General features: G+C 37.3%; 1 protein-coding gene across 1 annotated transcript; it reads left to right on the top strand.

The window, feature by feature from the left end:
- The first annotated feature begins 12,189 nt into the window (after positions 1–12,189).
- LOC116904450 (nucleolar GTP-binding protein 1-like) lies at positions 12,190–46,922 on the top strand. The gene is given in 4 exon segments (XM_032907271.1): positions 12,190–12,211; positions 14,526–14,727; positions 44,999–46,032; positions 46,035–46,922. Coding segments are annotated over 4 exon segments (2,139 nt in total). The 3' UTR covers positions 46,916–46,922.
- Positions 46,923–72,089: the final 25,167 nt, after the last annotated feature.

Here is a 72,089-nt window from a genome sequence, read left to right as displayed (position 1 = left end):
TGAATGCAAGATCATCCATTTGACCTTAGTCTACTTTTTGGGCCTGCACGACTGAAAAAGAACTGTCTATTCCTTTTACACACACTATCAACAGTCAATAGCTCCTCATCTAGAAGTTTTGAGCCTTACCCCACCCTACCACAAATTAGAATGTTGTTGTGCAGGTCTGATACAGGGAATAAGTTACGGCTGCAATGGGTTCGTGACTACAGGATCTGGTCATAGCCAGAGAACACTGTTTCATCTTAATCCTCCATGAACTCTGTCTCTTGCAATCTTTTCCCCCATTTCTCATGATGTTTCCTGATCCTTGCATGAATGGAATACAACATAGGTCTTGAATTTATGACTGAACACTCCATAGACAATCATTATTTGGAATTTTGACCAGTTGTATGTTTCTGTATACTACACAAAGAAGCAGCACTGATAAGATCTGCAAGCTGTATCAATGTATAAATATAAAGATATATAGAGGTCAATTTTGTGCTTTGTTCATTTAGCAAGATTGTAAAAGACTCACTCCTGGGTTCTATGAGCTCCACATCTTCGTAGTCCTACAGATTATGCCTTAAATCCAGTCTTAAAATAGTTGCTCAAACCCATAACAGTCATGCCACCATTGTACTTTCTAGGCTGGTCACTATTGTAGCTTGCAGAGTCCACAGTTGCATGAGTACCCACTCATTCATGGTCTGTACACACCTGACTTCTCCATGTTATGTACCCAAAATATGTTGTGATTACAGCAATAGGATCTTAACAATAAATTATTGTGGGCAACCAATAATAATGCCAATAAGATGTGTTATTTTGGGGGCCTATGAGGCATTCCTGAAAACAAATGGAGAGGAGTTATTCCATACAACACGTAATACCTTTTATTTGCTAACCTGTGGCTTCTGGTATGAGTATTATCCCCTGCAAATATAGCTCCAATTAAACTTTAATATGGCTATATTTAGGAAGCTTGTAAAATAGTTAGATTTTCATAGCAGTGTTATTGTTAGTTAATCCTTTCTTCATCCCTTCTATTCCATTCACCCAACCTATCTCCCTCCTAAGCCTACCTTCTCATTCTCTAAATAACTTCTTTTGGAAGTTATTTATAGTGTCTAACTCATTCCTTTTGACCAGCATTCCTATAAGTAATATCAAATATTAACATGCTTTTGCCTCCAAATAATCTAAGAAATGTAAGATAAAAAGTATATAATCATAATGACCAAGTAGGGAAAATAAACATATGAAACAGACATGAAAGTCATCCATACCAATCTTATGATGAGTAAGTAGAAAGTCATCCAGTTACTGGTCAGATTAGCTGACCAGTGTGGGCATGGTGACACACAAATAAATAAATGAAGGAGAAAGCTATAAGATCTTCAAAAACAAGGAATAACATAAAGACATAGATAAGGTTAAGTAAGAAGTTAAAAAATATAAACAGAGTTTATGAGAATAACAACAATATTGTACTCTATACTCTAGGAATAAGAAACATTAACTTTAAAGCTGGCATTTCTTTAAGAGCCTAATGTAAAACAAAATCATAACTATTCAAATAAGTCACAGAAGAATATTTTTGAAAAATTAAAATCATTTTACTTAACAAGCTAGAAAAACCTAAAACACAAGATTAGTAGACTTTGAGACTCATAAAAGCACATAGTAAAATCAATACTGCAAATATAAGTCACCAGCATGAAAGATAAAACACTGAATTCAGACTTCCCTAGCAAAAAGTATTGTGTCGCATCAGGCTTTAAGCTTTCAGAGACTTATGTATGCCAGGCAAACAGTGTACAAATGATACACACTCCCAGCCCACATTGACATTGATGTTAAAGAAAATTAACAAGGTCAGTAAAGAATTAATAAGAGTTAATATTGTTAAGCAATAACTAAGAGTCTGATTAACAAGGACATCATAAGGCATTCTTTGTATAAAGAGTGACTTATAAATTGATAATCATGTATTTCCTTGTCCTAAATAATCAAAGAAAAGCATCATGATGAATGGCATATGCTGTATCTGGTATGACTGCCCTTCCTTAAAGATCTTGAATTGTTCTAGAAAAAGAAAAACCCTTCCACAGATCCAACTTTGAAACTGAAGGGAGGAAAACACAATTTCTTTAGCTCAATAGATCTCATGGGAAGGGGAGTCATCATGTTCATGTTCATGGTGGTTCAGAATGCTTTATTTTGCCTTGACTAGCCTCAGGAGGAAGTCACAGCTGAACTGTCACTTAATTGGCTACAGTCACCAAATTACCACACCTGGCTACTTGATACTTGTCCTTCAACCTGTACCTGTTGTTTCACTACAAATGTGCCATGAATAGTTTACTGAGCATGAAACAATAGAAACTGAATGTATTGTTTTGTCTTCTACTGCTATGATAAAAGTACCCAACATAAAGGAATTTATGGAAAGAATGGATTGTTTAAGGCTCACGGTTATCGTGTGAACGCAATTGTAGTACAAAGACTGGTCACATAGCATCAGTTGTCAGACAACAGAGATGAATGTTTGTAGGTTGATGTCTTTATGCATGTGAAGACTGGCACCAGTTAGGTCAGGGCCATGGTTGAACAGTAAAAATGTAAGGCATGGGAAAAAAGTTTTTGTAAGGCAAGAGAAGGGAAAGTGGGAGAATCAACATGGAGATAGAGAAGGACCCAGATCCAGGTGGTCTTAAATGGCCCTAGGTAATTATGTATATTACATAAGTGAAAGATTTCTATAGGCAAATTTATCTTATTTAGGTGGGTAGTTTATATCTTTATCAATTGTGAGTTTATTGTGTGGATGTATTATGGATTGAGAATTTAACACATAAATTGTTAAATTATAGTTTATTGAGTCTTGATTTCTAGGTAGCGGGAACCAGAGAGTTCATAGCTGATAGAGAGCTGCTGGGAGAGATACTAACCAGAGATAAATTATGGTTAGTTCCATATGGCCTTCCAGTGCCAGAACTAACCCTAGGGACCAGCATGGCAAGTTGTCACGCTGGAACAGCTCACAGACTGCCCGAGTTTAAGAAGTACTTGGGGGCAGCGTGAAGCTGCTGAGATAAAGATACCCCACAATGCCATGTAGCCCTAAGGGAGCCGATGCTAGTGAAGGATAAAAGTTACCTATTTTAAAATTTTACTGAACAAATGTTCAGACTCAGCTTGCTTTCTCCTTTTTATTCAGTCCAGGACCACAGCCTGTGAAATAATGGCACCTACACTTACAGCGAGTCCAAGCTCAACTAACCTAATCTAGATAGTCCCTCACAGGCTTGATCAGGGACCAATCTACTGTATCTAGTCCTTTATAGTCATGCTCAAAAGATAAACTGATCCAAATAATCTCCAGAGTTGTGTGCAATGGCTAACTTAATCTAGGTACTGCTTCATAGGCATGTTCAGAGGTGTGTCTCTTACGTGAGTCCAGATCATGCCAAATTGACATTGATTATTATCAATCATACTAAATCAACTAATTCCACAGGAAATGTTGAGAATGACTTAAAAAGTGACTTGTTGTAGCTTTCATAGACCATTTAGAAATGTCATTATATTAAAACAATGTTACTTATCCTTAAGGGAATGACATTCAGCATTACATTTTTTCCATAAGAGATTGTCTCTGATGCCATTTTCCTGAGACCAGCTGCCCTTTGTCTCACTCCTAGACAATCTACTGTACACCTAAACATTTATACATATGTATTTCTTTTCATTTCTTTCTTTTTTACTTTTAATTACTTTTTTTTAAAAGTCCAGTTGTTGCCCACCTCCTGGTCCTGGACACATCTCTCTAGTCATTTTCCTCAGAATGCCCAGTGGTGCCAGAACAACAGATTCAAAAGAGTCCTATCACCAGGTAAATCCTATGTCCAACAGTGCCCAGTATCAAAACATGGAGATTCTACTCTTCCCTCCACTAAATGATCAGTTTCCCCACTACCTGCATCATTTTCCATTTTGGAAAAATTAGTATGGGCTACAACTGATTCATGGTTTACACCTTTTCTACCACTGTCCTTTGAAGAGAGGAAGGGAAGAAGAGAAAAAAGAAAGAAAGTATGAAATGAATCAGAACCCAACTATATGTGTTTCCCAAGACAGCGTATCACTGTCCTTCAAACTTTAATCATAGTTCTGTTCTGTTACAACTCTCCAGACATACAATCAAAAGGCATGATTCTATTATGTTAAAAATGAAGTTTCTGGAAAATAAAGCACTTGGTGTAAAAACAATACGTGCAAAAGTCTTGCTTTGAAAAATTCCTTCAGAATCATGCAATGTTTAGAAATTCTCATCAAATGGCTACTCCACTCCACAACTCCATTTACAAAAGTATTCGTGAATCTCATTAGAATCTTATTAATGTTCTTAATAACAAAAGAGATTAGCTGATCCCTGCTACAATTGTTTAGCAACTGTCTTCCAGGGACAAAGCATTCTTTTTATGCTAAGTCACAGAAGTAAAAAGAAAATGTATTCCCACTAAACACAAACGTAAGATACTTGGGTTAGAAATGTAATTCTTGAGCATTCAGAATTTACAAATGCTAAAGTAATTTGATATTTTCCTGATCTTTGTGATCTCTCAAGGATATGCTGAGTTAGTTCTAATGAAATGAATTTAACTAAAATATGTAAATGTTAGATAACAATTAAAACAACAAAAAGTCTTTCTACTTAGTTGGCTTTAATTATTGCTGTGTCTGTTCTATTGTGCTATTCTTTAAAACACAAAAGCTCAGCAGGAAAAAAAAAAAAGCAGCCTTCAAAAGTTCCTAACTGAAAACTTTGAAATACAGATACTTGATCACAGAATGGGAATAAACAATTTCAATCTCCCATGGTAAATAAAATTGAAGGGATAGGGGAGTTTTGAGGAATCTCCTTCATATATGCCCCTGCTGAGTATTACACAGACACCTTTCAATATTTCATTTCTATCATGACTTCAGGTATATTTTGACAAACTTGGAGGTCAACACTTTGGAGCAGGTCCTAACCTCTGTGCATTCCCAGAACCTGATTTCCTTTCTGGGAAAGAAGCAAGAACAAACACAAAAGGATAGCATGCATTTGGGTACAATTGCGTCCATTTGAGAAGTGGACCTGGTAGGGAGACAAGAAGGGCAAAAACCTTTGTGAGGTTAAGGGCTTCACCCACAATGTGGTTTACATAGATTACCCATTTGCACAGACAATCCCAATCACGTAAAAGAGCAGCACCATTTCCTAGCACAACGGACACTAGTGTTTGTCAGGGTACATTTGGGAAGAAATTTCTCCCAGGATTTTGATAGCACAAGTATGAACAGAATAAATAAATCTGTCAGTTTAAACAAATTACTCACAAAAACTGCTCTCAAGGGTAGTGTTTTGGCATTCCCTCAGACCTTTGACAACATCAAGATCTGTTGCCCATGGTCAGTGACGAGAGGCTATGTCAGAACATCCAAGTAGTGACTGAGTGCACATCTTTAGACAGGCATCTCCATATGACCAGTTCACCTGGTATCTGCTCCCTGGGTTTCCTCTTCTTCCTCCTGACAGCTGGCTCTTTCAGCATCCCCAAGGGTACTATTTGTTGATAAAGTCTTGACAAACACCTGTCTGAGATATCATACAGCCGTTGAAAGCTCAATTAATTTTACTTAAAATAGAAATAATGTCTGGCTTTCATTCAAATCCCATTTGATATGTGTGTCAGCAAGAAATCTATAAAGAGCCCCTGGGGCTTGCTGTAGCATTTCACTAGACCAGACTCATATTAGATGATAACCTTAAAAATTGCCAAGTGTGTGTTTTTAAAAAAATGAAGCCCTATTGCTAAACTCCTAAATTTGTAAGTCTTAGAAAAAACTTTTTGTCTTAATTTCCCCATGCTCTATTTATACCTTAATGCCCTACCTGTACTCTAATATTTTGCTTTGGCTTTGAAGACAGTGTCTCATATAGCTCAGGTTTGCCTCAAACTCACTATGTTGATGAAACTGGCCTTGAAGTGCTGATTCTCTCAACTCTACTTTGAAAGTGCTGAGATTACTGGTGATGCCAAGAAATGTTTGCGGACAGGAGCATGAGTGTCCCCTGAGAGTGGTGTCCCCTGAGAGGCTCTGCTACTTGGAAAGTGCTGAGATGTACACCAGCGTGTCTGATTGTTTCAAAAATCATACTATAACCTAGTGATTGGAGTCTCCTGATTTCAAAATTAGGAAATCAAGTTAGTTGATCCTAGGAATAGAAAAGGTGCTCTATAGACAGTTGTCATTTTTGTGAAACAAATTCTGTCTCCAATATCACGGTCCTATTTCAGTCAGTTTACTTTTCTTTTACATTAAAGATGGATTAAAGCATTTATAGCTCAAATGCTATCTTTCTACCAGGTGAAGAGGTCCAGCATTCCTCAGAGAAGCCTTAGCAAAGATAAAAAAAGTTTCTACTTCCTTCTCACCTTCTTGCCACTCTTTGTTCCTTCAAACCCAACCTTGTCTAACATCTGAAATTTATACTCTGAACCACAAGATATAAAGAAAAGAACACAGAACATTTTTGATGGTACCATATCCTTTTTGCTAGATGTCCCTGAGAAAAGACAAAAGAGAGCACAATTAACAAGCCTACTTGTATATGAAAGCATCATGACCTGTCACCTAGGCCATCACAAAGAAGCATTTCTTCCATCACGTCTTCAGGGGGACTTGGACAAACTCAGGCCTCAACACTGTGGAGCAGTTCCTAACATCTCTGTGAGCTCTCAGCACTTGATTTCCTTTCTAGAGAAGCAGAAAGCACAAACACAAAATGATAGCATACATTAGGGTACAATTAAGTCTTCTAACTTGTTAAAAATACATCTATCACAGTATGAGTTGAAAATGAATGTTTTAATATTTTAATATACTTTGAATTTTACATGTTGAGATCAAATTTTATATTCAAGTAAAACACATCCTAGTTTTTGCATTCTTTAAAACAATTTTCAGGATTACATTCATCCATGAATCTTGTATGCTAATTCTAGAATATGTACACACTAGGGAATAAAGAATCAGATCCTACTTAGTATCATACACCCTGCCCAGTTAAAGCAGGAGCTGAAGTCCCTCAGTCATTTTGTATATTCTGGATAATTTTTTATTGACTATTTTATGTATGTATGTATTTTATTTTAAATGTTATTCCCTTTCCCAGTCACCCTTCTCCCATCACCCTCCTGCTTCTATGAGGATGCTCCCCTAACCACCCACTCACCACCACCTCACCACACTGGCATTCCCCTACACTGGGGAAATGAGCCTTCACAGGACCAAAGGATTCTCCTCCTGTTGATGCCAGACAATGCAGTCCCCTGCCACATATGCGGCTGGAACCATGGGTCCCTCTATGTGTACTCTTTGGTCGGTGGTTTAGTCCCTGGGAGCTCTGAGGCATCTGGTTGGTTGATATTGTTCTTCCGATGGGATTGCAAACCCTGTCACCTCCTTCAGTCCATGACTATTCCACTGGGGTCCTTGTGCTCAGTCCAATGGTTATCTGCAAGCATCCTCATCTATACCAGTAGGGCTCTAGCAGAGCCTCTCAGGGGACACCCCTCTCAGGGGACACTCATTCTCCTGTTAGCAAAAATTTCTTGGCATCAGGAATAGGGACTGGGTTTGGTGGCTACACATGGGAGGGAACCCCAGGTGGGGCAGTCTCTGGATGGCCTTTCTGTAACTCTCTGCTGTACTTACTGTCCCTGTATTTCCTCCCATGAATATTCCGTTCCTCCTTCCAAGAAGGACTGAAGCACCCACATTTTGATCTTCCTTCTTCTTGAGCTTCATATAGCCTGTGAAAAAAAATCAAAATGTGTAAATATCAATAAAGAGATTAAAATATTGGGCTCAATAGGTCCTGTAGAACCTGTAACTTGTTATATGAAAGAATGTTTTCTTTAGAGGCCTGTGAGATGGCTTAGTGTGTAAAGGTAATAAAGAGGCTCCCTACCAAGCCTGTGATCAATATGATAGAAGGGAAGAACCAACTACTAAATTGTTCTGACGTCTAAATGCATGCTTTCAGACAGATACACACACACACACACACACACACACACACACACACACACACACACAATGTTTTTAAACAGCAAACTATTTGTGCCTAGTAAAGATATTAAGATACAAATTACTTACAAAACCTAATTTCAAGTATTCTTAATGTTTACACGGCATCTTTGAGGGATATATTAATCTTTACATTAATGCTTTAGTTGGTATTATAGAACATAAAGATAAGGACATTCAAAAGGATTTATTGCTTACAGAGGTTGATATTTCAATTAGGAGGCAAAGGTTTGCTTAGGTTCTCTTTGCATTATTCAATACTTTATATTTTGCAATGATTATTTTGTGACTAGAAATTGTCACAGGTCCCCATAGTTGCTTAGACTATTATGAGTCAATGCAAAGGAACGGATGTAGTTAAGTATATTTAGAATCAGACAGCTAAAAACATATTTTGTTTTCAAACAATGTTAGCTGAGATGTTCACAAGGGAAAATACTTGCAGGCCATGAGAAGTTTAGCCTAGCCACCAATCCAGCCACAAAAACTACACTCTGCCCTGCCTAAAAGATATTCTTGAGCAATGAAGTCAAGAGGTAGAACTTTGGGGAGTGGCCAAATAATGGCCGCTCTTACTTGAGGCCTACTCCAAGAGAGGAAGCCTATGTCCTACTTTGCCTGGGAACCTAAGACTTAGGGTAGAACCAAACATGACTGGGGAAAAAATGAAATGATTCCTAATGACCTTCTGCTATACTCATTGATCAGTGCCTTGTCCATTTGTCATCAGAGAGGCTTCCTCCAGTAGCAGATGGGAGCAGATTCAGAGACCAGACATTTTGCAGAGGGATGAACATGCAGATTGGCAGTCTCTACCATTTTCCTTCTCTTGGAGCTTTGGGAATCCTATGAAGAAAAGGAGGAAAGAATATAGGTGTCAGAGCCAATAGAAGACATGAAGAGACCCTGACTCATTGAATCAACTAAGCAGAGCTCAGTGGACCTGCGTAGACTGAAATGGCAAGCATGAGGCCTGCAGGGACCTGTGTCAGGTCCTCTGAATATATGTTATAGCTGTTAGCTTGATGCTCTTGTGAGGCTTCTAACAATGAGAGTGGGTGCATCTCTGACTCTTCTGCCTGCTCTGGAGACTCTTTTCCTTCTATTGTGTTGCCTTGTCCAGCCTCTGTAGGAGGGCTTTTTGCCTTGTCTTTTTATATCCTGTTTTGCAATGTCTGTTTTTGTTTCTTGGAGGCCCGCTTTTTTCTAAAGAGAAAGTAGAGGAGTAATGGAGCTTGGAGAGAGTGCCTGTGTTTGGGATACATTGTATGAGAGAAGAATCTTTCTATGATGATGATGATGATGATGATGATGATGATGATGATGATGATGGCCTAAATAGTTGAAATTTATTTCTATTTAAAGTAAAGAACATCTAGAAGAAGCACAGTTAGCAGTCATGTGATGGTACAAGAAATTTCAGGCATGTTGAATCTTTTGATCTGAGTACATCCCAACCAAGGCTTTCTTGTTTTTAATACATATAATCTTCCCTGTCATTCATTCACACTACAAATATTGCTTCAGCCATCGTATCTGTACATATTTAGCCAAATGAAAAAGAGAGAGGATGAAGATGGGTTCCACATTCATCTCCAGGTCCTCCTGGTATTAATTCTTAAAACCATTCTTTTATATGATGTGCCCAAGTCAAAGCTTAGGCCAGACTTTGTTACAAAGGCACCCAACTTGTGCGTTCTTTAGCCATAGCCTGTACTCAGTTAATGGCATCATTCAAGGAAAAGGAGAATGAGTGTTATGTATAGGGGGCAACAAAATGCAGTATATTGAAAAAATGAACTGATCTCTTGACCTAAGATTAGATGGAACAAAGTTTGTATTCTGGCTTCTTATTACAGGAAAAAAATGTGCTCTTTCAATGGCTGCATAAATATCTCAATGTAAGTACGCATGTGGATTTTTATTTGACACAGGTATTGATATTATAAACATGATAAATTAGTATGTGTAGTGGAATTTTCCCCTAACAAATTGATTGGATAATAAGAAGCCAATTGCCAGGTAAAAAGGAGGAGGCAGTCCTTTCGGGTCTGAGAGAGGAAGAGGGGACACAGGAGGAAGGAACAGCCATTTTTTGTCCAGTGAGGCAAGGGCAAACAGCCATATTTTGTCCAGTGAGTCAGGGGCGAGATGAACAAGATGTAGACTGGTAACTGTTAGATCTGGTGGCGGATTCTGCTACCGAAAAATTTCCAATATAGAGTAGTCAATGAGTTTAGGACGACAGATTCCATGCCCAGTGGTTGTGTTATCCTAACTAACCACTGGTGTTTTCCATTCAACGTGGCTCAGGTGGGTAGAAGGGAAAGAATTTAGCCAGGGCAGAATGGGAAGATTGGGCAAGGATCAATCTCCGGGGGAGAGGGAACTGCAGCAGAGTGGAGCACTGGCTGGCAAGAGCATGCGCACAATTGGCTGCAGTGGCCCTAAAGAGCAATCTCGCAGCTCTGGAGAGGCTTAGTCCCCATTTGTAGGAGAGAAGTTGGCTAGGAGAAACATGCGCTCTTGGTCTCAGTCTATGTACTGGGCTGGGAGCAGATGGAGACTGCAGGTGCCGGTGCCTAGCTGGCCATAGCTTGGATTGTTTTTTAATAATTACACACTACAAGTATGACAAACATCCAACAAGTGCCCCAATGCACCACAGTGAATGGCAGCTATAAACAACATTGCATTGTGTATTCTAACCAGGTTGAGAGAAGTTCTTCCTGTGTTTTATGATCCAAAATAATATATTACTGGGGACCTGAATGGCTTTGGTTCATCTCTCAATTGAAAGTTAAGATTTAAGTTTCTTAGTACAACTAAGTAACCTAAGTTTTGTAGGTTCTATCAATTTAATGCTTCAGGAGTCAACTGAGAAATCTAAATGGTTCTGGAATGTCACCAGTCTACTGTCCAAAACACTTAAGTAATTACTGTAAGAACATAATTGATGTGACTTAGTAGCTAACTATGCTGAAAGAAACAGAGGCTACTTCGCTGTTCCTTGGTATCGTGATATCAAGCCTGATATAAGAAGAACTGCTTGTTTGAAAGGGTCTGCCTGACCTACCGCTACATATTCACTCCTCATAGACTATTTGGGGTGATTCTTGGGAAAAGAAATAAATGAAATCTTTGCCAATAGAGTGAATTTCAGAACCAGAAGAATACATTTCCTGGTAGGCTACAGCATCTCCAGCTTCTTGAGATGCTAATATAAAATATAGGCTATTCCAGGGCAACCAAAAAAGGAATTGAGCTAGATGTAATGGAGAAAATTCCCAGATTGTACCTGACACCACCAGTATTCCACAGGCTGTGCCTGAGACTCCTGATTGGCAGGTGGGCCTTACATATTGATAACAGCACATACTATGGGAAAACCTGTTACTATGGATAGATTTTTTTCATGTCCACTTGTCATTTAAATAGATTTCAGGTAAGAATTGAAAAACAGTAATCTAGGTAGATTTTCAAAAGATGCTGACAATGGGACACCAAACTCATTGGTCCATTAAAATGGACCAACTCATCTCCTCAAGGGCCAAGATCCAATTGTCTTTTAGATTAATGTTGTAAATGCCAAAGAGAGTTTACACTCTCACTTGAAGGCAGAAACAGTGTTAATCAGAGATTCCAAAAAATGGTCTCAGGTTCAGTGATTAGTTACAAGAATGGGGGAGGGAACCTCTTCTAACCATGAGTGTGATTTATTAAGGCAAATAAGTAGATTACAGTCAGGAACAGGAAAGGCATACTGGGAACAGACCTGGAGGGAGCAGCACTGAGCTCTCAATTATGTCCCCCCAGTGGAGTCATGGAGACTCGACATGTCACATCTGCATTGTGTGATAAGATATATGGAGTATTGCTAATCAGGAAGGCTCACCCAATCCTTAATGTCTTGGGTCTTTGTATGCATGATCCATATAGACATCACTACCACCTCACATAGCTGCCTACCATTGTCAGGGGTCAAGAAGTCACTCTGATCTGTATGTCCGAAGGCCCCACCATAAGCATTCTTCTTAGAACAGAAACAACAGCAAAATGGTGTCAGCCAAGCCCCCAGGTAAGTGAACACATTTAAATCATGGAGGATACTCTGCATTTTTAGAAGTTTTCTTTCCAGGAGCCAGACCAGGGCCAGTGTTGCCTTGGGATAGTGAACATTTGGACAAGGCTGACTTACTGAGTTCATGCTTTAATACCCTGGGAAGAAATCCAATGACTTTGGTACTGATGGGATTCTGCCGGGCAGGTCTAAGTCACAATGAACCTTTGTGTAACAGTCTTTAATAACTTCACTTTACAGGGAGTTGAAATTCTATAACCCTTCCTATATGCATAGTCTAGTGGTTTCTTTTTAAATGTCTATAAAACTAACAGTCTTTTTTTTCTTTTGCTTTGAAAACAGTCAAAGCAGACTCAGAGAAAAGCACTTGCAGAGAATATCGCCCTTCTGCCATTTAGCATGTTGCTCTTTTGCTGTAGTTTTAAAATATCACTTTTAATCATTACCCCTATTTTAAATGAGTAAATTATTAATTTTAAGAGAGTACAAATATAAAACAATTTACATTAATGAGACTTTTTATTCAACTGTTATTAGTCCCGATCATTCTTGCAACCTCAAATTTCTTTACGACTTTTTTGGATATTCTTTACCAATGATAGACACAGATACTAATCTAAATCATATGTATTCCTAAATAAGCTAGTATACATTTTGAGTAAAGTCAAGTCTGAGCAGATGTCTCAGCAGTTAAGAATACTGGCCATTCTTTTAGGAACAAAGATTTGATTCTCAGGACCCACATGATACCTGATATCCTCTATAACTCCTGTTACAGGTTATGTGGTGCCCTCCTGTGGCCTCTGCTTGCAGCAGAAACACCTATGTCACCCAGACAGACAGATAGACAAAACAGCCATACATATAAAATAATCTTCTAATTTAAAAAAGTACATAATTTCCAGATTTATAAAAGAAATATTTGCTGTGTAGGGATGAGGGCAAACATGTGACATGGTTAGCATGTGATTGTCACTGCCTGCATATAAAGGGTGGGGGACAATTCTGAGGAATCAGTTCTCTTTCTACTATGTAGATTCAGAGCTGTAACAGAGCTCATTATGTTTGGTAGCAATTGCTATTGCCTAATGAACCATTTCACTAGTATCCACCACTACCTATTTTTTCTTCAGTTACATAGTTTGTCTCTTAAATATCTCACTGCCTTCTCCAGATACCTAAATTTCTATCAAAGCTACTTTACTCGATCTAAGAATTTACCTTTGTTACGTTTTTAATCTCTATAATGTACAAGGAGAAGAGAAGCAGAAAGAAGACAGTAGGCCCTCACTAATGTCCTCGGTGGGCCTAAGGCAGGCAGCTACATGAGCATGTGAGGTGTCTCAGAGCACCGGGATGAGAACGGAATGAGCTAATGTACATTCTGGGCCACCAAGAGATGGTCTTAGCCCAAGGCCTATCTGTTTTGAAATCATCTCCAAGAGACTCTGTAGCTGCCTATCTATTGGAGGCTGTTTGTCACCCTCAAGTGGATACTGGCTTTCGTTCTTCACTGCCAATTCAGCTTAACATACTTAAGAGTGTGTAATTTAATTTCAAACTGCAACTTCATCAGTCAAAAGTATAAATAAAATTCTGTCACTTAGTATTTACATTAACCTCATTAGTCACATTTATGGTCTAACAATAGAATCTATCGTACATTGCAAACAATAATATGCCAGTGTAACAGTATAATATAAAACACAGAGAACAAGTACGAGCAAGAGTTTCAGTCTCTTTTCTCATTACTTAGTCCTTGGGAAAGGCACCCCACTTTGGATAATATTGTTCTAGACCTGAAATCTTGGTTCCAAAATGTTTTTTGCACATAGCCATGTGCCTCTGAAGCCTTCCGTCTTCTGCAATAACACCCTCCCAGTTGAATCATTCCTATTGAATGCGTCTGCACAGCTGCAGCTCTCTGCAGAAGCCTTACCAGCATCTCTGAAAGAAAGGCTGTTTCTTAAAACATTATAACATATTTTAAACACACACAAAGAGTCTTTAAATGCACACTGATTTCCTCACACTGACCTAAATTCCTCCAAGTGCAGTTTGAGGCTTCTGTATGCTGATTTGTCAATAGTGGGAAGGAAAAACATCTGCTGCTATTCTGTGCCTGTGATTTCTTCAAACGCATGAATGTCACTATTATGTGAAATGGCCACTTGTCTGATTTAAGGCATTTATTAATTGACTGTTGGTGTCCCAGTGTATTTGGATGAGCAGAAGGATAGAATCATTGGGACTCAAATCTCCCAAAGACCTATAACTATTTAAGGAAATGAATGCTCTCTGATTGTTTCAGTGATTCTGCAGGAAGCCTGTGAATATGGCCCGAGTGCTCAGTCAATTTTGCAAAGCTGTGATGTTAGACAGGCACGTTGGCCCAGTCAGCTCCACTCCAGTCACAAAGAGGCAGACATTCTTCAGACTCCAGGTGACTGCGAAGGGATTAACTACGAGAGCTGCCACTGTTTGATTCTGCCATCATTACTTAGATCATGCTTGTAATTCACAGGATCATGAGTCTCTCACACAAGCCTCTGGGCTATGAAAATGACCCCCTCCAAGATTAGCAGCCTTTCCACAGTCTCCTCTGCCTTTGAGACTGATCCAGAGCAAAACCGATATCTTTTCATATGTCAATCCCTTTAGAGTGTGTCCTCCAAGGGATCAGCAAGGCTCTCTGGGATTAGGTTTAGCATATTTAGGAGCATATATAATGTAAAATTGTTAGGCAATTTGTGTGAAAGTAGGCAAAATTCAGAGATCTGCAACTTCATAAAAGTACGTTATCACAGTGTTCTTTGAAAAGTTTTGCCAAGTATATTCTATTCTGTTTTCTTAAATAAAAGTTATATATTTAACTGATGTCAGTATGCCATATGCTCAAACAAAAATGATTGCAATTTACTTTGAAAATTTCACTGAGTAAAACGTTATCCATGTTTAATATAATGAAGGTGATTGTGAGAATGGATGCAACCATTAAGGAAAAGCTACTTGGTAAGAAGTAGGTTGGAGTGGAAGGTAACATCCCAGAGAAACCTTTCTAAAACCAATGGGAAGTGTTTGATGAGTGCTTTATATGTTTTAAATAGTGTCTGTCCCTTCACCTGCTGCTGGAAATTTTCAGGGCACAAAGAAGAAATCTGGGAAGCCATGCACCAAGTCCTCAGCTCCTTGCTTGGAGCAAGACTTTCATGCCTGCGTCTGATATGGAAGCAATAACGTCAGACCAGAGCACCCAGCAGAGACAGCTGTGAAAAGAAAGGGGCCAAAGCAATCAGGTGAGCCTTGCAAGGAGACATGTCAATAAGACAAAAACTGATTTTCTTTTCTGCATGGTATAGGGAATCTGGGAAAGAGACTGTCTAATATTTCAAGTATTCAGATACAGTGGTTCATTTTACCTATGAAGATGGGTAAAATCTTACAAGACCCATAGGAAAATAGTGCATCATATCAGTTTGAATGTATTTGATCATAGTGTGTTTATGAGATTATAGCTCATTTGAAGTTCAATTTACAGACAAAGACTCCTTATTCGGTAAGGACCTTGTTCTAATCTCCAAGATGTGGTAGAAATTAAATGTAAAAAGGAGACTAAGTCAGTGAGTGTAATCATTATTAATAATAACTAAGAATACAGAAAGATATAGCATACTACTTATAAGTAAACATATGTACAGTTTTCTGTCACTTCTTTTTATTTTATTATGATATCATTTGAATTAGAATGTGATCACCATGACCTAAGAAAAACTTTTAAAATGGAAAAACTGGGGAGGGGGCAGGGGTCTTATGGTTTCAGAAGTCTCAGTTCATGGCTGGCAGTCTCTTTTCTGTTCTGTTTGGGGGCAGAATGCCATGCCAGGAACACATGGAGAAACAAAAGACCTCACCTCATGCCAGATAGGAAACAGAAAGAACAGGGATGAATAGAACCTTCTATGTCCCTGTCCAGACACTATTTCCCCAGATAAGTCAACTGCCTAAACTTTCACCCTCCTCTCCAAAGAGTGCCACCAGCTGGTGACCATACCGCAATATATGAGGCAGTGTGGACAGTTCAAATTCAAACCATAGGATGTATCTATTGTCTCACTATTCTGATGTTGAGGGATAGAGCATATTTGTCAAAAAATGTTTATTTAGTTAAGCATTCTTGCACTTCATTCTTATTTAATTATGAAATATGTATTCTTATTTAGTAGGAACAGAGTAAGATAATAGAAGACCACCAATGTACTCTTTAGAGTTATAGCTGAAACCATTCTGTCCAATACATAAAATCGATCAGATGTCATCAAAATACTACCTTTACATTTAAATTGAGAAATATCTTTCTCCCTCTGTGTGTGAGTGATGTTTTGTGTGTGTGTGTGTGTGTGTGTGTGTGAATGTTTATTTGCATGATACGATGCACATACTGAGGTTAGAAGACAAGGTAAGATGTCATACCTACTTTCTGTGTTATCTGACAAGGGCTCTCCTTATTGTCTATTGATCATGGGTCAGAAGAACTGTCCCATGAACCTCTAGAGATTCTGGAGTCTCCACCTCATTCCCACAATAGAATTGCTGGTAGATATTTGCCACTACAGCTGGCTTATATGGGTTCTAGCACCCATACGAAGATCTTCACACTTACATAGCAAGTGTTTTCCTCATTGAGCCACATATCAAACCAAAGTTTTGTGTTTCAAGTTGAACATATTTTTCATTCCAAAACAATCAAATTTTTACAACTAAGATATATGTATGTAAGACTCTCTGTTGACCTATGCACACATATTCACCTGCTGAAAGGTACATCTGGGCTTCCAATTATATTTATGTAATCCAGCCATACTGATATAAGTAAGTCTAGTTTATTCAAGTGCACGCTATTCTATCAGATTTGTTTATCCACCCCCCCTTGAATGGAACATGTTGAGTCCACATCTTCATACTATAGCAGATTTCCTAAGTGAGTTCTATCAGTTTCTTTTTTGCATGTGTCATAATGTTTCCAATATAAACAGAAAAAATAAGTGTGTTCATCTTGAACATGTAAACATCTTAAGTGGTGTGATATTGTTCTCAAGAGAGGATGTACTAACCTATTACCTATCACTGGTATTTTATGACTTCACATTTTCCATTATCTCTACCATAGTTCCAGTTTTAAATATTTGCAATTTGTGACCTTTAAATATTTGTCAGGGTGTTTCACTGGCGCCTGTGTTTGTTTTCTAATCGTGCCCTAACACAACTGCAAATAACCCAGGTTTGCTACGTCCCAGTTCTGGAGGGCAGATGTGTATTAGATGTGTAATTCCTCTAGTATCCAAAAAGCTGCAGAGTGCTTTTGAATGCAGAGGTCTTGTTGAGGGCTTGTCAGGTAATGATTTTCTTTCCTCCCTAGTTTCATCATACTACTTCATTCCTGGGTTCCTGGTCCTTCATCTTCAAAGCTGGCACTGTGACATCTTCAAATTCTTGACTCCGATATCCTTTCTTCTTCCATCTATAAAAGCCCTTGCGATTACACACTTCTTAGACAAATAATCCCAGATCATCTCCTTATCTGAAGGGCAACTGAGTTCCACTTGTGCCCTTATTTGCTCTTTGCACTGTACTTTTACATAGTTGCAGGTCCCGAGTACAACTTTAGAGAGTGAATCCTTTGCTTATCATCAGGTTGAATTGCATATTGTCATGTTTACAATTGATGCTAAATATTTTCAAATGTTTATTCACACTTTGGATTTTATTTATGGAGCCCCACAATTTTAGCATTGAAGAATGTTTGTTTGTTTTTGTTTTATTTTACAGGAACTAACAAACTTCTCTTCAATTTCATGACTCAAGTCTGTTGTAAATTAAGTGCATTTTGGAAAAGTTCCCCAAGTCGGTGAATTCCTTGTCCTTTCCTGTGACTATGTGTAATTGAGAAGTGTCATTGCTGCTAATATTAGTGTGGAAATGTCATTAAATTTACACCTCCTGAGTTACAGTTTTGGTGGCTCATAGAATCCTTTCTACCTTGAAGTTGTCACCATTATTTTAAACTGTTATATAAAGTGCAGATTATTCTTGCATGGTCCAGAAAGGTTGTGTTCTTTTTCATTAATCCTAGTGGTTTTACGTAAATTCTCTTTGATTCCCAAGGTAGACACAGTATCTTCAAATAAGGAAAAGTTTTGCTTTTTTCTCCAGGACTTGCATGTTTTCATTCTTCATTGTACTGTCTGGATTCTCAAGTGAATCACTGAATAAAATTGTCAATAAAGGCATTTTAAATTGCTTTTTTGACATTCAGTAATTATTTCTAAAATTTTATTACTGAGAATAGAGTTCCTAAAAGCCTCTGGTAAAAGTCTTTAGAACTTCTTACAATGTTAATAATTTATTCCTATTCTAATTTAGTAACAGTTTTATTTTAGGTAAATACTGAATTTTAGTAAATGATCAACTAGATTCATATTATAAAGTTACATTCAAAGACAAATGTGAATTAATTATCTTTTTCAATAGCCATGCCATTTTATTTAAATTCACATCTATTTTGTTTTTAGGTACCAAATAATAAAATGTGTAGGATTGTGAAAATAATGAATAAAATCGTTCGTGGAACCTGGACTTACACTGGAGGTAGGAAAAAAGAAAAGCAGTCAGTTCAGACGTACCCACAAGATATTCCAATATATTTCCAGTGAAAGGGGCAAACACTGAGACTTCTAAATGCCCTAGGAAGAGTTGCTACTACTGAAAATATACCTGCTCAGACTGGGAACATACCAGACGTAAGAAGGTCACATTAACCATTCAAGAGAAATGTACCTGTCCTTTTCCCCACAGACCTTCATTCAATTGTTAGGGAAGCTTTAGCTATTAGTGTTTCCCATCTATACACATACAAACACACAAGACACATACAAACATAGGGAGGCAGGCATGCATGCACATACACTCACACACACACACACACACACATACACACACACACACATACACACACACACACACACACACACACACACACACACACACCTACCTTTATTTTCAGTGCATAACCAGGTAAATCACAGCTGGTTTTAGGAATACGAGTTACCAAGCACTGTGCTTTGATAATCTTGAAGACCAAGTTGTGTTCCCTCTTCAAATTATCTCACCATTCACATGCTGTGAAATGAAAGGATCTACTGCACAGACTTAGATGTTTAAAAATATGAGATATTCTTATGAATTTCAAAGTATTTTCTAGAATTCTACTTTGAACTTAACTTTATAATAGAACTTTGGATGTTTGCTCTTGGACATTAGTTGAAAGTTACTACTGATAGCATGAAGGGACACATTCAAAGTTAATTGCTGTCCTCCAACTATCTTGATGGTTACTATACTATGGTGCCCTTTTGTTTCTTGTACATTAATATTACATGGTTACAAGATATCTAATAAATGCTAGCATCTTTTGTATGTCTATTTTATAAGATAATTGGCAAGGTAGACACTGGGAGGACTAAAACATGCAAGGAAAGAAGGAATGGATGGATTTAATTTTGGAGGGATAGGAGAAGAGGAGAGAAGGGTCCTGATGATTTAAATAGTAAGTAGCACTCAGTCTGAAGATAAGGAAATAAGGGTTTCATAAGAAATCACACACGACTCCTGGCCCGTATTAAATGTGGTATGAACCAGCTAGTTAGCAGTCGCAGAGGTGTCCGCCCTACTTTTCCCAGCTTCTGCTACTGGAATTATCACTGTTACTGACAGAAGCCTTGTAGTCTTTTGCCAGAAGGCAGACAAGTCAGGGAGCAGCACTCAAAGTGATTGCACATTCTTTCTTGCAAGCTGTGACAAGAGCTGATCAGTGCTGCCAGGGCAACCTATGCAGACCATCACTGCCCCCTTGTTTCCTAGAGAATACAAGATGCCTTGAATTCTCAGAAGAGTGCTGACATAAATCGGTTGTGCTAAATAAGAACGAGCGCATGTCTACCCATTACAGTCTGAGAGTGCAAGCCATTCATATCTTTGACTATGTCTAACAATTATTTATTAAGTGAATAAACTACCCCTTAAAAGAGGCACTAATAAAAAGTTAATGCAATTGTATAAGTTAACAACTCTTACTATATCTTAATGGAATATTTCAAGTCAGTATAAAAAAATACCAGATTGAGATTCAGCTTCCATTTTTATATTGTGTACAGATGAAGTTATATTAATAAATATTTCCCTTTGTTAATTAAGGAACAACACATCAGTAAGGAAATCAAACAGAATACTGCAAAGGTGTCTTTTCATAACCGTAAACAGTCACCTGAAAATCACAGCACCAAAAAAAGTGAAGAATAAGGCACTGATTTTTGTACAGGTCTCTTGCTTAAGAAAAAAAGAAAAAAAAATATTTAACTGTGGGCTTTACCTTAAAAGCCATTGTAATATGTTTCTAATATGGTACTAACTAAGAAATTTAACTAAAATCATCTCAAGTCTATCTGCACTGTCAAAATATTATTTTTCAGTCTTGATAGGACATTGTTTTAGTCTGCTTAAAATGCTATAACAAAGAGCCACAGATTAAAAAACAGAATTTCTGATAATTCAAAGTATCAGCCAACTGTTGAGTATGTTCCTTCTGGCTGCAGATAACTATACAACACAAAGGATAGCAGAGATTAGTCCCTGTCCGTGTTCTTTCTTATTACTAGGGCATTAGTCTGACTCATGAGATTCTTGCTCTCATGACCTCATTAATTTCTTGAAACCCCAACTCAAAATACCACTATGTCAAGGATTAGTGTAAAACACATATATTTTGCAGATACACAGAACAATAGGTCATAGAATTGATGTAATAATAAATGGAAAAATAAACCATTGTAGTCAAACAAATTGAATTGAAAAATAACCTCTCCATTGAGTAGAGGAAGGCTACTGATATTTTGAAGTTAATTTTATATCCACTCACTTTGCTGAAGTTGATTATCAGGTTTAGGAGTACTCTGGTGGAATTTTTGGGGTCACTTAACTATTTTAACATATCATCTGCAAAAGATAGTATTTTTACTTCTTCCTTTCCAAATTGTAACCCTGTTATACTTCCTTGTGTTGTCTAATTACTCTGGCTAGGACTTTGAGTACTATTGAATAGGTAGGGAGAGAGTGGGTAGCCTTGTCTAGTCCTTAATTTTCATGTGATTGCTTCAAGTTTCTTTCCTTTTAATTTGAGTTGGCTACTGGTTTACTGTATATTACTTTTGCTATGTTTAGGTATGAGCCTTGAATTCCTGATATTTCAAAGACTTTTATCATGAAAGGGTGTTGAATTATGTCAAATGATTTCTCAGCATCCAATGAAATGATTATGTAGTTTTTTTTCTTTGAGTTTGTTTATATAGTAGATTAAATTGATGGATTTCCATGTATTGAACCATTCCTGCATTCTTGGGATGATGCCTACTTGATCATGATGGCTGATTGTTTTGATGCATTATTGGATTTGGTTTGTGAGAATTTTATTGAGCATTTTTTACATTGATATTCATGAATGAAATTGGTCTGAAGATCTCTTTCTTTGTTGGGTCTTTGTATAGTTTAGGTATGAGCATAATTGTGGCTTCATAGAACAAATTGGGTAGTGCTCCTTTTGTTTCTATTTTGTGGAATAGTTTAAAGAGTATTGGTATTAGGTCTTCTTTCAAGGTTTGATAGAAATCTGCACTACACCATGGAATACTACTCAACTACTAAAATCAATGACTTCATGAGATTCTTAGGCAAATAAATGGAATTAGAAAATATCAAAAAAAAAAAAGAAAATATCATCTTGAGTAAAGTAACAAAGTAACCAAAGGACACACATGGTATGCACTCTGCACTCATTGCTAAGTGGCTAGTAGCCCGAAAACTCAGAATACTGAAGATACAATTCACAGACCACATGAAGTTCACCAAGAAGGAATAACAAAGTGTGGATGCTTCAGTCCTTCTTAGAATTGGGAAGGAAACAGTCAAGGGACAAAATGTGGAGACAAAGTGTAGAGCAGAAACTGAAGGACAGGCCATCCAGAGACTGCCCCAACCTGGGGATCTATCCCATAAACAAACACCAAACCCAGACACTCTTGTGGATGCCAAGAAGTGCTTGCTGACAGGAGCCTCATATGGCTGTCTCCTCAGAGACTCTGCAAGACCCTGGCAAATATAGAGATGGTTGCTCACAGCCAATCATTGAAGTAAACATGGAGCACTGTCCCCATTGGAGGAGTTAGAGAAAGGACTGAAAGAACTGAAGCGGTTTGCATCCCATAGGAAGAACAATACCAACCAACCAGACTCCCAACTGTTCCCAAGGACTAAACCACCAGCCAAAGAATACATATGAAGGGACCCATGGCTCCAGCAGCATATGTTGCAAAGGATGGCCTTGTCAGACATCAGTCAGGAGGAGAGACCCTTGGTCTTAGGAAGGCTTGATGCCCCCGTGTAGGAAAATGCCAGGGTGGGGAGTTGGGTGCATAGGGGAGCACCCTCATAGAAGCAGAAGGAGGGAAGATGGGATAGAGGTTTCTCAGAGGGGAAAATGGGGAAGGGGATAACATTTGAAATATAAATAAATAAAATATCCAATAAAAATAAATACACAAAGGGGAAAAAAACCTCTCAATATCTATTTCATATAGTTCATTTTATAAGCATGAAATTTTTTTTACTGTATACTATGCAAAACATTTCCCTACATATACTATAACATGACAGACAATGTGGCTACAGGAAGCTTTGCAATTTTCATTTTTAGTATATAACTAGACAACATATCTTTTTTGAAAAAAAGGAATGTGGTTGAAATTCACTGATTTTTCCTAGGATTAAATGCAATCTGGGTCCATGGACTAAAACCATAATGAAGCCTATCCAGGACCAGTGTCCATTATTCATATCATCCAGGAGAAAACAGAACCTTATTTGAGAACTTAGAAAAACAGACTAATTATCATCTGGAAAAGGATTGTTTTGAACTGCTCTACAGGATTTTAGCTTACATTTAAAATGTAAAGAAAATATATGAAGTTTCATCTTTTCTAACTGCTATACAAAGTACTTAACAAATGCCAGATTAAAGAGTGAAGGTCTTGTTTAGATTCATAATCAAAAGGTATTCATCATGAAGGAGACAACAAGGCAGTGAGTCTAACAAGGATGGATGAAGGATGGTATGGCTGGTCACACCGTGTTCACATCATAAAGTAAAAACACCACTTGTTTTTCCCATTTTGTTCACTCTATAACTTTGCATTGTCCTTTCCAAATGAAGGGTAAGTCTTCATCATAATCACACCTTTCTCAAAAAGTTATCTCAGACATTTCCAGTGGTATTTCTCTTCACAAAATTTAATGCCCTCATACTGACAATCAAGTTTACCCATCACAATAACAAAAAATGTAAAGATAATTTTATTGGAGTTCATTAATTACACACAGGATTAAGTTTCATAAAGACATTTTACATCAATTTTTCATTTCTTGATCATATACAACCATGCACAATATTTCCCATCTACTCTATTTCATTTTTACTTTATGATAGTATATAAATTACTCCATGTATTTATATATGGGATTGTGAATCTAGGATTCACAAATGAGCTAACCATCTCAGTCCAGTAAGATGGCTCAGTTAACAAATTGAGTTTGATCATTGGAAAGGACAAATTCTTGACCAAAAATCACAGGAAAACCTCTTCTCTACCATAACAATAATAATAATAATAATAATAATAATAATAATAATAATAATAATAATAATGCAAGAAAAATCTCTGAGCAATGTGTCAGTTTGAATGAGAATGTCCCCCAAAGCTCACATATGAGAAAACTTGCGCCCAAGTGGGTGAAAGCATTTGGGAAGGATTGGCCTAGTTGGAAGGTGTGGCCTGGTTGGAGTAGGTGTGGACTTGTTTGAGTTGTTATGCCACTGGAGCTGGGCTTTGAGGTTTCAAATACTCATGCCAGGTCCAGTCTTTCTTGGCCCACAATTTGCAGATCATTGTGACCTTTTATCTACTGCTCCATTACCATGCCTACCGCCCTTGCACCATAGTTCCTGTCATGATGAAATGGACTAACTCCCTGGAACTCTAAGCTAGCCCAAATTAAGTGCTTTCTTTTAAGTTGCCTTGATCATGCTTTCTCTTCGCAAGTACAACAGAATCTAGAACATGAAAATGAATGTATTAAGCTTACTTGTGAAAGTCATTTCAACATGTTCTGTGCATATAAAACTGACGATGTCATACCTTTAGTATATAACATTTTATCTAATTATAGTTCAACAAGGACAACAGAAACAAAATTTAAGTGCAGAATTAAACAAACTTGAAGTTGTTACCAATAAAATGTTGGCTATTGCCTCTTCTTTTCATCTATAATTTCAGTAAAAGTCACTGCTTAAACTGGAAGATGTGATTGAGACTGTGCACAATTAACAGTGTCTTGAAGGTTGCCTCATAAAATGCTTTATAATTACAAAAGTCTCTTAGCATGAAAACAATCGATTGCTGGCACCTGAAATTTAAGCAAAATTACACAGCTGTCTTTTAAACTATTGTTAAATTGCTTTTTATTTACAATAGGGAATGAAAACTTACTGCAAATAATTGTATTTTATAAATCAGGATACCTAATTTATGTCATAACCAATAAAAAAGTACCAATAACTGGCTATTGGTACCAATACTTTCTTCCCATAAACAGATATGAAGTAAACACTGAGCATTAAACAGTACAGGAAAATATAGAACTTTTATTTTATGAATGATACTTGCAATGTATTCTAAGTTAAAATACTGTGTGCATGACTGTGATCCTGAGTTCATAACTTGTTCATATAAAATTAAGCCCATGAGGGTGATTTAAGAAATCCAACCACTCAATAAAATATGCTTCCTCATTTGAATAATTCACTTTTATATCTTGCTGCAGTTATCTGGCAGTTTTTCATTTTCCTGCTCCTAGCCTGGCTATTATCAAAAGTTATTTACCTTTGAAACTTATATCATTAAGATGCAGAACATCTACACTGAAAACAGAAACTCTGGTTAGCAAAATGGACTCTGGTCCTTTTATTCATTTATTTTAATATTTTTATTTTATTTTAAATTGAAATATAATTTTACCATTTTCTACTTCTCTTTCTTCCCTCCAAATCTTTCCATGCACACTACCCCATTGCTTTCTTTCAAATTATGTCCTCATTTCTTTTGTCGCTTCTATACATTCTTCATGTCATATATTATATATTCCTAAATATATAACCATGACCTTCTTAGTCCAAGTAATGTTACTTTTACTTATATGTATACAATTACATGGCTGAACACTTGGTACTGGAAAATGAAGTGGGAGTTTTTTCTCCATGGAAGACTATTTTTCCTACTTTCCCTCTTAAATGTTAAATGTTTTTTTCTTAAAAAAATTTTTTGGTGCCATCCTTGTTCAAGTCTTGTTTAGGTAGCTAGGTTGATGAAAGCTCATGGATATAACTTGTCTGACATTCCTTAAGGACCAAATATTACAGAAAACTTCCTATTTCTATTAATCATTCTGACATCTTTTAACACTATGATCCCTAAACTTTAAGTGTAGGAGTTGTACTGTAGATTGGGATATACCATTGAGGCCGTGTAGCATATGATTACTATTTCTCTGTAGCTTTCAGTGGTCTTAGTTTTCTGTAATGGTGAAAGTCTGTTGAAAAATATGTTTCTTTGATAGTGGTGAGGCTTGTATTTATTTCTGAGTATAAGGAAAATATATAGACTACAGTTAGTGGTTATGCAGTTTGAGTAAAGTGGCAGGATCTTCCAGGATCCATGACATCATTAGACCTTGGCTAGATTTCCAGTACCAAGTATGATTTTCCTGTTGGGCCTTAAGTTCAATTAGAAAAACATTGGCTACTACCAAGGTATAAGTGTCACTACTGATACAATAACAATATTAATTTTAGTTCACAGGCATCAAGTAGAGTAATATTGTTAGTTGTTTATCCTTGGTAAATGCTTGCATTTTGCCCTATGTTGCCATGAAACTTAGTTTTCAAGGAAAAGGCTTTCAGGTCAGAACTAGCTCAGATCTTCTAGGTCCTATATTCAAAGGACATGGTGTCTTCAACAATAGGGACTTGATTTCCACTTTTAGGAGAATTGTTTTTGCAGTCTCTTGAATAACCTGTACCAACAACTCAAAAGGGTGATTCTCATTCCTCCATTGATGTTTTTGTTAGGGGGTCTGTGGATCTTGGCAGGAGCATTGCCAGGCCAGGGGAAACTTTTATTTAAACCATTATGTATAATTTATGCCTATACTATGTGTATGTATTATCTGTAATTTTAAGTGTATAAATTTACAATCCCTTATAACATTTTCAGACATCTATACTGTTATTTTACCGTCCTTCTTTATTAATTTTTTCCTTCTTCCTAAACCATTCTTCCCCACTTCCCCTTTCAAGTCAGTAGTACCCAGATATCTCTCCTCTTTCTCAAAAACCAGTTTCTGCATTTATTCCAGGTCATAAACTCATATATGGAGATTTGGAGCAAGGAGCCACAAATGACAGAGAAAATCTGTTCCTTTGGGAAAAAATGGTAAACTTAATATAAGGCCACTTAAAATTGTACATTGTTATAGAAGCCATTTAAATTCAAAACATATTAAGAGGAACTAAGATAATTTTACCCAGAAATCAATCATCTTAATATGTTCAGTAATCGTAAATATGAAACTTTCAAGCTAAAATGAAAATTCTATTTTGAAAATTTTGGCAAAAGTCATACTTCCAATTTTCTAGTCTGTTTTTTTAATATTCCATTTAAATATTCTGCATATTCTTTCTAGATTTGTTCTCATTTTTTTGTTTTATTGTTTTATGAATTTGTGTGGTTTTTGTTTGTTTGGTTGGTTGGTTGGTTAGTTTTGATTTCTTTTTATGTTTATGAGATAGGTTTTTATTAAGTAGTTCTGGGTGACCTGGAATTTTCCACAAAGAATAAACTAATGTTGAACTCACAGACTTCAAGCCTGCCTGAAGCTCCTGGATGTTGAGATTAAAGGTGTGACTATCATACATCATATATCTTCTCCTTATATTATTTTTTATTCTCTGACAACTTTGAACACATATATCATAAATCCTGAATGGTCATACTGATTCCCCTACCCTCTGTATTCTTCCCCAATCTTCCAAATCTCCCTCCTCACACAAAGCCCTCATCTTACTTTTTATATTTTGTTGTTATTGCTGCCTTTGGTTTTGTTCTTATTCATACTTTTGCTTGTGACCTACCAGATGTAACCAGGGATGCTATAAATCACATGTGTGTGAAGTTGTTTATGAGAACATGAGTAATTAATTATTGGCTATTTCATGAGCAGCCTAACATAGACACTAGTTTCCTGTGAAGAGCTAAGATGAAGAGCCTTTTCTTATCTATGAGTGAATGTTTATAGATTAAGTCTTATATACATTTATTATGTAGGGAATATCAGCTACTCTGCACTTATAAGTGCAATATCCATTACACTGTCACAGTGCAATTGGATATTAAATGCTAAGAATCATCCTGGATTCACTAAATTCACCAATTCACCAGAAATATATGTTCATTATATACAATATAAATATGAAATAAAATATATCTCAATCAATTCTAAATGGATTCTTGTACTTCTGGATTTTGTTCTTACTTCTTTGCTCTCTATAAGTCAATAAGAGTAATTTTTAAAACACTAATAACACTATGCACAAAGCTCAAGTCCAAATGGATCAAGGACCTCAACATAAAACCAGATACACTGAATCTAATAGAAGAGAAAGTGGGAAAGAGCTTTGAGCTTATTGGCAAAGGGGAAAATTTCCTAAACAGAACTCCAATGGCTCATCTCTAAGATCAAGAATTGATAAATGGGACCTCATGAAACTGGAAAGCTTCTGTAAAGCAAAGTACATAGTCAATAGGACAAATCAGAAACATACAGATTGGGGAAAAAAACTTCACTAACTTCATGTCTGATAGAGGGCTAATATCCAAAATATATAATGAACTCAAGATACTAACCACTAGAAAACCAAACAACCCAATAAAAAAGTGGGGTATAGACTTAAACTGAGAATTCACAACAGAGGAATCTCCAATGGCTGAGAAGCACTGAAAGAAATATTCAAAGTCCTTAGTGATCAGAGAAATGCAAATCAGAACAACCCTGAGATTCCAACTTACACCAGTAAGAATGACTAAGATCAAAACCTTAGGTGACAGCACATGTTGGTGAGGATGTGGAGAAAGAGGAACACTCATCCGTTGCTGTTGGAATTGCAAACTGGTGTAACTACCCTGGAAATCAATTTGGAGGTTACACAGAAAATTGGGAATAGATCTACCTAAAGATCCAGCAATACCACTTGAAAATATACCCAAAAGATGCCCCACCATGCCACAGGGGCACATGTCCCATTATGTTGACAATGGCCTTACTTGTAATAGCCAGAAGCTGGAAACAGCCCAGATGTCCCACAACAGAAGAATGTCTACAAAAATGTGGTTCATTTACACAATGATATACTACTCAGCTATTAAGAACAAGGACATCCTGAGTTTTGCAGGCAAATGGATGGAACTAGAAAATATCATCCCGTGTAAGGTAACTCAGATCCAAAAGGACATGTATAGTATGTTCTCACTAATAAGTGGATATAAGCATATATACATATATATATATACATATATATAAGCATATATACAGTGGATAGATATAGAGATAGATAGATAGATAGATAGATAGATAGATAGATAGATAGATAGATAGATAGATAGATAGACAGATAGATAGATAGATACAGTCCACAGAACTCAAAAAGGTCAACAAGCTGAAGGGTCCAAATGAGGATGCCTCAGTCCAACTTGGGAGAGAGTTGAAAGCCCACACAGAGGTGGAGAGACAGAGGATGGAAAGGGGATGGGGGTGGGGTGAGAGGGAAACATTATCTGGTCTTGGGTGGGGGAAAGGGAATGAAGCCCTGAGGGCCAGCAGAAAGAATGGAAACAGGCCACCTCAGGGGACAGGGGATGGGGAGTTTGGAGAGTGCTCTATAATGTGCCAGAGATCTGGGAAGTAAGAGGTCCTCAGGACTCAAAGTGGGGGCTAGATGAAATGCCCTACAGTGAGATGAAGGAACTTATTAAACCCACTTCCAGCAGAAAGACAGGGCCTCAAGTGAGGGGTGGATTTGCTCTCCCACAGCCATGCTCTGACCCATAATTCTTCCTGTCTGAAAGAAATGCTTGGATGGAAATAGAGAAGATTTTGAGGAAAAGAAGGTCGAGTGACAGGCTCAAATAGGTATCCAGCTCAAAGGGAGGCACCAAGACCTGATACCATTACTGAGGATATGGGAGCATTCACAAAAAGGGACCTATCATGACTGTTCTCCAAAAGAACCAACAAACAGCTGATCAAGTTAGATGCAGATGTATGCACTCAACCAATGAACAGAAGCTGCTGACCCCTCTGGTTGAATTAGGGGAAAGCTGGAAGAAGCTGAGGAGGAAGTCAAGCCTGTTGAAAGACCAGCAGCCTCAATTAACCTGGACCAGCGAGATCTCTTAGACACTGGATCACCAACCAGGCAGCAGACACCAGCTGAGATGAGGACCCCAACACATACAGCAGAGGACTCCCGGGTCTGGGTTCAATAAGAAAGATGCACCTAACCTTCAAGTGACTGGATGCCCCAGAAGATTAGAGGTCTGGTAGGGTGGGTGGGGTGGGAACATCCTTGTGGAGACGGGTGGGGGAGGATATTGTGAGTGTGTATAGGATGTGGAACATTTGGGGATGGTGGACTGGAAGGGAAATAAAATCTGGAGTGTAAAAATAAATTTAAAAATTTTAAAAATAACCCTGTTGTTGTTCGAATGATATTATAGATTCATATATTTTCATGTTTAGGGCCCACTTGATGAGCAGTCATCATTAGCGAAGGATTACAATGTGTGGCCTTGTTGGAGATATCACTTAGAGTGGCCTTTGAGGTTTTAAAAGCCCATGCCAGACCAACTGTCAGCCACCCTTATCCTCTTGATCAACCTGCTATCATCAGATCAGGATGTAGCTCTCAGACACTTCTCCAGAACCAGGATTATTTGGGTGCCCTTTGCTCCCAGGCATGATGACAGTATCTGAGAGTTACATCCAAAATTTAATGTTTTCTTTTACAAGAGTCATTTTGGTCATGGTGTCCCCTCCCAGCACTAGAACAGTGACTAACATCTTCTCACTGTTTTCAATTATCCTTAGAAAAATGAAATAAAATAATTATGACCTTGTGTGATGTGTAGGCAATGGTATTACTTTATATACTATAGTTTAAATATTGAACATCTAAATCTCCAAATTGAATTAAATTTGGTGACATTTGGAAATAATAAATCTTTAAGTAATCTTCCCGGTGGCAGGAGGTTGTGGGACTTGGAGGTTAATGAGCTTTTTTTTTTTTCCATATTTTCCCCTTCCAATGACCCATTTCATTGATTCAGGGTACAAAGTAACAAAGCCACTATGAACTGAAATTTCTAGAGCTATAATAAACTTTTTTTTATTTAAGCTGATTATCAATTATGTCAGCCATTTCATCACAGCCACAAAAATTATATGCTCCACCCGACTTATCACTTCTTTCTTGTTCCTAGTGATTACATTTCTTCAATTCAGTATACCACCTTGACCATACAGTCTTTAACTGCAGCAGTCATAGCTCTATGAATTCATAAAAGTATTTCCAAATGAGTCTAATTTAATTTGTCAGTTTTAGATAAATTAGTAAGTAATTGGTAAAGATGTGAAGAAAAGTTTGAATCTCTGTAATAGTTATCAATGCATGAAACTTACAAAAATATCAAAGATGTCGGCAATATCAACACATGGAGTGCTACTATAGATAACATACATGGTATTTCCTTTATATTTCCTAGTGGAAACCTGAGTCATTTTTTAATAATCGGATTCTTCCTAAGGTATTACGCACTTTTGTGATGTTACATATTGTTAGAGATATAGTTTCAGTGAAATAAATGTTTTCAAATCAAACAATATTATGGAGTCACTATTGGTAGTTATTCATCCCTTTGATAGATATTTGCTAATAATGAAATGCTCTATTGCTCTGTATAAGTTACATGCATTGGCAATACAGCTGGCAAGAATTAGACAGTATCTCAGGATCCAGAACGGAGATTTTCCTCAGTATGAAGTTAATTAAGCCACACAGGGGCTCCAATCCTTGAACTCGCCCTCATTAGCACCATGCTGTAACCAACCAAGCCAAATAGCCAGAGAGTCTGAAGGCCAAAGTCCCCCTATTGGCATTCTAACTCTGGTTCTCTATCAGAAATATGAGAAGAATCAGCTTTTCATATTTATCAAAAATATTAGTGAAAATCTCCTCAATTTAATTTCTCATATATTTCAAAGCCAATGTCCAAGTCATGGCTAAACCCTTTTGGACTTTAGATAAATCCTGATGGCTTGTTCTTTGAATTATACAATTTTACCAAACACTCTGTGCTTTCCCAGAAAACTCATGACAGAGATCATTTTCAGCTCAGTGTTTCTCTACCTTCCTAATGCTGTAACTCTTCCTTCCTTACATGGTGTTGTGACCACCAAACCTTAAGATTATTTTCACTGATGCTTCATAATTGTAATTTCACTACTGCTACAAATAGTAATGTAAGTATCTATCTTTTCTGATAGTCTCAGGTAACCCTTGTGAAAAGCTCATTTGACTGTAGGGGGATTGTGACCCACAGGTTGAGAACCACTCAATTAGTACATGGAGTTCATAAGATAAAGTTAAAAACACAAAATTAACTAAAAATTTATTGACCCTTTTTAAATGAAAAGGCATTATTCTAATGCTAATTATTGTAAATGTTTTTCAAACAACTATATTACATACATACAAAAGTATGATATATATACATATATATGCACTAATATGCATATGCACATGGTTGCAAATGCACAGATATTGTCACTTATGGAACACTGTCTACATACTTTCTCTGTATGCTGAGTGTAATTTATACTGCAAATAAGGTTATCATATTGACTACTTTTAATAATTTAGGACCCTGGAAAATTAATTTCATTTGTTCTGTTATAAATTTTGTGTTTAAGTAGAAAAAATACTAACCCATGATGATTGTAAGAGAAGAACAACTAATAGCACTAAAGTCATTGTTGGAATGGTTGCTGGCTGTCATCAATTCTGTTGCTGTAACTGAGCATCATGACTAAAGCAGTTCTGGAAAGAAAGAGTTTATTTGGGCTTATGCTGTCAGAAGAATAAAGTCTATCATAGTTGGCAAGATACATCAAAAGGAGAAAAAGGTTTGATAGCAGGAACAGGTATCTGGTTAATTACTTTTATTTACTCAGGAAGCAGAGTGAGTAACTCCAAAATTCAAATCCCATGACATGTTTCTGCCAGCAAAGCTCTACCTCCCGATACTTCCACAATCTTTTCAAACAGCACCACGAACTAGGGACCAAGTATTTAAATGTATGATCCTATGGTGGGCAGTCCTTCTTCATTCCACCACATCTGGCCCTGCCCCTATAGGGTCATGATAATTTCATGACACAAAATTATTTAAGTCCAATTTCAAAAGTCCCCACAGCTTTTAACAGAGTCAGCACTGTTCAAAAACTCACTGATTACTTGACATAATCTCTTAAATGTGATATTGGAAAGAAAAGTAAATTCCTCCAACAGTGTCATATATGAGTGAAGAGTGGGAAAATAGAGAGAAAGACTGAATCGAATAAGACTGAAACAGAGGAGTAAGAGCACCAAAACCCTGTAACTCTATGTTTGCAATCCGTTGCCTTAGTTTCAAGGGGCATAAATGTTCTACCTTTAAAGCTTTGCTATCTGCAAAGTACATCTCTCACTTGAGCTGGTTCTCCTGTCCTATATTACCTCTACTTGTCATGTATATTCTATTTTAGTCTTTTATTGTGATAAAACACTGACTAATTGTAACTGTGAGAGAAAAAGACTAACTCACTTATACTTCCAGGTCTAATCCATTAATAAGGATGACAAGATAGGAATCTGGAGGCAAGGCACATGGAAGAATGCTGTTTGCTGGCTTGCTCTCTGCAAGTTCACCCAGCTGCTATATAGAATCATATATCACGTCACTGTGGCCTGGGCCCTCCTACATCAGTTAAAAACTGAAACAAAGCCCTAAAGATATACAATACATATGGGCCAATCTGATGAGGACAGTTCTTTAATTGAGGTTCCTTCTTCTGAGGTGATTTAAGTAATGCACAATTGAAAATAAAAACTAGCCAGATGGCATAAAGTTTTACACTAAATTAAGAAAAAAACACATAGACTATTAGAAAATAAGAAAAAAGTATATATAATTAGTGTTAAGTTTTGCAATAAATTAAGAAAAAATGTAGTCTATTAAAAAAATAAGGAAAAGGTGTAAGTCCTTAGTGTTTTAAAAGTCACAGTAAAAACCATGGCATAAAGGTAGAATTAGCAGTATAACAGTAATCAGTTACAATGTTTAGATGAATTATCTAATATTATATCACAGTTTGGCAAGATATGACAGGTACCAAGGGACAATGTAAAAAGTGCTAGAAACAGCACTTTCTTTGTCATTGTGTTGCTTCATTGGTGAATAACCATCCCTCCTCTAAAGCATATTCCCCATATTCAACAAGATATATTTATACCTGTAGTCTTAGAGTTGTACAAATGTGTAAACTCAGTGTCAATGATAGGAAAAATTTCAGTGAAGAATTCGGAAGTCAACCAAATACTATATTGCAATCATAAGCTTATGTTATCATATTTTTTTAAAAAAAGTACTTTGATTTGGTTTGATGTTGTAGTCAGACAGAGCAGAGCAGCTTCCATTGTGGACATTCTAAATATTAAACTTCACTATTATATAAGGTAACTATTTCTATTCTACTGACAACAGACACCCCAGGATGGAGATATTTATAAAAGTAGAAATATCACAAGTGAGCCTAATGGTGCTACACTACTATGCTGACAAATACATCAGATCATGACTCTGAAAAACCTAAGCAGAACATAATAATTCTAGGAAGATTTAGAGGCAGAGATCAGGTGATGAAATTGCATTGGCAGCGGAGTGCTTTGTGGGTCTGGAGTCAAAGATAGTAAAATTATTCAGCAAAGCAAACTTTAAAGTTAATCTTGGCATCTCTACAAGTCTTTTGTTAGATATTAGGCATGGCATAAACAAAGCAAGAGCTTAGAGGAGAACAATTGTGTCAACTAAAGACAGAGTCATAATATTGAAACAATCCATGATGTTTAAGAACTCTAGCCATCTAGATGCAAAGCAAACCAGTGGCTAACATTAAACTAAATGGAGAGAAACTTGAAGCAATCCCACTAAAATCAGGGACTAGACAAGGCTGCCCACTCTCTCCCTACTTATTCAATATAGTTCTTGAAGTTCTAGCCAGAGCAATCAGACAACAAAAGGAGGTCAAGGGGATACAGATCGGAAAAGAAGAAGTCAAAATATCACTATTTGCAGATGATATGATAGTATATTTAAGTGATCCCAAAAGTTCCACCAGAGAACAACTAAAGCTGATAAACAACTTCAGCAAAGTGGCTGGGTATAAAATTAACTCAAATAAATCAGTAGCCTTCCTCTACACAAAAGAGAAACAAGCCGAGAAAGAAATTAGGGAAACGACACCCTTCATAATAGACCCAAATAACATAAAGTACCTCGGTGTGACTTTAACCAAGCAAGTAAAAGATCTGTACAATAAGAACTTCAAGACACTGAAGAAAGAAATTGAAGAAGATCTCAGAAGATGGAAAGATCTCCCATGCTCATGGATTGGCAGGATTAATATAGTAAAAATGGCCATTTTACCAAAAGCGATCTACAGATTCAATGCAATCCCCATCAAAATACCAATCCAATTCTTCAAAAGAGTTAGACAGAACAATTTGCAAATTCATCTGGAATAACAAAAACCCAGGATAGCTAAAAAACTATCCTCAACAATAAAAAGGACTTCAGGGGAATCACTATCCTGAACTCAAGCAGTATTACAGAGCAATAGTGATAAAAACTGCATGGTATTGGTACAGAGACAGACAGATAGACCAATGGAACAGAATTGAAGACCCAGAAATGAACCCACACACCTATGGTCCTTGATTTTGACAAAGGAGCCAAATCCATCCAAAGGAAAAAAGATAGCATTTTTCAGCAAATGGTGCTGGTTCAACTGAGGTCAACATGTAGAAGAATGCAGATCGATCCATGCTTATCACCCTGTACAAAGCTTAAGTCCAAGTGGATCAAGGACCTCCACATCAAACCAGACACACTCAAACTAATAGAAGAAAAACTAGGAAGCATCTGGAACACATGGGCACTGGAAAAAATTCCTGAACAAAACACCAATGGCATATGCTCTAAGATCAAGAATCGACAAATGGGATCTCATAAAATTGCAAAGCTTCTGTAAGGCAAAGGGCAGTGTGGTTAGGACAAAGTGGCAACCAACAGATTGGGAAAAGATCTTTACCAATCCTACAACAGATAGAGGTCTTATATCCAAAATATACAAAGAACTGAAGAAGTTAGACCGCAGGGAGACAAATAACCCTATTAAAAAAATGGGGTTCAGAGATAAACAAAGAATTCACAGCTGAGGAATGCGAATGGCTGAGAAACACCTAAAGAAATGTTCAACATCTTTTAGTCATCAGGGAAATGCAAATCAAAACAACCCTGAGATTTCACCTCACACCAGTGAGAATGGCTAAGATCAAAAACTCAGGTGACAGCAAATGCTGGCGAGGATGCGGAGAAAGAGGAACACTCCTCCATTGTTGGTGGGGTTGCAGACTGCTACAACCATTCTGGAAATCAGTCTGGAGGTTCCTCAGAAAATTGGACATTGAACTGCCTGAGGATCCAGCTATACCTCTCTTGGGCATATACCCACAAGATGCCCCCAACATATAAAAAAAAAAAGACACGTGCTCCACTATGTTCATCGCAGCCTTATTTATAATAGCCAGAAGCTGGAAAGAACCCAGATGCCCTTCAACAGAGGAATGGATACAGAAAATGTGGTACATCTACACAATGGAATATTACTCAGCTATCAAAAAAAACTAATTTATAGGAAATTCAGAGGCAAATGGTTGGAACTAGAAAACATCATCCTGAGTGAGCTAACCCAATCACAGAAAGACATACATGGTATGCACTCATTGATAAGTGGCTATTAGCCCAAATGCTTGAATTACCCTAGATGCCTAGAACAAATGAAACTCAAGACAGATGATCAAAATGTGAATGCTTCACTCCTTCTTTAAAAGGGGAACAAGAATACCCTTGGCAGGGAAGAGAGAGGCAAAGATTAAAACAGAGATGAAGGGACACCCATTCAGAGCCTGCCCCACATGTGGCCCATATACATACAGCCACCCAATTAGACAAGATGGATGAAGCAAAGAAGTGCAGAAGTGTAGATCGCTCCTGAGAGACACATCCAGAATACAGCAAATACAGAGGCGAATGCCAGCAGCAAACCAACGAACTGAAAATAGGACCCCCGTTGAAGGAATCAGAGAAAGAACTGGAAGAGCTTGAAGGGGCTCGAGACCCCATATGTACAACAATGCCAAGCAACCAGAGCTTCCAGGGACTAAGCCACTACCTAAAGACTATACATGGACTGACCCTGGACTCTGACCTCATAGGTAGCAATGAATATCCTAGTAAGAGCACGAGTGGAAGGGGAAGCCCTGGGTCCTGCTAAGACTGAACCCCCAGTGAACTAGACTGTTGGGGGAGGGCGGCAATGGGGGGAGGGTGGGGAGGGGAACACCCATAGGGAAGGGGAGGGGGGGGGGGGATGTTTGCCCGGAAACCCGGAAAGGGAATAACACTCGAAATGTATATAAGAAATATTCAAGTTAATAAAAAAAAATAGAAATTTCAATTCATTTCAAAGAAGTGAAATAATAATATCTTTATTCGTAGATAACTTAGAAATCAAGAAAAATGAGATTTGCTCAAAATCTCCACTGTAATAAAAATATCTGAAAAACTATAACCATGAAAAATCCATGAACCAAAATGATCATAAGCAAAATAAAATATATATGGAGTTCCATAATAATAACACAAGCTATCAAAATCTGCAGTACATGACTGCAGTGAATGTCACAGCTTCCCAGGTCTGTTATAGTAGGAAGTAAAAGTAGTAATGAGTAAAACACCACTAAAGAAAGCATTTTGAATACTCATAATATTATAATGTTATAATATGGAATCTAATTTCCAAGGATGATAAATATCTTCATATTACAGAATTGTGAATATTCTTAATATTATAATGCCACAATATTAATGTTTGTTTCTAAAGATGATAAATATCTTCATATTGCAGATTGGGAATATGCAGAGTGTATTTCAAAGGAAAATAACAGTAAAATTTGTAAATTAATATTATATTTATCATATTAGAGAATTCATAAAATTATCATATAGTCATAAACACAATAATTCAACTGCCACTTATGATCATTTCTGCAAGCATACAATAGAAGAACACCTTTTCATACAGATAATCAGGTACTCTTTTGAAAGCCACAACTTTTCTGTAATCATTGATGGGAAAACATTCTTCCATGAAACTAGAAAGGAATCAAAGTTTTCTATGTAACTCAGTCTATTTAGCATTCTAATCTGGATGGAGTTAAAGACAAAGAAAAAAGAAAGAGAGCAAAATAAAATTAGCCAGTGTCAAAAATATTACTCCATCTTTAATTATGAGCAAAATGGTTATATACATGAAATATTAAGAAATGTTATTTATAAAGAAAATTGCAATGAGTAAATAAATTTCACAAGATTGGATAAGATGAAATGAGCTCCATTTCTATATGGTAAAAAAACAAGGACTATACAAAGAATCAACAAAACCAGGAGCTGGTTCTTTGAGAAAATCCACAAGACAGATAAACTTGTATCCAGACTAAACAGAGGACACAGAGAGTATATCCAAATTAACAAAACCAGAAATGAAAAGGAAGACATAACAATAGAGTCTGAGGAAATTAAAAACATCAACAGATCCTACTACAAAAGCCTATATTCAAGAAAACTGGAAAATCTGGATGACGTGGACAATTTTCTAAATAGATGTAGGATGATGTCATTATGCAGGTGTAAGCAGGTACAAGACAGAATGAGGCGTGTCATTGGATGAGAATGAAGGATGGGCCAGGGAAAAGTTTTAGAGAGGAGAGGAGCCTGGAGCAAGGAGGGAGAGGAGCAGCAATGAGAACATGGAGGCAGATGTTAAGATTCCTCTTTGCACATTTACACGTTGTTATGAATATTCTTAAGGAATGGATGTGTACAGGGCTTTGCATGTCTAGCTGGGCAATTATATCTTATCAATAGGATCAGAGGTTATTGTTTGTGTGTTCTTTCATGTGGTGATTTAATGCAATTCAAGAAAGTATGTGGTGACTGGAGACATGTGTATGTCTGGCAGGGTGGAAACCTGCCTTGGGAACTACATGGGTAGAGAGATTGTTGTCAGGATCAGAGAGTAGCCACTGGCAGTGTGATATGGGTGAGATACTTTGCTGACTGAGATGAAGACATCCAACAGATGTCAGGAAGTGCCTAGGTGCTGGATCTAGTGTGGGATAAAAGGCAGCGTTTTTTTCCTTATAATTTTACCGCAACAGACAAATAAAAGGGACCAAAGTTAAATCAGGATCAGATAAACCATCTAAACAGTCTCATAACTCCTAAAGAAATAGAAGCAATTGTTAAGTCTCCCAACCATTTCATCCAGATTGTCAAGTTTTGTTGAATATAGGCTTTTGTAGTAGGATCTGATGATTTTTTTTAAAATTACTTCAGATTCTGTTGTTATGTCTCCCTTTTCATTTCTGATTTTGTTAATATGGATACATTCTCTGTGACCTCTGGTTAGTCTGGCTAAGGGTTTATCTATCTTGTTGATTTTCTCAAAGAACCAGCTCCTGGTTTTGTTGGTAATTTGTATAGTCCTTTTCATTTCTACTTGGTTGATTTCATTCCTGAGTTTGATTATTTCCGGCCTTCTACTTCTCTTGGACTTATTTATTCTTTCTGTTGTAGAATTTTACATGTGCTGTCAAGCTGCTGATATATGCTCTCTCCTGTTTCTTTTGCAGGCACTCAGAGCTATGAGTTTTCCTCTTGTACCACTTTCATTGTGTCCCATAAGTTTGGAAATATTGTATCTTCATTTTCATTAAATTCTAAGAAGTCTTTAATTTCTTTCTTTATTTCTTCCTTGACCAAGTTGTCATTGAGTAGGACATTGTTCAACTTCTATGAATATGTGGGGCTAATCAGGAACTTATTTAAACCGTCTAAACAACACCATAACTCCTAAAGAAATAGAAGCAGTTATTAAAAGTCTCCTAACCAAAAAGAGCCCAGGTCCAGATGGGTTCAGTGCAGAATTCTGTCAGACCTTCATAGAAGACTTCATACCAATACTTTCCAAACAATTCCAGAAAATAGAAACAGACAGAGCACTATCAAATTCCTTCTATGAAGCCACAATTACTCTTATACCTAAACCACACAAAGACCCAACAAAGAAAGAGAACTTCAGACCAATTTCCCTCATGAATATTGATGCAAAAATACTCAATAAAATTCTTGCAAACAAAATCCAAGAACACATCAAAATGATCATCCATCATGATCAAGAAGACTTCATCCCAGGTATGCAGGGATGGTTTATTATGCAAAAAATCCGTCAGTGTAATTCACTATATAAAAAACTCAAGGATAGGTTGGGGATTTAGCTCAGTGGTAGAGCGCTTGCCTAGCAAGCGTAAGGCCCTGGGTTTGGTCCTCAGCTCCAAAAAAAAAAAAAAAAAAAAAAAAAAAAAAAAAAAAAAAAAAAAAAAAAAAAAAAAAAACTCAAGGATAAGAACCACATGATCATTTCATTAGATGCTGAGAAAGCATTTTACAAAATTCAACACTCCTTCATGATAAAAATCCTGGAAAGATCAGTGATTAAAGGCCCAAATCTAAACATAGTAAAAGCAATATACAGCAAACCAGTAGCTATCATCAAACTAAATGGACAGAAACTTGAAGCAATCTCACTAAAATCAGGGACTAGAAAAGGCTGCCCACTCTCTCCCTACTTATTCAATATAGTACTAGTCCTAGTCAGAGCAATCAGACAGCAAAAAGAGGTCAAAGGGATACAAATTAGAAGGGAAGAAATAAAAATATCACTATTTGCAGATGATATGATAGTGTACTTCAGTGACCCCAAAAGTTCCACCAGAGAACTGCTTAACCTGATAAACAACTTCAGCAAAGTGTTGGGGTATAAAATTAATACAAACAAATCAGTAGCCTTCCACTATTCAAAGGATAAACAGGCAGAGAAAGAAGTTAAGGAAATTACACCCTTCTCAATAGTCCCAAATAATATAAAACATCTTGGTTTCACTTTAACCAAGCAAGTGAAAGATCTGTATGACAAGAACTTCGAGTCTCTGAAGAAAGAAATTGATGAAGATCTCAGAAGATGGAAACATCTTCCATGCTCATGGATTGACAGGATTAATATAGTAAAGATGGCTATTTTGCCAAAAGCAATCTAGAGATTCAAAGCAATACACATCAAAATTCCTATTCAATTATTTATCGAGATAAAAAGAGCAATTTGCAAATTCATTTGGAACAATAAAAAACCCAGGGTAGAGATAACTATACTCAACAATAAAAGAACTTCTGGGGGAATCACCATCCCTGACTTCAATCAGTATTACAGAGCAATATTCATAGAAACTGTATATGGTATTGGTACAGAGACAGGCAGCTAGATGAAATGTAAGAATTGAAGACCCAGAAATGAACCCCATACTCCTACAGTCACTTGATCATTCATGAAGGAGCTAAAACCATACAATGGAAGAAAGATAGCATTTTCAACAAATAGTGCTGGTTCAACTGGAGGTCAGCATGTAAAAGAATGCAAATTGATCCATTCTTCTCACCACTTACAAAGCTTAAGTACAAGTGGATCAGGGACCTCCACATCAAACCAGATACTCTTAAACTAATAGAATAAAAAGTGTGGAAGAGTCTCGAACACGTGGGTACTGGGGAAATGTTCCTAAACAAAACACCAATGGCTCATGCTCTAACATCAAGAATCGACAAATGGGACCTCATAAAACTACAAAGCTTCTGTAAGGCAAAGGACCCTGTCATTAGGACAAAATGACAACCAACAGATTGGAATAGTTCTTTACCAATCCTACATCTCATAGAGGGCTAATATCTAAAATATATAATGAACTCAAGAAGTTGGACTCCAGAGAGTCAAATAACCCTATTAAAAATGGGGCACAGAGATAAATAAAACATTCTCAGCTGAGGGTTAATGAATGGCCAAAAAACCCCTAAAGAAATGTTCCACATCCTTAGTCATCAGGGAAATGCAAGTCAAAACAAACCTGATATTCCACCACACACCAGTCAGAATAGCTAAGATAAAACCTCAGGTGGCAGCAGATGCTGGCCAGGATGTGGAGAAAGAGGAACACTTCTCCATTGTTGATGGGATTGCAAACTGGTATAACTAGAAATCAGTCTGGAAGTTCCTCAGAAAATTGGGCATTGTACTACCTTAGGACCCAACTCTACCACCCCTGGGCATATCCCTAAATGATGCTCCAACATACAACAAAGACACATGCTCCACTATGTTCATAGCAACCTTATTTATAATAGCTAGAAGCTGGAAAGAACCCAGATGCCCTTCAACAGAGGAATGGACTTAAAAAATGTGGTACATTTACACAATGGAGTACTACTCAACTATCAAAAACAATGACTTCATGAAATTCATAGGCAAATGGAATGAACTAGAAAATATCATCCTGAATGAGGTCACTCAATCTCAGAAAAACACACTTAGTATGCACTCATTGATAAGTGGATATTAGCCAAAAAGCTCGAATTACACAAGATGCAATCCACAGACCACAGGAAGCTCAAGAAGAATGACCAAAATGCAGATGTGCCCACTCCTTCTTAAAAGGGGAAAAATATATCCATAGGAGGGGATATGGAAGCAAAGTTTAGAGCAGTGACTCAACCAATGGCCATTCAGAGCCTGACACACACGTGACCCATATATATACAGCAACCAAATCTAGATAAGATTGATGAAGCTAGAAAATGCATGTTGAAAGGGACTGGATATAGATCTCTCCTGAGAAACACATACAGAACATGCCCAATATAGAGGTCAATGTTAGCAGCAAACCCCCGACCTGAGAAAAGGACCCCCTTGGGAAGAATTAGAAGAAGTATTGAAAGAGTTGAAGGAGTTTGCAACCCCATAAAAACAACAATGCCAACAAACCAGAGTTTCCAGGGACTAAACCTAAAGACTGACTCAGGGCTCCAACTGCATATGTAGCAGAGAATACCCTTGTTGTGGCACCAGGGGAAGGGGAAGTCTTTGGTCCTGCCAAGTTTGGACGCCCAGTGTAGGGGAATATAGGGGGACAGTAGGGGATGTATGGGGAATACCTGTATGTGGGAGGGGAGGGGAAGGGATGGGGGCTTATGGACAGGAAACCTGGAAGGGGAATAATGTTTGAAATGTAAGTAAAGAAATATGTCTAATAAACAATTTTTTTAAAAAGTCTCCCAACCAGAAAAGCCCAGAACTAGATGGGTTTAGTGCAGAATTTTATCAGACCTTCAAAGAAGACTTCACACCAGTACTGTTTAAACTATTCCACAAAATAGAAACAGATGCAGCACTACACAATTCTCACAAACGGAATCCAAGAATATGTTAAAAAGATCAGCCATCTGTCTTTTTTTTTTTTTTTTTTTCAGAGCTGGGGACCAACCTAGGGCCTTATGCTTTACAGGCAAGCGCCTCACCACTGAACTAAATCCCCAGCGCTGCCTAGGAAGCGCAAGGCCCTGGGTTCGTCCCCAGCTCCCAAAAAAAAAGAACCAAAAAAAAAAAAAAAAAAAAAGATCAGCCATCATGATCAAGTAGGCTTTATCCCAGGGATGCAGGAAGGGTTCAATATATGGAAATCCATCAATGAAATCTACAATATAAACCCACTGAAAGATAAAACAACATGATCATCTCATTACATGCTTGGATGGCAATTGACAAAATTCAACACCCCTTCATGTTAAAAAGTCTTGGGAAAAAATCAGGAATTCAAGGCCACTACCTAAACATAGTAAAAGCAATATATAGCAAACAAATGGCCAACATCAAACTTAATGGAGAGAAACTTAAAGCAATCCCACTGAAACCAGGGACTAGACAAGGCTGTATATCTCCCTCCATATTCAATATAGTACTTGAAGACCTAGCCAGATCAATCCAACAACAAAAGGAGGTCAAAGGGATACAAATTGGAAAAGAAGAAGTCAAAATATTATGATCTTCATATGATATGGTAGTATTCTTAAGTATCCCAAATGTTCTACCAGAGAACTACTAAACCTGATAAACAACTTCAGCAAAGTGTCAGTGTATAAAATTAACTCAAACAAATTAGTAGCCTTCCTCTACTCAACAGATAAACAGGCTGAGAAAGAAATTATGGAAATGACACACTTTAAAATAGTCACAAATAACATAAAATACCTCGGTGTGACCACAACAAAGCAATTGAAAGATCTGTGTGACAAGAACTTCAAGTCTCTGAATAAAGAAATTGAAGATCTCAGAAGATGGAGAGATGTCCCATGCTCATGGATTGGCAGGATTAATGTAGTAAAAATGTCAATTTTGCCAAAACCAATCTACAGATTCAATTCAGTCCCCATCAAAATTCCATCTCAATACTTCATAGAGTTAGAAAGAGCAATTTGCAAATTCATTTGGAATAACAAAAAACCCAGGATAGTGAAAACTATCCTCAATAATAAAATAACTTCTGAGGGAATCGCCATTCCTGACCTCAAGCAGTATTACAGAGAAATAGTGACTAAAAACTGTATAGAGACAGGCAGGTAGATTAATGCAATAGAATTGAAGACCCAGATATGGTAACTTGATATTTGATAAAGGTGCTAAGAAAAAAAAGAGCATTTTCAACAAATTGTGCAGTTTTAACTGAAGGTCAGCATGTAGAAGAATGCTAATCGACCCATTCTTATCACCCTGTACAAAGCTCAAGTCCATGTGGATCCAGGACCTCCATATAAAACCAGACACACTCAAAATAATAGGAGAAAAATGGGGAAGAGCCTTGAACCCATGGGCACTGCGGAAATTTTCCTGAACAGAACACCAGTGGTTTATGTTCTAAGATCAAGAACCAACAAAGGTGATCTCATAAAATTGCAAAATTTCTGCAAGGCAAAGGACACTGTTATTAAGACAAAATGGCAATAGATTGGGGAAAATCTTTACCAATTCTACATCTGATAGAGAACAAATATTCTATCTATACAAAGAAGTTAGACTCCAGAGAGCCAAATGACCCTATTATAAATGAGATACAGTATTAAACAAAAATTCTCAGCTGAGGAATATCGAATGGCTGGGAAGTACCTAAAGAAATGCTCGCCTCTACTTCTCCAGGTTTTCTCTTGCCGGTGTGGCACATTACAACTTCAAGAAGATTACGTTGGTGCTGTCAGCCAAGGACTTTATTGACCTGGCATTATCCAAGACACAATGAAAGACTCCAATTGTTATTCATAAACATTATCAAATTCATCGAATTCAACATTTTTATATGAGAAAAGTCAAATTTACTCAACAGAATTACCATGACAGACTGTCACAGATTCTGTCCAATTTCCCCAAATTGGATGATAGCCATCCATTTTATGCTGACTTGATGAATATTCTCTATTACAAGGAACACAACAAGTTGGCTCTAGGTCAAATAAATACTGCCAAAAACTTGGTGGACAATGTTGCTAAAGATTACATGCGACTTATGAAGTATGGTGATTCTCTCTACCGATGCAAAAAGCTGAAATGTGCTGCACTGGGACAAATGTGTACAATTATCAAGAGGCAGAGGCAGAGTTTGGAGTACTTGGAACAAGTACGTCAACATTTATCCCTCTTACCATCCATTGATCCAAATACGAGGAGACTGCTTTTGTGTGGGTATCCGAATGTTGGGAAATCCAGCTTCATCAATAAGGTGACAAGAGCAGATGTGGATGTTCAGCCCTATGCATTTACCACCAAGTCTCTGTTTGTCGGGCACATGGATTATAAGTATCTGCGCTGGCAGGCTGTAGATACCCCAGGGATTTTGGATCATCCTTTGGAGGATCAGAACACCATTGAGATGCAGGCCAACACAGCCCGGGCCCACCTCCGAGCTAGAGTTCTGTATGTGATGGATTTGTCTGAGCAGTGTGGACATGGGTTGAAGGAGCAATTAGAACTCTTCCAGAATATCAGACCTCTGTTTATCAACAAGCTTCTTATTGTTGTAGCAAACAAATGTGATGTGAAGAGAATAGCTGAACTTTCTGAAGGAGATCAGAAAATATTTCTAGACTTGCAGGCTGAAGGATTTCCTGTCATCGAGACCAGCACCTTGACTGAGGAAGGTGTCATTCACGTTAAAACAGAGGCTTGTGATAGGCTTTTGTTCATCTAGTAGAAACGAAAATGAAAGGAAATGAAGTGAATGAGGTTCTGAACAGATTGCATTTAGCTGTGCCCAACAAGAGAGATGAAAATGAGAGACCCCCTTTTATCCCAGAGGGAGTGGTAGATCGTCAGAAGAGAATGGAGATCTCAGAGCCCAAGAGGAAGAGGGAACAAGATCTTGAGCTGGAAATGGGAGATGATTAGATTTTGGATCTTCAGAAATACTGGGACTTAATCAATTCATCTGAGAAGTATGATAAGATACCAGAGATTTGGGAAGGCCACAATGTTGCTGATTATATCGATCCTGCTATCATGAAGAATTTAGAAGAGTTGGAAAAGGAAGAAGAGCTCAGAACAGCTGCAGGGGAGTATGACAGTGACTCTGAGAGTGAAGACGAGGACATAATGGAAATCCGACAGCTGGCGAAACAAATTAGAGAAAAGAAGAATTTGAAAATTCTACAGTCCAAAGAGAAGAACACACAGGGACCTAGGATGCCCCAGACTGCTAAGAAGGTTCAATGGGCAGATTTAGAGAATGAGATGCATAGTCTTGGCGTGGACATGGATGATAAAGACAATGCCCACTATGCAGTCCAGGCCAGATCTCGGAGTGTCACCAGGAAAAGAAAACGAGAAGAGTCTGCTCCTTCCTCTTCCATAGCCTGCAGTCGGAGTTGCTCTAAAACGCCACATGATGTTTCTGGTCTTCGGGATGTCAAGACGGTGAAGAAAGCCAAGACGATGATGAAGAAAGCGCAGAAGAAGATGAGTCGTTTGGGGAAGAAGGGGGAAGCAGATAGACATGTGTTTGATATGAAGCCCAAGCACCTACTCTCTGGGAAGAGGAAAGCTGGTAAGAAGGACAGGAGATAATGTCCTCTTCAGTCAGAGAAGTTTAACTAGACTCTTGATTATTTCTGAGTGTGGGATGGTGTGTTTTATAGAATTTGGAATCAACATCTGTTAACCAAAAGAAACAATGGAAATGACTTTTAAATGCTTGTTGCTGTGCTGAAAACTGGTAAAGCCAAGTAAGCGTGTGGTACTGTGGCCCTGCGCAGTCAGATGTTTACCTACAGAGCACTCTGTACTGAATGACGCGCTTCTTTCCCAGCCGCGGAACTCATTTTGCAGAAAAGATGAATTGGTGTAAGGAGGCTGCTTTGCTGGGGGAAACTGTTTTGTAGTAGATCTTTTGACATCCCAAATACCTATTTTTGTTAAGAAAGTATTCCTGCTGGGAGGTCTTTCATTTAGGGTGTATCAGAACTTAAATTACAATCTTAATCTTATTTTCTAAACCTGTAGTACAATGTATCATTGTAATTTCAACCATTTTATCCAAAGTAAACATCCAGCAAAAGCATAGTTTTGATTATTTACATTTTGTTTGATTTAATTGCAAGTCTCTTGATAGCCAAAAGGAACGGGCAGGGAATAGGACCTTACTTAGAGCAAGAATAGTTTTTTAAAGGGAATAAGTGCCTGGATATGTCTTCTTTCATAAACAGCTGCTGGATTAAAATTGGTGTCCTAGGAAGTACAGAAACGTTGATGAGAGGGATCCCAGTGTGGCTGGAACTATAGCCCTGTCCACAGATTAGAAGACAGTCTTCACACTGCCAGCGCTTCCTGTCAGTGCAACTGCTTCTGACCTTTATTGGAATCCAGTGATGTACACACGTATTATATTCCCTATCCTAAATTATATGGACTCTTTGAGATTTTTTTAAAAAATAATTTTATATGTCAGATATTTTATGTATTTACATTTCAAATGTTATCCACTTTCTCCCCTCTTCCATCCCCCCTCCCCAGCTTCTATGAACTCCCATTCCCACCCACCCACTCCAACCTCAACACCCAAGACTTCTGTTTCTTAAATTGACTTTAGTTGTCTGATGATATTTGATGTCTTTATCTATTTTTTTTAATGTTTAGATGATTAAAGTCTATAATCATTAAAAAAAAATGCTCAGCCTCCTTACTCATCAGGAAAAGGCCAATTAAAACAACTGTGAGCTTCCACCTCACACCAGTCAGGATGACTAAGATAAAAAACTCAGGTAACAACAGATGCTGGTGAGGATGTGAGAAAGAGGAACACTCCTCCATTGTTGATGGGATTGTAAGCTGGTACAACAACTCTGGAAATCTGTCCAGAGGTTCCTCAGAAAATTGGACATAGTACTACCTGAGGACCCAGCTATACCACTCCTGGGCATATTCATAGGAGGTGTTATGGAGACAAAGGTTGGAGCACAGACTGGAGGAAAAGCCATTTAGAGCCTGCCCTACCTGGGGATCCAGTTCATAATACAAACAGCCAGTGAACCCAGACCATTTGCTGATGCCATTTATGGCATTTATGGACAGAAATCTGGGAAACCGGATAACATTCGAAATGTAAATAAATAATATCCAATTAAAAAATAAGCCATTAAGGAGGATATAAATAACTTCTTCTAAGAAATACAGAAAAACACAAGCAAACAGGCAGAAGCCCTAAGGAGGAAATAAATAAATTCCTAAAAGGGTTACAGAAGAATACAATTAAACAGGTAAAGGAATTAACAACATGGTCCAAGAACTAAAAATGGAAATAGGAAAAATAAAGAAAGAACAAATGGAGGCCACCCTGGAGATAGAAAACATGAAAAGAGATCAGGAGCTACAGATGCAAACATCACACTAGAATACAAGTGATGGAAGAGAGAATCTCCAGCATAGAAGATACTACAGAACACAATGACACAGTCAAGTTAAATATAAATTATAAAAAGTTTCTTACCCAAAACATTAAAGAATTTTGAGAAACAATGAGAAGACCAAACCTAAGACTAATAGGAATAGAAGAGGGTGAAAATTCCCAGTTCAAGAAACAAGAAATCACCTTCAACGAATTCCTAGTAGAAAACTTCCCTAATTTTGTCCCGTCCTGCAGGAGAGCCAAAGAGGGTCCAAAGGGTACCTGGGAGAGAATGGGGGACAAGAGACTCAAAGGACGTGAAGACAAGAGTCTTATCAAGGTGACAAATTTATTTTTCCCCAAGACTGAATTTATATCATAGCAGGGGTAATAGAGGGAGGAAGGAAGTGGGAAACATTTACGCAGGCCAAGGACACTGCTCCTGTGATCAGAAATTGGCTGGCATCAACAGGATGTCAGAAAGGTCACAAGTTTGTCATATCATTAGGCATCCTGACATCAAATGTATTTCTCAGAGAGGTCACAAGTTTGTCATATCATTAAGCATCCTGACCACCAGATTTGTATTAGCCTGCTGCAGCTGGCTGAGGATTTTTCCATGAACCCAGTCATACTTAATTCTAACTATAATATTAACATCAATAATGGCAGGTTTTAAGGGCATCACCCCCAACATAATCTAAAGAAAGAGATGTCCATAAATGTACAATAAGCCTACAGGAAACCAAATAGATTGGACCAGAAATGAAAACCCTCCCATCACATAATAATCAAACCACTAAGTGTACAAAGCAAAGAATGTTAAAAGCTGTAAGAGAAAGGCCAACCAGAATGGGCAAGTATCAAACTGTAACAATATTACTGATGCTATGTTGTGCTTTCAGACATGAGCCTAGCATTGCTGTGTTCTGAGAGTCTCTACCATCAGATGACTTAGATATATACTTATAGCCAACCATTGAACTGAGGTCAGGAACTCCTATGGAAGAGTTAGTGGAAGTATTGAGAGAGTAGAAAGAGATGGCAGCCCCATAGGATGACCAACAGTGTTAACCAACCCAGACCACTGGAAGCTCACAGAGAATAAGCTATCAATCAAAGAGCATAACCTCTCTACATGCCCAGCATTTAAGTAGGAGAGAATCACTCATCTGGACTCAATAGGAGAGGGTGTGCCTAGTCCTGTAGAGACTTGATGGCACAGAGAAGGTGAATTCCCCCACCCCGTGGGGGGTGGGAGTGGGAAGAATAACATCTTTTCAGAGGCAAAGGTGAGAAGGGTGCAATGAAGAACTCTCATGGGAAGGATGGGGGGGAGGGAAGGATGTCATTTGGAATGCAAGTAAATAAGACAATTATTTAAAAGGAAAAAAGTATGCTAACAAAAAAGAGAAAAGATATGGTATTTTGTGGATGAGATATGGCATTTTGTGGCTCAGACATGATAGTATTAAAATACAATTTTCCCAAGCTGATATATAAAGCCAAAGTTCCCAAGTATGTTTCATATAATTGGTCAGGTTTATTTTAAAATGTGTATGTCAATGCCAAAATTTCACAGTAGTATAATTAATCTTATAAAAGAAAATATTTTCAAGTTTCAAAATTTCTGACTACAAGTCTTAAAATACACTAAAGTGGCTGAGCATGGAAGCGTAGCCTTGTAATCCACCATTTCAAAGACTGAAGCAGGAGAATTACTCTTAGGCCAGGCTGGACTATACAGTCAATATCAAGGCAGATGGTATACTATATGAAAGCTTTACAACAAAACCAATACTAGTTACATGTATGGAAGTGCATATGATGTGGATCAAACTAGACACCAGATATTATAATAATAGTTTTGTTGCTTGCTGAAATTATGGCTAACTTTTAAACATTTTCTGCATTCCTTTAGTAAATATATTAATTTAATTTTTACAAAACCCTTTTTCCAAATCTCAAGCAAATATTAAGACGTTCTCCAGTACATCTGCCCTTGAAATGTTTAAGATACCTCCTTAGTGAATTGTGTGCTATAACCCTGGGAAAATATCTCTTCAATAATTAAAGCATTAGCCAGTTGGTTTTTTCCATAAAAACATAACAGAAATAGCTGATCACAACATTATGATGGAAACTCTATCCCAGGGCTGGAGATTAATAGAATGGCAAATTCCACTGACATTGTTATAGTCAGCAACAGTGTTCTTTCCATACAGCCACAGAAGTGGGTACGCTGTTCTGAGCCAATCTAAGGTGATTACCACAGAAACAGCCCTCATTTTACTAACAGCAAGGCACATTATCCTTCATGCATGGTCTGGCATTGAAGTTTAATAAGATTTTGAAAGTGAAACTGGGGACATCTGGATAAGCACCTTCAATCCTCTAGAAAATATATTTTGCCATATCTTATTTGTTCATAACATGTGTATCAAATGATCACCTCTATTTTGTCAACAAATCAGATTGTTAAAGTCAAAGTAACTACACACCCCACAACTGAAATGTGATATATGATTATACATGAAAGTCTGCCTCAAATAGGAATGGTGCTTCATCTTTTATGGTCATTCCATGAAAGAAAAAGAATGGAAAACAATTTCGTATTAGGCAACTACAAATATATCACAGGAACTATACTAGGAACTATAGTTATATAAGTCTTCTAAATAATAGATTTTTTATGGTGCTAAGACATTACTACAGATCAACACTGTCCTTATAGCAAAAACTCATCACAAGATTCCCCCCATCAAACCAGAATACCTTTAAAATGGCTGTGTGGACAGGTCAGAACTTCTGCAATCTCCTCCATCCTCCCCCTCTTTCACTTCCATTGTGCCCCTTTAGAATTCAGCACTAGTATGATACATAGTCATCTCTTAACCCTATACTGTTCAATATCTTAGCACATGCTATTTGCTTTATAAATAGTAAAGTGACTTGTCCTTTATCTGGTTTATAGTTCACTACAACATTATAAGGTTATTAAATATACAAATGTCAGAGTTAGTTATCAATCCTTTGAGTGTCCATACTTTGCACGTACATAAATAATACATCAAGATGGGAATTATTGACATATTTTCATAACAGATTCTATTCATGCAAGTAGGAATGATGTATCTTAATTATGTTTGGATCTCTCTAAAAGAAAACAATAGATGTTACATAAAATATGTTAAATATTGACTGCTAACCTAGTGAAATTAATTAGGAAAAATAAACTTTAAAAATTAATCAGCATAAAATATAATTAAGAGTAATCTACACATTAATAAAAAGAAAAGACAAAGTCAGATCACTCAATGGTTGTGAATAGTATTTTTCTGGTTTTTAATTTAATTTCTTCATGTATATTAAATGAAATTCTGTTTAAACTCTTCTAGATTCTTTGAGTATTACACATATCAATGTCTCCTCTTATATTCAAATGCTTTCAAGAGCTGCAATAGCACAAGTAAAGTTGAATGTCAAGCTCACCTGAATGAATGCAGTAACTCCTTGGGAGGAGCAATGTAACTATGCCCGGGCACTTTATTATACCTATTTCTTAGACTGGAAACTATATGAAAATATAGCAGTAGTTTAATATTCAGTGAAAATTAGATTAGAAGATGGTTTTTGGTCAAAATTAGGAAGAGGAACATACGTTATTTGTCCTAAGATAGGTTTTAGAATTCTTTGTTCAACAATAAATTACATGCCAATAGAGATTACATTTGTCTTTTTATTTCAAGTATAAATAATTCCTTGGTATATCTAATAATATAAGTAATATCATAGGTGATACCTATAAGCTTTTCATTTGGAATGTTAAATAAATTATTTTATTCAATTGGCATACTGTAGACTATTATGTTGCCCCCATAGATATGGAAATGTGACTTCAGTAGGAAATCTTCAGAAAAGGGTGACTACTGGAAGAAAGATTTAAAATCTAAGATGAGGAGACAAGCCCCAAAACATGAGTAGATAATGGTGAGAAGGTGATGAGTAGAAAATAAAGGTTCTAAATTCCAGGCAAGTAATTGATCCAGGTGTCTCTATGGCAGGTTGAGAATATTTATACATTTAATAGAAACATAACTGCAAAAATTTGATCCAACATAAAAGGAGATAGTTTCATATTATTGAGTGTTTGTGCTCTAAATAAAAACATAGAAGCAGTCATAAATATTGCTATCTTATTTTTCCACTGGCTAGTACTAAAGCTGTCATAAAACTGCCTATAGTAAAAAAAAAAAGAACCACAGTAAGCCCATTAAATGATTTATATAATTCATCTAGAATAACATTACTCAAAAATATTGAAATGTAGTTATTCATTATCATAATCAGCATGTATCCAAATTTCAGTAATTCAGAATTGGGATGAAACACCAAAGAAAATTATATAAAATGCTCAGAGAATTTTCAAATTAGATCGTAGATATCTCCTTATCCAAGTGAAGAAGAGGAAAATGAAGATGTATTAGATCAATCTTCAGTTCTTATTTATACCCGTGTCATTTCAGGTGTAATTCCAAATCTCAATTTCACTTGAAAAGCCAGCCTCACCCTGGTCAATCTGGCTTCCTGTCCTCCCCATCCACCACACACATAAACACTTATGAGCACATAGTATTTACAGGTCACCATGGGAGTTTTTGTAAACATTGCCCCAGTAACTATTTAAAGGATCTGCAGTTGTGCTCATGAATTATGAGGATGGCAGATCAATGTCAATACATAGGTGATTTGAGTAATTCTGAAGTACACAAGTGAACAGAGATGCTTCCCTTTTTACACACTGTTTTCATCCCAATCTTAGTCATGAGGGGACATGTAAGTTTGGGGTTAGTTACATACAGCCACATTGATGGTATTTTGTCATTACTAACATTTTCAAGTATTTTTTTTATAACATAACTTGAGCTTTACAAGGAAGTTCAAATCTAAATATCTGATATATTTTGTGAATATAACATATAACTATAGGAAAAAATGTTCCCTTCTAAACCCCTTCAATGAGAATTTTTATATAGATACCAGATATTTCATACATTAATTTTAAAAATCAGCTTCTAAATTTTACTTTATTTGGTTACAGTCATCCGGTTTTTCGACATAAAAGTTTTCAAAGTAATGCAAAAAGATTGCTAAGTGGAAATATTTCAGGAGTTCAGAAAGTATAAGTTTGACAGAGTCATAGCCTTGAAATCTCAAGTTTACAAGAAAATTTATTGTACTCCCATGTGACAGGGAAATGTGGTGTGTGGCACTAAATCAAGAAACAAAGACAAGGGAGCACCTACAGTTTTGTGATCTAGTGTAAAACAAGGAAACAAAAAAGACAGGAAAGAAAAAAGTACCAGGCACAAAATTACAATAAAAAACACCTCTTTAAGATACTATTTTCTAGGCTCTGGTCTTAAGCTCTTAAGGAAACATCTTTCTCTTTTTATAAAATTGCTTACAACTTCAAAAGAAGAAAAGTAAAGATTACCAATGAATTCACTGGACACTTACTTTACAGCTCTGTACATCTGAGACACTGCGAACCAAAAAGAAAATTGAATACCCTAAATAAATAGAAGCTGTAGCAGCTACAAAGGGATCGTGCACGTTGTTGGGCAGCAAAGGCATTATAATTTTGTGGAATGCAGTATGTGAATCTATGTAAACAGAAAATAATTTTCAAAGGATATAACCTGTGTGACAGTTACCTGTGGAGACACTGCCTGGTCTTCATACTCCCTGTTCCTGTGACAAAGTATGAAGGCATTTCAAATATCCAAGAAACTTCACTCGGAACATTTTGAAATATATATTTTCAGTTAGATAATATTTGGTAATTTTACCAGTGCAGATGTTTTCACTAGGACAGCTCTCCATCCTTTGTCTTTACCATCTAACTATTATTATTTGGCTTAGCATCATTATAATTTCAAACTACCCATGATGTCATCAGGCATAAAATACATAAGAAGAACAAATAATTGTAGACTGTTCTCAATACCATGTACAAAACCAGAAACTAAGTGAAGTACTGAGAAATGCTAAGCAAAAGAGGAAGAAGGAACAGAATGAAAAAGTTATATATGTTATTTACATTAGCAAGTTAATCTGACTTAATTGTTCTAAGTGTTCTAGTTGGAAATAAATTTAGTGTACAAACCACATATTTCACCTGGTAATTAGTAAAAAGTAGCAAAGATTTTAGTGATTATAACCAAAAGAATTAGCACATAGGTTCACACATTCTTTGTATATCATTACTACATTCAAGATTTAAAGAAAAATTGATAAATTGACTTACATAATGACATAATCCTTCAGATTATTATGATTCTGACTTAAGAGATCACCCTTCCTCTTTTGTTTCCTTAATACTGCACCTGTTATGTTATTTTGCTACATGCATCCATGCATGCGCTCCTTTATTGGATATGTTTATATTTTGAAGAAAAGACTCAACAACGGGTGTTTAACCAACAATAGCAGAGCCCTAATCACAACCCCAGCAAACACATAATGAATGCAACTAAGTCAGAACCGTGCCAACTAGATTGTTGTGCTGACCCTGTGGGACAATTTATCATGTTTCAAAACAACTATTAGTAGCATATGCAGACAAAGTGTATGATGGCTTCAATTTTTAATTTGGACTCTGCAGCTGGTTCTGTTTTTTACCTACCATCTGCTAACCCTCAGCCCTTCTTACTCAAACAAAAATAGTTTAGGTAATCATACCTCCCACAATCCACCCTCATGATTTATGAAAGACAGCCTTCTGACTGCCAAGATTTGTCCCTAAAATATTCACAAAACATTATACTATTCACCAGAAAATGTGACAAAAGTAAAGAATTGAATATGCATGCTCAGCATCCTCTGTTCATCTGCATAACCGTCCAAGAATCAATGGTTCTTTTCAGATGCCAATAGTTGAATGGGCTACATTGTCCATCCAAACATTCAAACAAATTCAAGATGTAACAATGCATGTTGACAGCTCAGTCATACTTCTTTAGCCTCACCCATGGCTGGTCTTCCCAAGTCCTTAGAATATTGACAAAATGTTTACAGATGACCAGGCAAACACTGACTTCTGATGACCATCCATCAGATTTTGTTGGTGCCCTAAAGTTGATATTCGAGGAAATTCATTCCATAGTAATAAACAAGGTAGACATGAATTTTGCTGTTGTAAACAAATCTTCAGACAAGTAGCCTTCAAGTCTAGTTGGAATTGAAGAATTTGTCATTTGCTTCTCAAAATGAGGCTTCCAGTAATTATATAATCTTGGTAAAACACTTAACAATTCAGGAGCCATTACAAGCTACAGGAACATAATCTAGTTTTTGCAAAAAATGTGAAAACTACAGCAATGAAAACTTAGGTATTGGGGCAAAAAACCACATGGAGTTGATTTTGTGATCAGACTCAAAAGTATTCCACCTGAATTAAGTGAGGCTAGAAAGTCATATCTATTTTTTCACAAGGTAAGTTCACATTATAAAGGTGTATGTTTTACTTGGATATTTTTTAGCATCATGTAAGTTTTATTTTTAAATTTATTTAAGAGGTTTGTGCTTTTATATAGTGAATTTTAGATCTTTATACATCCCATTTCTCTCTCAGCCACCTGTCTTCCACTGGAACTCTTCTCAACATGCCTCACTCCTACTTAATGTCTTGTCTTAGTTGGTGACCCACTGTGTACAATTAGAATTGCTACCCAAGCACTGGGGGAGAAATGGTATCTGCATCACTGAAGAAAATGACATCTCCTCCATAAACCCATGGGCTCTAACTTTTTCCATGATTACATGTCAGCTTACCCAATCTTGTGCAACTTTTGTGCAGATAACCCTTTAGCCCAAATACAAGAGTGAGGTAATTTTTATAGGTGGCAGTTTTTCATGGACTGATATGTTTGTTTTAATTACTTTCTTTTGCTTTCACTAGAATGTAAACTCTAGAAAGCTATTGAATTTCATCTTTATGTATCTCTAGTAAGTATCCAACTTGTGTTTTGTGTGTGTGTGTGTGTGTGTGTGTGTGTGTGTGCGCGCGCGCGCGCGCGCGCACATGCATGCGAGCACGCGCACGTTGTCGAATGAGTGAATGAAAAACCTTAGAACGGAGAGTCATAATATGCACCGGAAACCTTAAGGTGTATATTTCTTAAGACCAGGCATAGAACTGAGCACAAAAGGCAGGTAACTGAATGCTAGTACATTGTCCTTGCATATCTGTACTCTGATAGGATCACACAGCACATCAGTGATGTGTCACACATGTTTTTGTCTCTTAAACCAAAGACCCATGCTGCTTCCTTGTTACATTAACACTAATATTAAAAGCTAATCCATTTTGAACAATGGGTAGCCATTTGTCATCTTTGACTTTTAATTAAGAGTTTATAGAAGACTTAAAAGATGGCCCTGAGAGTGACTTCAGGCCCAAGACCAGAGATAAGACCAACTTTTCTGCTCCAAGTGACCTGCCTGATGGACTCAGGACACACAAAGGCAAAATTCCTCTTCCACTTCCGGTTTCTAGCTGGCACCCGATCCTTGCTGATCACAGCCCAAAGTTCCCTGCTCCCAAACACCGTGGGAGAGAGAGCTCATCTCCCAGAAGTGTGGGCACTCCTGAGACTACAGGGCAGGAGAGACCACCACTTCTGCCCACATCCCTGGACCAAGAGGAAACTGTATAGGGCCTCTGGGAACAGGAAGAAAGGAGCACTCAAGCTACAGGAACCCTGGGGTCCAGACTGGGCATGGATCTGAAGGGACAAGGTCAAACAGCTCCCTGCACCCAAATACCATGCAATGGAGAGCTAGACCTGCAGAGGGGCAGACACGCCTGGGAAACCACAGGAGACTACTCTCTGCCCACATTTCTGGCTCTAGAGGAAAATGTCTTATGCCATCAGGGCCCCCTGCACACAGGGACCCAGAAGGAGTGGCAGGCCCTACTGGTTGTTGCGCTCATGGAGAGCTGAAACCCAACCCTGATGAGTGACTTCAGGCCTGAGACCAGAGGTAAGACCAACCTTTCTGCTCCAAGTGACCTGTATGATGGACTCAGGACAAACTCCTACAGGAACAGCTGAAAGCCAGTAGACAGGAACGACTACACGTCTGAAAGCAGAACACTCTGTTCCCATAACTGGCTGAAAGAAAACAGGAAAACAATTTTACAGCACTCCTGACATACAGGCCTACAGGACAGTCAAGCCGTTGCCACAAATAGCAGAACAAGGTAACACCAGAGACAACCTGATAGCAAGAGGCAAGCGCAGGAACCCAAGCAACAGAAATCAAGACTACATCACATCATTGGAGCTCAATTCTCCCACCAAAGTAAACACTGAATATCCAAACACACCAGAAAAGCAAGATCTAGATTTAAAATCACATTTGATCATGATGATGGAGGACTTTAAGAAAGACCTAAAGAACTACGTTAGAGAAATGCAGGAAAGCACAAGTAAACAAGTAGAAGCCCTTAGAGAGGAAAGACAAAAATTCCTGAAAGAAAAGGAGGAAAACACAATCAAACAGGTGAAGGAATTGAAAATGGAAATAGAAACAATAAAGAAAGCACAAAGGGAGACAACCCTGGATATAGAAAACCAAAGGAAGAGACAAGGAACCGTAGATAGAAGCATCACCAACAGAATACAAGAAATAGAAGAGAGAATCTCAGGAGCAAAAGATTCCATAGAAATCATAGAAACAACTGTCAAAGATAATGTAAAACAGAAAAAACTACTGGCCCAAAACATACAGAAAATCCAGGACACAATGAGAAGATCAAACCTAAGGAAATAGCTATAGAAGAGAGTGAAGACTCCCAACTCAAAGGAGCAGTAAATACCTTCAATAAAATCATAGAAGAAAACTTCTCTAACCTAAAGTAAGAGATGCTCATGAACATATGAGAAGCCTACAGAACTCCAAATAGATTGGACCAGAGAAAAAAATCCTCCCATCACATAATAGTCAAAACACCAAATGCACTAAACAAAGAATATTAAAAACAGTAAGGGAAAAAGATCAAGTAAATTATAAAGGCAGACCTATCAGAATTACAACAGACTTCTCAACAGAGACTGTGAAAGCCAGAAGTTCCTGGACAGATTTCATACAGAACCTAAGAGAACACAAATGCCAACCCAGGTTACTGTATCAAGTAAAACTCTCAGTTAACATAGATGAAGAAACCAAGATATTCCATGGCAAAACCAAATTTACATAATATCTTTCTACAAATCCAGCCCTACAAAGGATAATAAATGGTAAAACCCAACACCAGGAGGCAAGCAGCACCCTAGAAAAAGCAAGAAATTAATCGTTTTGCAATAAAAGAGAAGATAAGCACACAAACATAATCTCACCTCCAAATATGAAGATAACAGGAAACAACAATCACTATTCCTTAATATCTCTCAACATCGATGGATACAATTCCCCAATAAAAAGACACAGATTAACAAACTGGATAAGTAATGAGGACCCAGCATTTTGCTGCCTACAGGAAACACATGTCAGAGACAATGACAGACACGGCCTCAGAGTAAAAAGCTGGAAAACAACATTCTAAGCAAATGGTCGGAAGAAGGAAGCTGGAGTAGCCATTCTAATATCGAATAAAATAGATTTTCAACTAAACTCATCAAAATATATAAGGAAGGACAATTCATATTCATCAAAGGAAAAATCCACCAAGATGAACTCTTAATCCTAAATATCTATGCTCCAAATACAAGGGCAACTAAATACATAAAAGAGACCTTACTAAAGCTCAAAGCACACATTGCACCTCACACAATAGTAGAAGGAGATTTCAACACCCCACTCCCATCAATGGACAGATCGTGGAAACAGAAATTAAACAGAGACGTGGACAGACTAAGAGAAGTCATGAATCAGATGGACTTTACAGATATTTATAGAACATTCTATCCTAAAACAAAAGAATGTACCTTCTTCTTACCACCTCATGGTACTTTCACTAAAATTGACCATATAATCGGTCACAAAACAGGCATCAACAGATACAGAAAGATAGAAATAATCCCATGCGTCCTATCAGATCACCATGGGCTAAAGCTGGTCTTAATAACTTAATAACAATAAGGAAAGATCGCCCACGTATACATGGAAGTTGAACAATGCTCAACTCAACGATAACCTGGTCAAGGAAAAAATAAAGAAAGAAATTAAAGACTTCTTAGAATTTAATGAAAATGAAGGTACGAAAGCCCCCCCCCCAAGCAGGGAGACCCTCACTTAAGTCTCGGGATGGCACAACCCCCAAGAAATCACTAGAGACCATCCTTGCTGCAATAACAGGAGGTTTATTGATAGGGACAACAGAAACCAGTGCACTGGGGTCAAGACTAGTATCGCACGCAGGAGTAGAGGAGTTCCACACTGAATGGCTGAGAGAAAGAGTATTTAAAGGAAATACCATACCGAATCACGAGGAAGAACCTCCTGTTTCTCATGATTGTTTAATCCTGCTATTATCTGAAACAGCTCATGCAATTTAGCTAGTTTCTGGAACAAAGTGGCTGAACCAGCTGGTGCAATTACTGTTTCTGTGGTCAGCTAATTCCTGGAATAGGCAGTTCCAGGGCCCAACTATTTTTCTTTCTTATGGCTTCAACTTTTGCCTAGAGGGCCAATTTTAAACTTTTCCCTTTCGGTCAACATACCAAAACATATAGGACACAAAGAAAGCTGTGCTAAAAGGAAAACTCATAGCTCTGAGTGCCTGCAGCAAGAAACAGGAGAGAACATATATTAGCAGCTTGACAGCACACCGAAAATTCTAGAACAAAATGAAACAAATACACCCAGGAAGAGTAGAAGGCAAGAAATAATCAAACACAGAGCTGAAATCAACCAAGTAGAAATAAAAAGGACTCTACAAAGAAGCAACAGAACCAACAGCTGGTTCTTTGAGAAAATCAACAAGACAGATTAACCCTTAGTCAGACTAACCAGAGGACACAGAGAGTGTGTCCAAATTAACAAAATCAGAAATGAAAAGAGAGACATAACAACAGAATAAGAGCAAATTCAAAAAATCATCAAATCCTATATTCAACAAAACTTGAAAATTTGCAGGAAATGGACAATTTCCTAGACAGATACCAGGTACCAAAGTTAAAGCAGGAACAGATAAACCGTTTAAACAACCCCATAACTCCAAAAGAAATAGAAGCAGTCATTAAAGGTCTCCCAACCAAAAAGAGCCCAGGTCCAGATGGGTTCAGTGCAGAATTCTATCAGACCTTCATAGAATACCTCATACCAATACTATCCAAACTATCCCACAAAATTGAAACAGACTGATTACTACCAAATTCCTACTATGAAGCCACAATTACTCTTATACCCAAACCACACAAAGACCCAACAAGGAAAGAGACCTTCAGACCAATTTCCCTTATGAATATCGATGCAAAAATACACAATAAAATTCTTGCAAACCGAATCCAAGAATAAATCAAAACAATCATCCATCATGATCAAGTAGGCTTCATCCCAGGTGTGCAGGGATGGTATAATATAAGGAAAACCAACAATGTAACCCACTATATAGACAAGCTGAAATATAAAAACAACACTATCATTTCATTAGATGCTGAGAAAGCATTTGACAAAATTCAACACCCTTTCACGAAAAAAATTCCTGGAAATAACAGGAATTCAAGGCCCATACATAAACATAGTAAAAGCCATATACAGCAAACCAGTACCTAATATTAAACTAAATGGAGAGAAACTTGAAGCAATCCCACTAAAATCAGGGACCAGACAAGGCTTCCCACTGTATCCCTACTTATTCAATAAAGTTCTCAAAGTCATAGCCAGAGCAATCAGACAACAAAAAGAGATCAAAGGGATACAGATTGGAAAGGAATAAATCAAAATATCTCTATTTGCATATGATATCATAGTATATATAAGTGATCCGCAAGGTTAAACCAGAGAACTACTAAACCTAATAAACACCTTCAGCAAAGTGGCTGGGTATAAAAATTAACTCAAATAAATCAGTAGCCTTCCTTTAAACAAAAGAGAAACAAGCTGAAAAAGATATTAGGGAAATGACACCCTTCATTATAGTCCCAAATAATAAAATACCTTGGTGTGATTTTAACCAAGCAATTGAAAGATCTATATGATAAGAACTTCAAGCCTCTGAAGAAAGAAATTGAAGAAGACCTCAGAAGATGGAAAGATCTCCCATGCTCATGGATTGGCAGGATTAATACAGTAAAAATGGCCATTTTACCAAAAGTGATCTACAGATTCAGTGCAATCCCCATTAAAATTCCAATCCAATCCTTCATAGATTTAGGCAGAACAATTTACAAATTCATCTGGAATAATAAAAATCCCAGGATAGCTAAAACTATCCTCAACAATAATAGGACTTTGGGAGGAATCACTATCCCTGAATTCAAGCAGTATTACAGAGCAATAGTGATAAAAACGGTATGGTATTGGTACAGAGACAGGTACATAGACCAGTGGAATAGAATTGAAGACCCAGAAATGAATCCACAGTCCTATGGTGTCTTGATTTTTGACAATAGATCCAAAACCATCCAATGCAAAACAGCATTTTCAGCAAAAGGTGCTGGTTCAACTGGAGGTCAGCATGTAAAAGAATGCAGATCGATTCATGCTTACCACCCTGTACAAAGCATAAGTCCAAGTAGATCAAGGACCTTCTCATCAAACAAGATACACTCAAACTAATAGAAGAAAAAGATGGGAAGAATCTGGAATACATGGGCACTGGAGAAAATTTCCTGAACAAAACACCAAAGGCTTATGCTCTAAGATCAAGAATCGACAAATGGGATCTCATAAAACTACAACCCTTCTGTAAGCAAAGGACACTGTTATTAGGACAAAACAGCAACCAACAGATTGGGGAAAGATCTTTACCAAAATTTCAACTGATAGAGGGCTTATATCCAACATATACAAAGAACTCATGAAGTTAGACTGCATGGAGACAAATAACCCTATTAAAAATGGGATTCAGAGCTAAACAAAGAATTCACAGCTGAGGAATGCCAAATGGCTGAGAAGCACCTAAAGAAGTGTTCAACATCTTTAGTCACAAGGGAAATGCAAATCATAATAACCCTGAGATTTCACCTCACACCAGTCAGAATGGCTAAGATCAAAACTCCAGCGAAGGCAGATGCTGGCAAGGATGTGGAGAAAGAGGAACACTCCTCTGGTGTTGGCGGAGATGCTGGTACAACCGTTCTCGAAATCAGTCTGGAAGTTCCTCAGAAAATTGGACATTGCACTACCTGAGGATACAGCTATACCTCTTTTGGGCATATACCCAAAAGATGGTCCAACATATAACAGAGACACATGCTCCACTATGTTCATAGCAGCCTTATTTATAATAGCCAGAAGCTGGAAAGAACCCAGATGCCCTTCTACAGAGGAATGGATACAGAAAATTTGGTACATCTACACAATGGAATACTACACAGCTATCAAAAACAACGAAGATATGAAATTCATAGGCAAATGGATGAAACTGGAAAATATCATCCTGAGTGAGGTAACCCAATCACAGAAAAACACACATGGTATGCACCCATTGATAAGTGGCTATTAGCCCAAAAGCTCAAATTACCCTAGATGCACAGAACACATGAAACTCAAGAAGGATGACCAAAATGCAGATGCTTCACTCCTTCTTTAAAAGGGGAACAAGAATACCCTTGGGAGGGGATAGGGAGGCAAAGTTTAGAACAGAGGCTGAAGGAACTCCCATTCAGAGCCTGACACACATGTGGCCCATATATATACAGTCACCAAATTAGATAAGATGGATGAAGCAAAGAAGTACAGGGTGACAGGACCGGATGTAGATCTCTCCTGAGAGACAGAGACAGAATATGGCAAATACATAGGTGAATGCCAGCAGCAAACCACTGGACTGAGAACGGAACCCCCCTTGAAGGAATCAGAGAAAGGGCTGAAAGAGCTTGAAGGGTCTTGAGGCCCCATATGAACAGCAATGCCAACCAACCAGAGCTTCCAGGGAATGAGCCACTACCCAAACACGGACTGACCCCGGAGCTCCAACTGCATAGGTAGCAATAAATAGCTTAGTAAGGGCAGCAATGAAAGGAGAAGCCCTTGGTCCTGCCAAGCCTGGACCCCCAGTGAACGAGATTCTTGGGGGAAGCATGGTAATGGGGTAGGATTGGGAAGGGAACACCCATACAGATTGGGAGAGGGAGGGGTTAGGGGGATGTTGACAAGGAAACCGGGAAAGGGAATAATATTTGAAATATAAATAAGAAATAACCAATTTAATAAAGATGGAGAAAAAAATAAGAGGGCCCTGTTCTCCCTTCAGTGGGGAAGGTTAAAAAATAAGAGGGTTCATGAGATTTGTGAAAGGTGGCTTAATATGCCTTCTCCATTATCAATCACTTCACTTATGATATGAAGGGAACCCCTGACACTTTCATGACTTCAATAGGAAAGAGTCAAAACCTGAGACCTGGAGATTCCAATGGTAGGAATCTTCAGCTTGGGAAATAAGGACAAAATTTCTTAGGCTGTTTTTAAAGGTCCACAGGTGTGTATGCAGTGTGTCTGGATCCTATTTATTCCAGACTACACCTACCACACCTACCAGGACATTTTTTCACGATAATCCTTTAAATTCATGTTCTACCCTTAAGAATGTTTTAAGTAATAACACTTTTGAAATGATGCGCATATATAGAAGACAGTTTTAAACCCAATTGACTACAAGGTTAAAAATGGATAAATAAAAGCCACATCTTGTGAGAGAATAACATTAAAAAGAACTCAGCTTTCATGGAGCCCATTATAAAACCAAAGCAGGACTTTCTGCACTTCAAGAATTCAGTTCACATACTAATGTGTGTTATTTGCACTGACAAGATTAAGCTATTACTGTCAATAAAATTGACAATCAACTCAGTTCTGTTTTCTGACAGCTGCAGTTTGTTTTGCAATTAAGGCATAAAAAGTAGGATGAGGTAGATATGTCGTCTTATTCTCTCCAGTAAAGGCCAAAAAGATTCCTTCCTGTCTTGTTCGTTAAGACCAAGAGCAATGACTGTAAAGAAGGCATCAGTAGACATAACAGTAGCATGACTGTGTGCTTCTGTTTCCCTGTCTCATGTGGCCAATTCATAAAAGCATATCCCATGACATCATTCACAATTTCTTAATGAGGCAAACCTTTCTCACAGTAAGGTCTCTATTCTTGAAATATTCGATAGCACCATATTGAAACAGAGCAAAGAAAGATGTTCATCAGATCTACACATTTTATGGTAATAGATCTTTCTCTGTTAAGTCACTGCATTGTGAGTAGATTAATTGCCTAGTTGCATGAATTACAAATTTTGGAGACGTGGATGCCTGAAGACCTGAGCTGTTTTCTCTCCGGCAGTCTCGTTGAAGTTCCAAGTTACTCAGTTCTCAACAACGCATTTTGACCCTCCATATTGTTGTAGTGATAATTCAATCAACTCTTTGGATTAAGTATTCTCAAATGCAAAACAAAAAAATGAACAATCTAATTCAAAAAATGACAACAGCAATGACATGAAAAATAAATGTGCCGGCATGCTGTAAAGATCGTTTCTCTTGGAAGCCTGCAGGCAGCACAGGGATGGATGATTAGCCCTGATTTGTATGCAGCCAGCAGCTTGTCTGAACCCTTCAGGTTATGACCATGACACCAGGATACTTTTGATTTTCTTCTTAATTGAAAATCACATGGTAACGATGGCCAAGTTATGTGTAGCACAATCTCATCATCTCTCAGAGGCAATCAATGACTTCCCAGCTGCCTGCACTAATAGAAGCTCAACTGAAGAACATTCAGAGTACAATCACTGTCTCCTGCTTCCACAACGTTTTCAGCAGAGAAGAGATATGATTTTTTCTGTTTTGTTTTGTTTTGTTTTCATTTTAACTATGTCACCTTGGATCTTAGGACAGAATGTACCTGTGTCTCAACACACACTTAGAACCTCAAAGTAATACTTCTTTATATGCCAGTCTCACAGGCAGTAAGAATTGTCTGACCTAAGATTTTGTACAGAACATCATGAAGATATAAAGGTCATATAAAAAAGAGATTTTTCAATCAAGAATCTGACTTTTCACTTTCATTTTTTTCTCTCTCTCATCTCTACAATGTAGGAAAATTTCAATGTATAAAAGAATAAAAATTCGTGACAACTTCCATCATAGTTTTCATGTTTTACAAATACAGTGGGGTCAGTTAATTTTTGTTTCTTTTAGGTTACTTTGCTTTTAAAATCACAAGCTGTATATTCACCTCAAAAATTCAAAATACTTGATGTTAGTGCTAAAAATGATAACATTTAATTGGATGATTGAATTCTGTCTATGTTCATATATTCATAGATAAATATACATTGTTAAAATTTCATTTCATTCATCATTTCCTCTTTTTATCTACGGGGATAATTTCTAGATTGTTAATTTATAAAATATAACATTTTAAAAGAAAACTCAACATTTCCACGACTCAGCGTAAAATTTAAATTTAGACTACTGACAATATACACAATTATCCTTTTTGGTAAATTATTGTTTTATACTTAGTGTTTACTTTTGTTTCATTTTATTTAAGCATTGTTATTATTTATTCTTATAAATTGGGTTTCTGTTTTAAACACTTTGAATATCTTTATATCTTTTAGTGCATATTAAAATTATCTTCCTCTATAACCTCAAATTTCCATATACTATGAATATGGCTGCCTATTATCCCCAATGAGATCAAACCACAAACACAAGTTCTCACCGCATAACATAAAACAATATGTATCCATTGTGTTCACAGCAGCCATGTTTGTAACAGCCAGAAGCTGGAAACAACCCAGATGTCCCACAACAGAAGAATGGATACAGGAAACGTGGTTCATTTACACAACAGAATGCTATTCAGCTATTAAAGAATGAGGACATCCTGAGTTTTGCAGGCAAATGAATGAAACTAGAAAATATCATTCTGAGTGAGCTAATTCAGACCCAAAAGTACATGTGTGGTATGTGCTCACTAATACATGAATATTAGCCAAAAAAAAAACAACAAAAAAAAACAAAACAACAACAAAAAAACAAAAACAAAAGCAAAACAAAACAAACAAACAAAAGCAGAATACCCAAGATACAGTCCACAGAACTCAAAAAGGTTAACAAACTGAGGGCTCAAGTGAGGATGCCTCAGTCCCACTTGGGAAGGAGAAAGCAATCCCTGGAGGGGGGAAGAAGGGGGATCCTGGGTGGGAAAGGGGACAAGGAGGGAAAGAGCAGAACATGATTGCATGGGAAAACAGGACTGAAGTCCGAGGGCCAGCAGAACAAATGAACATAAGCAAACTCCTAGAGAGGTAGGAGGTTAGGAGGACCCTCCAGAATGCACCCGAGGCCTGGGAGGTAAGAGCCTCTCAGGACTCAAAGGGGGCACCTCAGATTAAACGCCCTACAGTTTGGAGAGAAAATCTGTAGAGCCCACCTCCAGCAGAAAGACAGAACATCAGGTGAGGGATGGGCCTGCCATACTACAGACCAAAACTCTAACCCATAATTGTTCCTGTGTGAAAGAACTGCAGGGACAAAAATGGAGAAGAGCCTGAGGAAAAGGACAAGCCTAAAATAGTATTCAGCTCAAAGAGAGGTGCCAAGGCCTGACACTCTATGGAGTGCTGACAAAAAATGGCCTATCATGACTATCCTCCAAAATACTCAACAAGCAGCTGAAAGAGTCAGATGCAGATATTTACACCCAACCAATGGGCAGAAGCTTCTGACCCCTGTAGTTGAATTATGGAAAAGCTGGAAGAACCTGAGGAGAAGGGCGACCCTGTAGAGAGGACCAGCAGTCTCAATTATCCTGGACCCCAAGATCTCTCAGACACTGAACCACCAACCAGGCAGTATACACCAGCTGATATGAGGCCTCCCAACACATATACAGCAGAGCATTGCCAGGTCTGGGTTCAGTCAGAGAAAATGCACCTAATCCTCCAGAGATTGGAGGCCCCAGAGAATGGGGAGGTCTGATGGGGTGCAGGGTAGGGGGTGGGCACTTTCTAATAGCGGGGAGGGACATATGGGATATGGAACAGTCAGAGGGTGAACCAGGAGGGGGATAAAATTTGGAGTGTAAAAAATATTAAATAATTTTTTAAAAAGAAACTAAAGTACGAAAACAATATGTATTATCTGTGGTGAAAACGTGGTAATTTGCATTCAAAATGGAGCAATAAATAGTTGTATTTATTTGCATTTAAAAATTTGCAACTAATTGCCTATATTTTTTGGATCTACTCCCCAGTATCATTGTACAATGTACATACAATTTTAAAATAGTTTGTAAATAAAATCTCGAATTGTCTCAAATTGTTTTTCCCAATATCATTTATTTTTAATTGCTACAAATTATATTATTTATAAATTAATTCATGTAATCAACAAATACCTACTAATCACTTTCTCTGTGTCCAGGCATTATTTTATGCATTAAGGAAACAAAAAAACATGAATTGTCACATAAATCAATCACTCAATCTCTCTTGTGAGGAAAAGCAAGTAAAAAAAGTTAATAAGTACAATATGAACTGTATTAGAATCTTTTAACAGGTAAAGCCAAAGCAGCAAGCAATTCTGTGAGGATGGGATCTTTCCTGGATTTGGTCTTAGGGATGCCCTCTATGAGGTAGCTTTAACTCTGGCCCTACCCATGTTACTTTAACAATGTCACTGCGTTACTTGCTCCAGAGAGATTAACATGAGATTCAGAAGTGGTCAGTAATTTAATAGTAAAGTGCCTTTTTATTACTTTGATACAATCAGTCTTACTGGAGTAGCGAAAGTTAGAGCTGAAATCAGGCTTAAGTACCAAAGATCTCACTGTATCTGCAACTTTGAGTACTTGAGGGAGTAGAAAAATTTCAGTCTAGAAGAGGACATGAGAAAGTGACCAAGGGTGAAAGTCAAAGCTCACAGCAATGTGGTCATTCATTAAATTTTCCTCATGGTCATAGCCATATAATACTGTCAGGATAATTGTTCACTTTTACATATTAAAATTAACAAATATGTACTTATTTATACATAGATGTACTTAAATTTATACATGGTTAAATAAATACATATTTAATAATTTTATATAAGTTGATATTCATAAAACTTGATAATTACCATATATCCTACATATGCACAAAACATACAGATGAGTTATGTGTTTAAAATAAAATCTATATTCTACAAGTGAAGAAAAAGTAGTATTTATAATTTTTATGATTTAATAAAGTTTTATTTTTTCCAAATGGAGAGTTGGTTTAACATGCACTGTGCTTTGAAAGAAGCTTGAATTGTCTTCCACTAAGTAGCTGCTGAAGGCCTTGAATGTTCAGTCTCTCATAGACCACAGCTTGAATAATAAATAAGCTTATATTTGGTAACTTCCTTATAGAATATGTCATATGTAGTTTTCTCAAGCATTACTAAACTGTTAATCTTGCTCTAAACATTGCCTGTAAACCACAACACCACCACTACCTCTTCCTCCTCTTTTTCCTCCTCTTTCTCTCCATCCTCTTCCTCCTCCTCATCCTTGTCCTCCTCTTTCTCTTCCTCCTTTTCCTTCTCCTGCTCTGCTCCTTCATCTTTTTTGCAGTCTTCCTAAAATGTTGCACAAAAATATTTTTCTTAATAGAATAGTCTTTAATTCCATTTATTTTCTGCAAAAAGATATATTTTCTTCTCTTTTTGCAAAAATTTATTCATTTGTGTTTTATGTGTGTGAGTGTTTATCTACACGTATGTATATGTAGCATGCGTGTGCCTGGTACTTGCAGAGAGCAGCAGAATGCATCAGAGACCCTGGAAGGAAGTCATAAAGGTTGTGAGCTTCCTGATGCTAGGAATTGAGCCCCTGTCTTCTGCAAAAGCAGTAGGAACCATCCCTTTAGCCCCTGATCATGTCTTTTTTATAGATTAACAAAACCAACACTAAGTCACCATGTTAGGTTTACTAATGCTGTGATGAAATGAGTAAGAAAGGGTTTATTAAGCTTAGGCTTCCACTTCACAGTTTACCATCAAAGGAAGCCAGGACAGCAATTCAAGGACAGAAACCTATAGCCAGGATCTGATAAGGGGTCCATGGAGTTTAGGTTTAGGGTGTGTGATCCTGCCCAAGATCCAGATTAACGGTGTGTCTGTGGGCCTCCATGCTGGAGGTTTTCCACGGAGATCTCGGGTCGGGCTCAGTGTGTGGGTGAAGGGGAGAGAATTCGGGCAGGGAGGGAACAGCTTTTTGACACCTCCCCTGGTGCTTCTCCACTTCAGTTGCCACCTACCCATATCCTAACCAGCATTTTTATAATATTTATTTTCTTAATTATAATCATTCTGATGGATTCCCAATGCATCGCTTTTCCCTGGTGGCTAAAGGTGTTGAATATTTTTTTCATGGGATTCTTGCTCAATACATTCTTCTTTTTTTTAATCTGAGAAATTTGTTTATCTCAAAAATTCATGTATTAATTGTTCTTGGATTATGGGTACATAATATTTGAGTTGTTTAGATATTCTAGATTAATATGTATAACTAAGAAAACTTTTCTCCCATTCTGTTGGCTTCTCTTCACTCAGTGTTTTTTTTTTTTCTCCTTTTTCAAACAGAAGTTGTTATCTTCATGTGTCTCCATCTGTCAATTCTTGGTTTGTGTCCTGAACTATTGGAGTCCTTTGCAAAAAGTTCTTGCTGCTCTTGTGTCATTAAGTCTAGTCATTATGGAATTAATATGTGTATATAGTCCTCTTAGGAATAAAATGTTTTATTAATGTATTTATTAATTAGTTGTATAGCTACCTAACATTTATAATTAATCCAAAAAATGAATGAATACAGAAGAAAAATAAAGCAAATTAACTGAGGATAAAAAGCTTAGATAATAAATATCTATTTCATAATAATATTCTTATATTTTATAACTAGACTCTTACATTTTATAATAATATCATTTGGATAATTTTATGTATCAGAATTTTCATTTTAAAAGCTCCCTCTAGTTTCCTTCAAAGACCATCAATAAGCTTCCTGTAAATTAACATGAACTTTATTGACCTAACTCTAATCATGACATAGGATTGACAATGGCCATGTGGTGTGTAATGTGGAAGGCATAGGCTGTTTTTCAAAGGTGGTCTCTCTGGGACAGGGCATGAGAATGGAGCAAATTTGGTCTAACTTAGATAATTTATTACTTTTATTGTATGTTTTCATATATGAATATGCATTATCTCTTTAAAATATTTACATACATAGTACTTATTCTACTTGATTTTATATAAAGATAAAATAAACCCATCTTCTAGATAAAGTATTATATGAGACTCACCACTCAATAAGTTCTACTAAGTGCTGAAAAGAAAAAACGTTAGAAAGTTTTGTCACATTATAGTGAGGCACAAAATCAGTGAATAGAAAACTGTTCTTTCTTTCTGGAACAGAGAAAATGTGTTCTTGAGATCCAAAGAGTAAAAAAATGTACTTAACCTTGTTGTTGTAAAAATATAAAAATAAAAAAGTATTGTTGTCTTTTACCTCACTAGGTCCAGCACCGCTGTATCCCAAGATATCTGCTAGATATCTTGGCGGAAACACATCCCAGCTCCGCGGCGGCCCAGTGTCTCCTGCCACCACACACTTTCCTACACTCAAACTGTCACATAAAAGAACACACAACACAATAACCTTACATCCAATTGGTAAGATATAATTGCCCACTTAAACATACAAAACCTGGTACCATCCATCCCTTGAGAACATTAATAACAACCTGTAAATACACAGAACGGAATCTTTATGTCAGCCTCCATCATCCTACCACAGCTTCTCCCCTTCTCTCTCCCTCCTTTCTCTCTTCGATCCAGTCTCCTCCTCTTCCTTCAAACTTCTCTCCCACCCATCCTTCCTTCTCCTCCAATGACAGGCCTCCTTCTATCCTGTACCTGCCCCTCACCTGTATTTTACATATTCAATGGGTGAGAAGGTTCTGGTAAAGTCACCTGATTCCTAAGTATTTGACTAGGCAGCTGTCCTTAGGGCAGTGGAATTAGCATCAAAATACAGATAACTTCAGGGCAAACCACAACATAATCTAAACACTATACTGAAGAATATATATTAGAAAGCACAGAAGTTACCGAAGGCATCATTGGATAAAACAAAGATGAAGAGTATGTTGGATAGTTAAT

This window comes from Rattus rattus, chromosome 6 (assembly GCF_011064425.1).
Source record: "Rattus rattus isolate New Zealand chromosome 6, Rrattus_CSIRO_v1, whole genome shotgun sequence".
NCBI classification, from domain to species: Eukaryota; Metazoa; Chordata; class Mammalia; order Rodentia; family Muridae; genus Rattus; species Rattus rattus.
This window is presented reverse-complemented; position numbering and strand designations above follow the sequence as displayed.